This window comes from Eumetopias jubatus, unplaced genomic scaffold (genome assembly GCF_037043125.1).
Source record: "Eumetopias jubatus isolate StellerSeaLion01/CBP00866 unplaced genomic scaffold, mEumJub1_p1.0 scaffold_13, whole genome shotgun sequence".
Lineage (NCBI taxonomy): Eukaryota > Metazoa > Chordata > Mammalia > Carnivora > Otariidae > Eumetopias > Eumetopias jubatus.
The window spans coordinates 102343505-102415593 of NW_028274819.1; the positions used below are offsets into that span (position 1 = coordinate 102343505).

The 72089-nt window shown below is 38.1% G+C and overlaps 1 protein-coding gene across 1 annotated transcript; it reads right to left on the reverse strand.

Annotated features, from left to right (window-relative positions):
• Positions 1–716: 716 nt before the first annotated feature.
• LOC114211250 (NXPE family member 2) lies at positions 717–42363 on the reverse strand. The gene is given in 11 exon segments (XM_088017519.1): positions 717–901; positions 8133–8185; positions 8187–8285; positions 8287–8378; positions 8381–8451; positions 27815–27978; positions 33303–33571; positions 33574–33611; positions 33614–33815; positions 33817–33939; positions 42325–42363. Coding segments are annotated over 11 exon segments (1335 nt in total).
• Between the last annotated feature and the right edge of the window lie 29726 nt (positions 42364–72089).

Here is a 72089-nt window from a genome sequence, read left to right on the forward strand (position 1 = left end):
CAGTGGGAAGCCTGCTTTTCCCTCTCCCACTCCCCCTGCTTGTGTTCCCTCTCTCGCTGTGTCTCTGTCAAATAAATAAAATATTTTTTAACAAATTATTTAGACTATTCATGTCTGGGCCAGGCATTTCTTTCAGTTAAATTATGAATGATGATCTGCTATTCTGTCACCACACTCAGCACTGGAGACATCCCTTTAAGTTTGGGTTCCTCTTCATTGCATCATTATTCACAATTACCAAAAAGTAGAAATATCCATCAACAGATGATATCCATCAAAAGATGACGGATAAACAATGGTTTGTACATAGAATGAAATGATACTCAGTCTTTAAAAAAAAAAAATCTGACACATGCCACAACATGGATAAACCTTGAGGACATTATATTGAATGAGATAAGTGGATACAAAAGAAAAATACTGTATAACTCCACTTATATGAGCTACTTAGGATAGTCTAATTCATAGAGACAGTAGAATGGTGGTTGCCAGGTGCTCGGGGTAAGGGATAATGAGGAGTTAGTTTATGGATACAGAGTTTGTTTGGGATGATGAAAGACTGCGGGGAAAATGATGGTTGCACAATATTGTGAATATATCTGAATTGCACAACCACTGAATTGTACACTTAAAAATGGTTTAAATGGTAACTTATGTATATTTTACTATATTTTTAAAATTTCATTTCTTCATACTTAGATTGCATTTAACTGTCCTTATAATGTAAGGTCATTATAGAGAATGGCTAGTACTGGTTTTTCTGTATTTTTTCCTCTAGCAATATAGTTTAAGAACGTGGTAATCCAATTTCCAAACACATAATCAGGTGGATGGGCATTATTAGTGCCATATGCAATAATCATGTCCCAGGCATCAATAATACCCACTTTGAGATCAGGGACGGAGCAAGATGGCGGAGGAGTAGGAGACCTGGATTTCGTCTGGTCTCAGGAATTCAGCTGGATAGGGATCAAACCATTCTGAACACCTACGAACTCAACAGGAGATCGAAGAGGAGAGTAGCAACAACTCTCTGAACAGAAAAGCGACCACTTGCTAGAAGGTAGGACGTGGGGAGAAGTGAATCTGAGGCGATATTGGGGAGGATAGATGGCGGGGAGGGGCCTCCGTCCGCCGCTTCTGGCAAGTGCTAGAGCCGCGGAGCACAAAATCGGACCTTTTAGAAGTCGGCTCCGCTGAGGGACGTCGCCCCAGTGGCTAAGCGGGGGGTGGAACCCTCGCGGGACAGTGTGGTCTCAGGACCCTCGGGGTCACAGAAAGACCCGGGGTGCCTGAGTGCGGCAGAGCTCCCAGGGATCGGAGCGGGGAAGCCGGCTGCAGAGACGGAGCCGAGGCGCGGACTCTCAGCTCGGGGTTGCCATAAACTGTGATCCATGGCCCAGTTGGGCCACTGCTCCTCCAGCAGGGACCCAACAAGCGGCAGATCCGGGGGGACTCCCCTCCCTCCCCCGGGAGGAGCGGCGCGGGAATGCACCGCAGGGATCTGCTGGGTTTGGAGACTCCGCACGGGGTCGGGTGCCAGAGATACAAACGCTCGGTCACAGGCCGGGTGAGCACGGAGTGCGGCCGGAGACCGGGGACACGGGAGTGATTGACTTCTTTTCTCTGGGGGCGCACTGAGGAGCGGGGCCCTGAGTTCTCAGCTCCTCTGGGCGGAGATTGGGAGGCCACCATTTTCACCCTGGTCCTCCAAGGCTGTACCGAGAGCTTGCAGGGAACAAAAGTTCCTGAGAGCAAACCCGAGCAGCTTGCTTAGCCTCGACTCACAAGGGCAGGGCAATTCTGCCTCCAGCAAAGACATTTGGGAACCACGGCAACGGGCGCCTCCCCCAGAATATCAGCAGGAACAGCCAGCAAGCCAAGACCAAGTTTACCGATCAAGGAGAACAGGAGAACTCCAGCGCTAGGGGAATACCGCACATAGAATTCATGGCTTTTTTACCATGATTCATTAGTTTTCCAAAGTTAATTTTTTTAACTGTTTTTTGTGTTTTATTGAATTTTTCGTTTTCCCTTTTTCAACCAACATCTTATCAATCCCTTTTTTAAAAAAACATTTATTTTTCATTTTTAGTCATATTTTATCCCTTCATAGTAGTTACCCTTATTTTTGGCATATATATGTAAGTTCATCTCTCTTTAAAATTTTTATATACAGTTTCTTCTAACAGATCAAAATATACCCTAAATCACTAGTGTATGGCTTTGTTCTAGTCTCCTGCCTGATCACAGTCTTTCCCATTTTTTTTCTTTTTTTTTTTAAATCATCTTCCTTCTTTCAAACAACTTCTTATCAATTCCGTTTATAAAACCTTTTATAAGTTTCATCTTTACAGTCATCTTCCAACCCTTCATTGTTATCAACCCTTATTTGTACATATATAAGTCTTTCTTCCTTTAAAATTTTAGGAGGCACTTTCTTCTAACAGGCCAAAATACACCCAAAATCTAGTGTGTGACACTGATCTATGCACTAGCCTGATCATATTTGATCATATTGGGTTTTTTTGTTCTGTTTTTGTTTTTATCTTTTTTTTTCTCTCTCTTTTCTTTCTTTCCCTTTCTTTTCCCCTGGTTTCAGGTCTTTTCTGATTTGTATAGAGTATATTTGCTGGGGACGTTGTTACCCTGTTAGCATTTTGTTCTCTCATTTATCTGTTCTCCTCTGGACAAAATGACAAGATGAAAAAAATCACCTCAGCAAAAAGAACAAGAGGTAGTACCGTCTGCCAGGGACCTACTCAATACTGACATTAGTACGATATCGGACCTAGAGTTCAGAATCATGACTTTAAAGATATTAGCTGGGCTTGAAAAAAGCATGGAAGTTATTAGAGAAACCCTTTCTGGAGAAATAAAAGAACTAAAATCTAACCAAGTCGAAATCAAAAAGACTATTAATGAGGTGCAATAAAAAATGGGGGCACTGACTGCTAGGATAAATGAGGCAGAAGAGAGAATCAGCGATATAGAAGACCAAATGATGGAAAATAAAGAGGCCGAGAAAAAGAGAAACAACTACAGGATCACGAGGGCAGAATTCGAGAGATAAGCGATACAATAAGACGAAACAACATTAGAATAATTGGGATCCCAAAAGAAGAAAGAGAGGGGCAGAAGGAATATTGGAGCAAATCAAAATCCAGGAGGCACAGAGAACCCCACTCAAAATCAATAAAAATAGGTCAACACCCTGACATCTAATAGTAAAACTAACGAGGCTCAGAGACACAGAGAAAATCCTAAAAGCAGCTCGGGAGAAGAGAGAGGTAACCTACAATGGTAGAAACATCAGATTGGCAACAGACCTATCCACAGAGACCTGGCAGGCCAGAAAGGACTGGCATGATATCTTTAGAGCACTAAATGAGAAAAATATGCAGCCAAGAATACTTTATCCAGCTAGGCTGTCATTGAAAATAGAAGGAGAGGTAAAAAGCTTCCAGGACAAACAAAAACTAAAGGAATTTGCAAACACAAAACCAGCCCCAAAAGAAATATTGAAAGGGGTCCTCTAAGCAAAGAGAGAGCCTAAAAGCAGCATAGATCAGAAAGGAACACAGACAATATACAGTCACAGTCACCTTACAGGCAATACAATGGCACTAAATTCATATCTTTCACTAGTTACCCTGAATGTAAATGGGCTAAATGCCCCAATCAAAAGACATAGGCTATCAGATTGGATTCAAAAACAAGACCCATCAATATGCTGTCTGCAAGAGACTCATTTTAGACCTAAAGACACCCCCACATTGAAAGTGAGGGGGTGGAAAACCATTTACCATGCTAATGGACACCAAAAGAAAGCTGGGGTGGCAATTCTTATATCAGACAAATTAGATTTTAAAACAAAGACTGTAATAAGAGATGAAGGACACTATATCTTACTTAAAGGGCCTATCCACCAAGAAGATCTAACAATTGTAAATATCTATGCCCCTAACAGGGGAGCAGCCAATTATATAAGGCAATTAATAACAAAAGCAAAGAAACACATTGACAACAATACAATAAGAGTGGGGGAATTTAACACCTCCCTAAAAGAAATGGACAGATCATCTAAGCAAAAGATCAACAAGGAAATAAAGACTTTAAATGACACACTGGACCAAATGGACTTTACAGACATATTCAGAACATTCCATCCCAAAGCAATGGAATACACATTCTTCTCTAGTGCCCATGGAACATTCTCCAGAATAGATCATGTCCTAGGTCACAAATCAGGTCTCAACCGGTACCAAAAGACTTGGATAATTCCCTGCATATTTTCAGACCCCAATGCTTTGAAACTAGAACTCAATCACAAGAGGAAAGTCGGAAAGAACTCAAATACATGGAGGCTAAAGAGCACCCTACTGAAGAATGAACGGGTCAACCAGGAAATTAAAGAAGAATTTAAAAAATTCATGGAAACCAATGCAAATGAGAACACAACTGTTCAAAATCTCTGGGATACAGCAAAGGCAGTCCTGAGAGGAAAGTATATAGCAATACAAGCCTTTCTCAAGAAACAAGAAAGGTCTCAAATACACAACCGAACCCTACACCTAAAGGAGCTGGAGAAAGAACAGCAAATAAAACCTAAACCCAGCAGGAGAAGAGAAACAATAAAGATCAGAGCAGAAATCAATGAACTAGAAACCAAAAGAACAGTAGAACAGATCAACAAAACTAGTAGCTGGTTCTTTGAAAGAATTAACAAGATTGATAAACCCCTGGCCAGACTTATCAAAAAGAAAAGAGAAATGACCCAAATCAACAAAATCATGAATGAAAGAGGAGAGATCACAACCAACACCAAAGAAATACAAACAAGTATAAGAACATATTATGAGCAACTCTATGCCAGCAAATTAGATAACCTGGAAGAAATGGGTGCATTCCTAGAGATGTATCAACTACCAAAATTGAACCAGGAAGAAATAGAAAACCTGAACAGACCTATAACCACTAAGGAAATTGAAGCAGTCATCAACTCTGAAAAACAAACTGAGGGTTCTAGAGGGGAGGGGGGTAGGGGAATGGGTTAGCCTGGTGATGGGTATTGAGGAGGGCACGTTCTGCATGGAGCACTGGGTGTTATGAACAAACAATGAATCATGGAACACTGCACCAAAAACTAATGATGTAATATATGGTGATTAACATAACAATAAAAAAATTAAAAATAAAATAAAATATTTGACATACATTCACTAAAAAAAAAAAACTCCCAACAAACAAAAGCCCAGGGCCAGATGGCTTCCCATCTATCAGATGGGAATTCTATCAGATATTTAAAGAAGAATTAATACTTATTCTCCTGAAACTGTTCCAAAAAATAGAAATGGAAGGAAAACTTCCAAACTCATTTTATGAGGCCACCATTACCTTGATCCCAAAACCAGACAAAGACCCCATCAAAAAGGAGAATTACAGACCAATATCCTTGATGAACATGGATGCAAAAATTCTCACCAAAATACTAGCCAATAGGATCCAACAGTACATTAAAAGGATTATTCACCATGATCAAGTGGTATTTATCCCTGGGCTGCAAGGTTGGTTCAATATCCGCAAATCAACCAACGTGATACAATACATTAACAAAAGAAAGAACATCATATGATCCTCTCACTAGATGCAGAAAAAGCATTTGACAAAGTACAGCATCCTTTCTTGATCAAAACTCTTCAGAGTATAGGGATAGAGGGTACATACCTCAATATCATAAAAGCCATCTATGAAAAACCTACAGCGAATATCATTCTCAATGGGGAAAAGCTGAGAGCTTTTCCCCTAAGGTCAGGAATGCGGCAGGGATGTCCACTATCACCACTGCTATTCAACATAGTATTAGAAGTCCTAGCCACGGCAATCAGATAACAAAAATAAATGAAAGGCATCCAAATCGGCAAAGAAGAAGTCAAACTCTCACTCTTTACAGATGATATGATACTGTATGTGGAAAACCCAAAAGACTCCACCCCAAAACTGCTAGAACTCATACAGGAATTCAGTAAAGTAGCAGGAGATAGAATCAATGCACAGAAATCAGTGGCGTTCCTATACACCAACACCAAGACAGAAGAGAGACGAATCAAGGAGTCGATCCCATTTACAATTGCACCCAAAACCATAAGATACCTAGGAATAAATTTAACCAAAGAGGCAAAGGATCTGTACTCAGAAAACTATAAAATACTCATGAAAGAAATTGAGGAAGACACAAAGAAATGGAAAAACATTCCATGCTCATGGATTGGAAGAACAAACTGTGAAGATGTCAATGCTACCTAGAGCAATCTACACATTCAATGCAATCCCCATCAAAATACCATCCACTTTTTTCAAAGAAATGGAACAAATCATCCTCAAATTTGTATGGAAGCAGAAGAGACCCCGAATAGCCAGAGGAATGTTGAAAAAGAAAAGCAAAGCTGGCGGCATCACAATTCCGGACTTCCAGCTCTATTACAAAGCTGTCATCATCAAGACAGTATGGTACTGGCACGAAAACAGACACGTAGATCAATGGAACAGAATCGAGAGCCCAGAAATGGACCCTCAACTCTATGGTCAACTCATCTTTGACAAAGCAGGAAAGAATGTCCAATGGAAGAAAGACAGTCTCTTCAACAAATGGGGTTGGGAAAATTGGACAGCCACATGCAGAAGAATGAAACTGGACCATTTCTTTACACCACACACAAAAATAGACTCCAAATGGTTGAAAGACCTAAACGTGAGACAGGAGTCCATCAAAATCCTAAAGGGGAACACAGGTAGCAACCTCTTCGACCTCAGCTGCAGCAACTTCTTCCTAGAAACATCGCCAAAGGCAAGGGAAGCAAAGGCAAAAATGAACTATTGGGATTTCATCAAGATAAAAAGCTTTTGCACAGCAAAAGAAACAGTCCACAAAACCAAAAGACAACCGAGAGAATTGGAGAAAATATTTGCAAATGACATATCAGATAAAGGGCTAGTATCCAAAATCTGTAAAGAACTTATCCAACTCAACACCCAAAGAACAAATAATCCAATCAAGAAATGGGCAGAAGACACGAACAGACATTTTTTCAAAGAAGACATCCAAATGGCCAACAGACACATGAAAAAGTGCTCAACATCGCTCGGCATCAGGGAAATCCAAATCAAAACCTCGTTGAGATACCACCTCACACCAGTCAGAATGGCTAGAATTAACAAGTCAGGAAACGACAGATGTTGGTGGGGATGCGGAGAAAGGGGAACCCTCCTACACTGTTGGTGGGAATGCAAGCTGGTGCAACCCCTCTGGAAAACAGTATGGAGGTTCCTCAAACTGTTGAAAATAGAGCTACCATACGATCCAGCAATTGCACTACTGGATATTTACCCCAAAGATACAAATGTAGGGATTCCAAGGGGTACATGCACCCCGATGTTTATAGCAGCAATGTCCACAATATCCAAACCGTGGAAAGAGACAAGATGTCCATCAACAGATGAACGGATAAAGAAGATGTGGTATCTATACACAATGGAATATTATGCAGCCATCCAAAGGAATGAGATCTTGCCATTTGCAATGACGTGGATGGAACTGGAGGGTGTTATGCTGAGTGAAATAAGTCAATCAGAGAAAGACATGTATCATATGACCTCACTGATATGAGGAATTCTTAATCTCAGGAAACACACTGAGGGTTGCTGGAGTGGTGGGGGGTAGGAGGGATGGGGTGGCTGGGTTACAGACATTGGGGCGGGTATGTGCTATGGTGAGCGCTGTGAATTGTGCAAGACTGTTGAATCACAGATCAGTACTTCTGAAACAAATAATGCAATATATGTTAAGAAAAAAGAAAGCAGAAGATGGCAGGAGGGGAAGAATGAAGGGGAGTAAGTCGGAGGGGGAGACGAACCATGAGAGACGATGGACTCTGAAAAACAAACTGAGGGTTCTAGAGGGGATGGGGTTGGGGGGATGGGTTAGCCTGGTGATGGGTATTAAAGAGGGCACGTTCTGTGTGGAGCACTGGGTGTTATGCACAATGAATCATGGAACAGTACATTAAAAACTAATGATGTATGGTGATTAACATAACAATAAAAATTTTAAAAAAATACATTGAGACCCACAGAAATATCCCTCATAAGATTTTGAATATAGACATGGAAATCACTAAACATCTCTGTTCAGATATATCTCCCTGGTATTTTCAGTTTTAGGGGTCACCTTGGTCTCTGTGCTTTTCAAGAGTAGATAGTCAACACCTTTTGAACATTGATGGCCCTATGAAGAAAATCGTGACAGAAAAGGATCTAAAGTGCTGGCCAAGGGTAATGACAATGGCTGTGTCACCCTCTCTGGCCACCAGATCAATTTCCCTTGGGATATATAGTTTTCATCTGTCACTGAAAACAGATTTTTGGTAATAAATGGATGATCATGTCTTTCCACTGAATCAAAATACATCTTTCAGCATCACGAAACATGTTTTTCCCCCCTCATGGTTAGTTTTGTTTCTTCCACAATATTCAGATGTGCAAGAAATTTCACAAGAGAACAAGTCAGCAACCTCATAAGAGGCAGCAAATTCTTTACAAGTCAACAGGCTCTTAAACCCACAAAAAGACAAGAAGCCAATAGGATCATAAAATGTTAAAGATGAAATTCCACCACAATGTCCTTTTTTCAGCTCTACTGCAAATTTAACATAAATATCGGTGTTAATTATACTTTGTCATATGATTTGAGATTGCTTTAACCTCATACACTGAATAGAAGGCTCATTTCATACCCAAAAGCTGTTACATGTCTGGCTTACTTAAAACCACAGGTGAACATTTCCAGTGCCAAAAAGAATTTAGCAAAGCTAAACTACAGGAAAACGCAAGTTAGTAAGTTTTCCTTGGCGCTTCTGAGTAACAATGTAAAGTCATCAAACTGATACTTAGAAATGGTAAAGACATTATCTTGATAATTTCATTTTAGTTTCAAAACCAAACATTGTAGAAAGCATTCATGTTTCTGTTACCATTTTCTAATTTAATCATGATGATCAATATTTAAGGTCAAAAGGTAAGTGCCCCAATTATTTTTCTTTTCTCAAGATTGATTTATTTGAGCGTGAGCATGCTCACCTGAGAGCACAAGAGGGGGAGAGGCAGAGGGAGGGACAATCCTCAAGCGGACTCCATGCTGAGTGTCACAGGGCTCCATCTCAAGACCCTCCAAGATCATGATCTGAGCCAAAACCAAGAGTCAGACGCTTAACTAACTGAGCCACCTGGGTGCCCCAAAGTGCCCCAATTCTATTTCAAGGTTTGCCATGTGTCTTCCATTAGTGTGACCATATTTATGCCATTTACCTTCTCTTCAATAAGGTTGTTGCTGAGGGTGCTTCTGCTAGTTTTCGATGCCTGCAGTTTTGAATACTTACCATACGTTGAAGACCCCAGCTCTATGATGATCAAAATATTTTAAAGCTGATGGAAAACAAACCAATAAATCTTTTTAACAAAAGGAAAATAATCATTTTAAAATGCACACATTTTTAAAATTCTAACCAAGAGAATTTCTAACTATAATAGCATTACTGCCTTTGGGACAAAAACTATATCAGATACATTAAAATCTTAACACAATTTTGGGGGGCAGCTGGGTGACTCAGTTAAGCGTGTGCCTTCAGCTCAGGTCATGATCTCCGGGTCCTGGGATTGAGCCCCATGTTGGGCTCTCTGCTCAGTGGGGAATCTGCTTCTCCCTCTCCCTCTGCCTCCTCCCCCCTGCTCATGCTCTGTTTCTTTCTCTCTCTCTCAAATAATCTTAAAAAAAAAAATTAAAATATTAACACAGCTTTTAAACTTTTTATTAGGATATAGGAAGAGGAAAAACGTTAATATTTGTAAGTGAAAAAAATAAAATTGAACTTTATTAAAAGCCCAAATCCAAATGTTTGACAAATTTTTAAAAAAGTAAAACCAGCATCCGGAAAGAAGTATAATTATTATAAAAACAACCTTAGAAGCCAACTGTAATTTCAAAATAAAAATACATACTTTTCACCACTTTTTGTAACTAATAAATTCACTGTTACAGTGTTGAATCTCCCATGAGGTAGAGAAGTTTTCTCTTCAAGCAGTCATTTATATTTTGCATTTAATTTAATCTAGTTACAAAATGCTATAATCCACCTTCTTTTCACAATATAAACACTGGGGAAAGGAGTCTTCATTCCAATCTGACCTTTCTTTTCTATGTTCTCACTCTCTGGTAAAAAAAAAAAAACACCCACAGTAAATCATTATTACCACAAATTATTTCTGAAACAAATTCTTCATTTATTCCCTTTTCCTCCTTTCCCTCCATCCTTCTCGATTTATACTCTCCCATAAATATTTATTTAACAAGATCATGTTAAAGGGAGGACTTAAAAACTCTCACTGTTGAATAGTCTCACTAATGAATAGTTTATCCTAGAGTGGGGATAATTTTTCTTGTGCATTTGCAATATCTCCCTCAGTCTTTACCTTGTCCCCAAAGCTACTCAACAGCTAGCCAAATCAGGAGGAAATGTATGGGCATGAAATAGCAGGATTCAGTAGCCCAGCTAAATATTGTACCAATAACATGACCTTGTTAAATTGTAGATCTTCTCAAACTCTACTTATCCATGAAGAAATCTTGAACATGTTTCTGAAATGATGTCCCACATTGCTTGAGTGTACCAGAATCAGGTTCTCAGGTTAAACATTTCATTGTGCCCAGGCTGAATATAATATTATCGGTGTGGTCTGATTAGTGCTGAAAAAGGGAAGACCTCTCTATTCTTAATACTCTACTATGAAATTAGCCTAAGCTTATTCACTGATTCATATCAAGCTTTCACCCACCTAAGACTCAGGTCATTTAAAAAAAATTATTATTGAAGTATAGTTGATATAAAATTATATTAGTTTCATGTGTACAACATAGTGATTCCACAGTTCTATGCATTACTTAGTGTTCACTGCAATAACTATAGTCACCATCTGTCACCATACATACAGTATTATTGACTGCATTCCCTATGATGTACTCTTCATCTCCATGACTTATTTATTTTATAACTGCAAGTTTGTACATCTTAATCCCCTTTACCTATTTCATCCATCTTCCTAGCCCTATACCCTTCTGGCAACCAACACTTTTTTCTCTCTACTTATGAGTCTGTTTCTGGCTTTCTGTTTTTGTTTTGCTTTGTTTAGATTCCACACAAAAGAGAAATCATATGGTATTTGTCTTTCTCTGTCTGACTTCTCTCACTTAACATAATACCCTCCAGGCCTATCCATATTGTTGCAAATGGTAAGATCTAATTCTTTTTATGGCTGAGTAATATTCCATTGTATTTATATATATCACATCTTTTTTTTTCCCCATTCATCTACGGATGGACATTTAGGTTGCTTCCATATCTTGGCTATTGTAAATAAGGCTGCAATAAACATAGGGGTGTATATATCTTTTTGAATTAGTGTTTTCATTTTCTCTGCATAAATACCCAGTAGTGAAATTATTGAATTACATGGTATTTCTGTTTAAGTTTTTGTTTAAACTTGAATTAGTGTGTAGTATAATATTGAGTTTAGGAGTAGATTTAGTGATTCATCACTTACATAGAACACCCAGTGCTCATCACAGCAATTTTTGTGGAACCTCCATACTTTTTCCACCAGTGAATGCACCAATTTACATTCCCACAAACAATGCACGAGTGTTCTCTTTCATCCACATCCTCACCAACACTTGTCATTTCTTGTCTTTTTGATTCTAGTCATTCTGACAGGTGTAAGGTGACCTCACTGTGGTTTTGATAGGCATTTCCCTGATTAGTGATATTTAGCATCTTTTCATGTGTCTGATGGCCATCTGTATGTCTTCTTTGGAAAAAATGTCTATTCAGGTCTTCTGATTTTTTAATGGAATTGTTTGTTATTTTGGTGTTGAATTATAAATGTTATTTCTATATTTTAGATATTAGCCCCTTAAAAAATCTATCATTTGCAAATATTTTTCTCACATTCAGTAGGTTGCCTTTTAATCTCGTTGATAGTTTCTTTCAGTTTGCAAAAGCTTTTTACTTTGGTGTAGTCCCAATACTTTATTTTTGCTTTTGCTTTTGTTCCCCTTGCCTAACATCTAAAAAAATGTTAAGGCTCACTTCAAGAGATGACTGCCTGTTTTCTTCTAGGAGTTTTATGGTTTCATAAAGGTCTCTAATCCAATTTGAGCTTAATTTTGTGGATGAAGTGAGAAAATGGTCCAATTTCATTCTTTTTTTTTTTAATTTTTTTTATTGTTATATTAATCACCATATATTACATCATTAGTTTTTGATGCAGTGTTCCATGATTCATTGTTTGTTCATAACACCCAGTGCTCCATGCAGAACGTGCCCTCCTCAATACCCATCACCAGGCTAACACATCCCCCTACCCCCTCCCCTCTAGAACCCTCAGTTTGTTTTTCAGAGTCCATCTCTCATGGTTCGTCTCCCCCTCTGACATACTCCCCTTTTCTTCCTCTCCTGTTATCTTCTTCTTTTTCTTTTTTCTTAAAATATGTTGCATTATTTGTTTCAGAAGTACAGATCTGTGATTCAACAGTCTTGCACAATTCACAGCACTCACCGTAGCACATACCCTCCCCAATGTCTATCACCCAGCCACCCCATCCCTCCCACCCCCAACCACTCCAGTAACACTCAGTTTGTTTCCTGAGATTAAGAATTCCTCATATCAGTGAGGTCATGTGATACATGTCTTTCTCTGATTGACATATTTCACTCAGCATAACACCCTCCAGTTCCATCCATGTCGTTGCAAATGGCAAGATCTCATTCCTTTTGATGGCTGCATAATATTCCATTGTGTATATATACAACATCTTCTTTATCCATTCATCTGTCGATGGGCATCTTGGCTCTTTCCACAGTTTGGCTACTGTGGACATTGCTGCTATAAACATTGGGGTACACGTACCCCTTCGGGTCCCTGCATTTGTATCTTTGTGGTAAATACCCAGTAGTGCAATTGCTGGATCGAACGGTAGCTCTAATTTCAACTGTTTGAGGAACCTCCATACTGTTTTCCAGAGGGGTTGCACCAGCTTGCATTCCCACCAACAGTGTAGGAGGGTTCCCCTTTCTCCACATCCCCACCAACATCTGTCGTTCCCTGACTTGTTAATTTTAGCCATTCTGACAGGTGTGAGGTGGTATCTCATTGAGGTTTTGATTTGGATTTCCCTGATGCCGAGCGATGTTGAGCACTTTTTCATGTGCCTGTTGGCCATTTGGATGTCTTCTTTGGAGAAATGTCTGTTCATGTCTTCTGCCCATTTCTTGATTGGATTATTTGTTCTTTGGGTGTTGAGTTGGATAAGTTCTTTATAGATTTTGGATACTAGCCCTTTATCTGATATGTCATTTGCAAATATTTTCTCCCATTCTCTTGGTTGTCTTTTGGTTTTGTGGACTGTTTCTTTTGCTGTGCAAAAGCTTTTTATCTTGATGAAATCCCAATAGTTCATTTTTGCCCTGGCTTCCCGTGCCTTTGGCGATGTTTCTAGGAAGAAGTTGCTGCGGCTAAGGTCGAAAAGGTTGCTACCTGTGTTCTCCTTTAGGATTTGGATGGACTCCTGTCTCACGTTTAGGTCTTTCAACCATTTGGAGTCTATTTTTGTGTGTGGTATAAGGAAATGGTCCAGTTTCATTCTTCTGCATGTGGCTGTCCAATTTTCCCAACCCCATTTGTTGAAGAGACTGTCTTTTTGCCATTGGACATTCTTTCCTGCTTTGTCAAAAATAAGTTGACCATAGAGTTGAGGGTCCATTTCTGGGCTCTCGATTCTGTTCCATTGATCTATGGGTCTGTTTTTGTGCCAGTACCATACTGTCTTGATGATGACAGCTTTGTAATAGAGCTGGAAGTCCGGAATTGTGATGCCGCCAGCTTTGCTTTTCTTTTTCAGTATTCCTCTGGCTATTCTGGGTCTCTTCTGGTTCCATACAAATTTTAGGATTATTTGTTCCATTTCTTTGAAAAAAGTGGATGGTATTTTGATGGGGATTGCATTGAATGTGTAGATTGCTCTAGGTAGCATTGACATCTTCACAATGTTGATTCTACCAATCCATGAGCATGGAACGTTTTTCCATTTCTTTGTGTCTTCTTCAATTTCTTTCATGAGTATTTTATAGTTTTCTGAGTACAGATGCTTTGCCTCTTTGGTTAGATTTATTCCTAGGTATCTAATGGTTTTGGGTGCAATTGTAAATGGGATCGACTCCTTGATTTGTCTCTCTTCTGTCTTGGTGGTGGTGTATAGGAATGCCACTGATTTCTGTGCATTGATTTTATATCCTGCTACTTTACTGAATTCCTGTATGAGTTCTAGCAGTTTTGGGGTGGAGTCTTTTGGGTTTTCCACATACAGTATCATATCATCTGCAAAGAGTGAGAGTTTGACTTCCTCTTTGCCGATTTGGATGCCTTGGATTTCTTTTTGTTGTCTGATTGCTGTGGCTAGGACTTCTAATACTATGTTGAATAGCAGTGGTGAGAGTGGACATCCCTGCCGCGTTCCTGACCTTAGGGGAAAAGCTCTCAGCCTTTCCCCATTGAGAATGATATTCGCTGTAGGTTTTTCATAGATGGCTTTTATGATATTGAGGTATGTACCCTCTATCCCTATACTTTGAAGAGTTTTGATCAAGAAAGGATGTTGTACTTTGTCAAATGCTTTTTCTGCATCTATTGAGAGGATCATATGATTCTTGTTCTTTCTTTTGTTAATGTATTGTATCATGTTGATTGATTTGCGGATGTTGAACCAGCCTTGCAGCCCAGGAATAAATCCCACTTGGTCGTGGTGAATAATCCTTTTAATGTACTGTTGGATCCTATTGGCTAGTATTTTGGTGAGAATTTTTGCATCCATGTTCATCAAGGATATTGGTCTGTAATTCTCTTTTTTGATGGGGTCTTTGTCTGGTTTTGGGATCAAGGTAATGCTGGCCTCATGAAATGAGTTTGGAAGTTTCCCTTCCATTTCTATTTTTTGGAACAGTTTCAGGAGAATAGGTATTAATTCTTCTTGAAATGTCTGATAGAATTCCCCTGGGAAGCCATCTGGCCCTGGGCTTTTGTTTCTTGGGAGATTTTTGATGACTGTTTCAATTTCCTTAGTGGTTATAGGTCTGTTCAGGTTTTCTATTTCTTCCTGGTTCAATTTTGGTAGTTGATACATCTCTAGGAATGCACCCATTTCTTCCAGGTTATCTAATTTGCTGGCATAGAGTTGCTCATAATATGTTCTTATAATTGTTTGTATTTCTTTGGTGTTGGTTGTGATCTCTCCTCTTTCATTCATGATTTTGTTGATTTGGGTCATTTCTCTTTTCTTTTTGATAAGTCTGGCCAGGGGTTCATCAATCTTGTTAATTCTTTCAAAGAACCAACTCCTAGTTTCGTTGATCTGTTCTACTGTTCTTTTGGTTTCTAGTTCATTGATTTCTGTTCTGATCTTAATGATTTCTCTTCTCCTGCTAGGTTTAGGCTTTATTTGCTGTTCTTTCTCCAGCTCCTTTAGGTGTAGGGTTAGGTTGTGTATTTGAGACCTTTCTTGTTTCTTGAGAAAGGCTTGTATTGCTATATACTTTCCTCTCAGGACTGCCTTTGCTGTATCCCAAAGATTTTGAACAGTTGTGTTTTCATTTTCATTGGTTTCCATGAATTTTTTTAATTCTTCTTTAATTTCTTGTTTGACCCATTCATTCTTTAGTAGGATACTCTTTAGCCTCCATGTATTTGCATTCTTTCCGACTTTCCTCTTGTGGTTGAGTTCTAGTTTCAAAGCATTGGGGTCTGAAAATATGCAGGGAATGATCCCAATCTTTTGGTACCGATTGAGACCTGATTTGTGACCTAGGATGTGATCAATTCTGGAGAATGTTCCATGGGCACTAAAGAATGTGTATTCCGTTGCTTTGGGATGGAATGTTCTGAATATGTCCGTGAAGTCCATTTGGTCCAGTGTGTCATTTAAAGTCTTTATTTCCTTGTTGATCTTTTGCTTAGATGATCTGTCCATTTCAGTCAGGGGGGTGTTAAAGTCCCCCACTATTATTGTATTGTTGTCAATGTGTTTCTTTGCTTTTGTTATTAATCGCCTTATATAATTGGCTGCTCCCATGTTCGGGGCATAGATATTTACAATTGTTAGATCTTCTTGGTGGATAGACCCTTTAAGTAGGATATAGTGTCCTTCCTCATCTCTTATTACAGTCTTTGTTTTAAAATCTAGTTTGTCTGATATAAGGATTGCCACCCCAGCTTTCTTTTGGTGTCCATTAGCATGGTAAATGGTTTTCCACCCCCTCACTTTCAATCTGGGGGTGTCTTTGGGTCTGAAATGAGTCTCTTGCAGACAGCATATTGATGGGTTTTGTTTCTTAATCCAATCTGATAGCCTGTGTCTTTTGATTGGGGCATTTAGCCCATTTACATTCAGGGTAACTATTGAAAGGTATGAATTTAGTGCCATTGTATTGCCTGTAAGGTGACTGTTAACTGTCTGTTGTCTGTGTTCGTTTCTGCTCTTTGCTGCTTTTAGGTTCTCTCTTTGCTTAGAGGACCCCTCTCAATATTTCTTGGAGGGCTGGTTTCGTGTTTGCAAATTCCTTTAGTTTTTGTTTGTTCTGGAAGCTTTTTATCTCTCCTTCTATTTTCAATGATAGCCTAGCTGGATATAGTATTCTTGGCTGCATATTTTTCTCGTTTAGTGCTCTGAAGATATCTTGCCAGTCCTTTCTGGCCTGCCAGGTCTCTGTGGATAGGTCTGTTGCCAATCTAATGTTTCTACCATTGTAGGTTACGGATGTCTTCTCCCGAGCTGCTTTCAGGATTTTCTCTTTGTCTCTGAGACTCGTAAGTTTTACTATTAGATGTTGGGGTGTTGACCTATTATTGATTTTGAGAGGGGTTCTCTGTGCCTCCTGGATTTTAATGCCTGTTTCCTTCCTCACATTAGGGAAGTTCTCTGCTATAATTTGCTCCAATATACCTTCTGCCCCTCTCTCTCTCTCTTCTTCTTCTGGGATCCCAATTATTCTAATGTTGTTTCATCTTATCGTATCACTTATCTCTCGAATTCTGCCCTCGTGATCCTGTAGTTGTTTCTCTCTCTTTTTCTCAGCCTCTTTATTTTCCATCATTTGGTCTTCTATATCGCTGATTCTCTCTTCTGCCTCATTTATCCTAGCATTTAGTGCCCCCATTTTTTATTGCACCTCATCAATAGCCTTTTTGATTTCGATTTGGTTAGATTTTAGTTCTTTTATTTCTCCAGAAAGGGTTTCTCTAATAACTTCCACGCTTTTTTCAAGCCCAGCTAGTATCTTTAAAGTCATGATTCTGAACTCTAGGTCTGACATCGTACTAATGTCCGTATTGAGTAGGTCCCTGGCTGACGGTACTACCTCTTGTTCTTTTTGCTGAGGTGATTTCTTTCGTCTTGTCATTTTGTCCAGAGGAGAATAGATGAATGAGAGAACAAAATGCTAACAGGTTTACAACGTCCCCAGGAAATATACTGTATACAAATCAGAAAAGACCTGAAACCAGGGGAAAAGAAAGGGAAAGAAAGAAAAAAGAAAGAGAAAAAAAAAAAAGATAAAAACAAAACAATACAAAAACAGAATATGATCAAATATGATCAGGCTAGTGCATAGATCAGTGCCACACACTAGATTTTGGGCGTATTTTGGTCTGTTAGAAAAAAGTGCCTCCTAAAATTTTAAAGGAAGAAAGACATATATGTACAAAATAAGGGTTGATACAATGAAGGGATGGAAGATGACTGTAAAGATGAAAATTATAAAAGATCTTATAAAAGGACTTGGTAAGATAAGTTGTTTGAAAAAGGAAAGAAGATTTAAGAAAAAAAAAAAAGAAAAAGGGAGAGAATGTGATCAGGCAGGAGACTAGAACAAAGCCATACACTAGTGATTTAGGGTATATTTTGATCTGTTAGAAGAAACTGTACCTCAAAATTTTAAAGAGAGAACAACTTATATATATATGCCAAAAATAAGGGTAACTACTATGAAGGGATAAAATATGACTCTAAAAATGAAAAATAAAAAATGTTTTTTTTTTAAAGGGGATTGATAAGATGGTTGAAAAAGGGAAAAAGAAAAATAAAAAAAATAGTCAACAAAAATTAACTTTGATGAAATAATGAATCATGGTAAAAAAAAAAAAAAACCATGAATCTATGTGCAGTATTCCCCTAGCGCTGGAGTTCTCCCATTCTCCTTGATCGATCAACTTGGTCTTAGCTTGCTGGCTGTTTGTGCTGATCTTCTGGGGGAGGGGCCTGTTGCTGTGGTTTCCAAATGTCTTTGCCGGAGGCAGAATTGCCCCGCCCTTGTCGGTCTGGGCTAAGGAAGCTGCTCCGGTTTGCTCTCAGGAGCTTTTGTTCCCTGCAAGCTCTTGGTACAGCTTTGGAGGACCAGGGCAGAAATGGTGGCCTCCCAATCTCCACCCGGAGGAGCTGAGAACTCGGGGCCCCGCTCCTCAGTGTGCCCCCAGAGAAAAGCAGTCACTTCCGTGTCCCCGGTCTCCAGCCGCACTCCGTGCTCACCCGGCCTGTGATCGAGCGTTGCTATCTCCGGCACCCGACCCTGCGCAGAGTCTCCAAACCCAGCAGATCCCTGCAGTGCGTTCCCGCACCGCTCCTCCCCGGGAAGGAAGGGGAGTCTCCCCAGATCTGCTGCTTGTGGGGTCCCTGCTGGAGGAGCCGTGCCCTGACTGGGCCGCAGAGCACAGTTTATGGCCACCCCGAGCTGAGAGCCCGCGACTCGGCTCCGTCTCTGCAGCCGGCTTCCCCGCTCTGATACCTGGGAGCTCTGCCGCACTCAGGCACCCCCGGTCTCTCTGTGACCCCAAGGGTCCTGAGACCACACTGTCCCGCGAGGGTTCCACCCCCCGCTTAGCCACTGCAGCGACGTCCCTCAGCGGAGCCGACTTCTAAAAGGTCCGATTTTGTGCTCCGCGGCTCTAGCACTTGCCAGAAGCGGCCGACGGAGGCCCCTCCCCCGCCGTCTATCCTCCCGAATATCGCCTCGGATTCACTTCTCCGCACGTCCTACCTTCCAGTAAGTGGTCGCTTCTCTGTTCAGAGAGTTGTTGCTACTCTGCTCTTCGATCATCTGTTGAGTTCGTAGGTGTTCAGAATGGTTTTGATCCCTATTCAGCTGAATTCCTGAGACCAGACGAAATCTAGGTCTCCTACTCCTCCGCCATCTTGCTCCGCCCTCTCTCCAATTTCATTCTTTTTCATGTAGCCCTTCAGTTTTCCCAGTATCGGTTACTGAAGACACTATTCCCCATTATATATTTTTATCTCCTTTGTCATAGATTAATTATATAAGTGTGGATTTATTTCTGGGCTCTCTATCCTGTTCCTGCCAATAGCAGACTGTTTTGATTTCCATAGCTTTGGAGTATACCTTAAAATCTAGGATTCTGATACCTGCAGCTTTGGTCTTATTTCTCAAGATTGCTTTGACTATTCAGGGTCTTTTGTGTTGCATACAAAATTTAGGATTATTCTAGTTCTGTAATTTTGTAAAAAAAATAGTTCTGTAATTACAGAACTATTCTAGTTCTGTAATAGATTGTTTGGGGTGATATGGACATCTTAACCATATTCTTCCAATCCATGAGCATGGACTATCTGTTCATTTGTTTGTGAAATCTTCAGTTTCTTTTATTAATGTCCTACAGTACTTTTCAGAGTATACCTCTTTCATTTCCTTGGTTAAGTTTATCCCTAGGTATTTTATTCTTTTTGGTAAAATTGTCAATGGATTTTTAATTTCTCTTTCTGATGCTTCATTATTAGTGTATAGAAATGCATCCAATTTCTGTAAATTTTATATCCTGAGACTTTACTAAATTCATTTATTTCTAATAGTTTTTTGGTGAAGTCTTTAGGGTTTTCTATATGCAGTATCATGTCATCTGCAAATAGTGATAGTTTTACTTCTTTATCAGTTTGGATGCCTTTTATTTCTTCTTCTTGTCTGATGACTGTGGCTAGGACTTGTAGTACTATGTTAAATAAAGGTGGTGAGAGTGGACATCTTTGTCTTTTTCCTGATCTTAGAGGAAAAGCTCAGCTTTTCACCATTGAGTATGATGTGAACTGTGGGTTTGTCCTATATGACCATTTTATGTTGAGGTAGGTACCCTCGAAACCTACCTTGAGGGTTTTTATCATGAATATATGTCGAATTTTGTCAAGTGCTTTTTCTGCATCTATTAAGATAATCATATGGTTGACCTCACTGATATGAGGAATTCTTAATCTCAGGAAACACACTGAGGGTTGCTGGAGTGGTGGGGGGTGGGATGGATTGGGTGGCTGGGTGATAGACACTGGGGAGGGTATGTGCTATGGTGAGCACTGTGAATTGTACAAGACTGATCAATCACGGATCTGTACTTCTGAAACAAATAATGCAATATATGTTAAGAAAAAAAAAAGAAGAAGATAGCAGGAGGGGAAGAATGAAGGGGAGTAAGTCGGAGGGGGAGACGAACCATTAGAGATGATGGACCCTGAAAAACAAACTGAGGGTTCTAGAGGGGAGGGGGGTGGGATGATGGGTTAGCCTGGTGATGGGTATTAAAGAGGGCACATTCTGCGTGGAGCACTGGGTTTTATGCACAAACAATGAATCATGGAACACTGCATCAAAAACTAATGATGTATGGTGATTAACATAACAATAAAAATTATTAAAACAAACAAACAAAAGATAATCATATGGTTTTTATCCTTCCTCATCTTAATGTGATACATAATATTGATTTGCAAATATTGAGCAATTCCTGCATCCCCAGAATAAATCCCACTTGATCATAGCAAAAAATCATTTTATTGTTTTGTTACATAAGTACAGTTGACATGTTACATTAGTTTCACATGCATAACATAGTGATTGGACAACTATATGTTCATCTGTGCTCACCACAAGTATAGCCACCATCTGTCACCATGCAGCATTACTAAAATACCATTGACTCTATTCCCTGTGCTGTACCTTTCAAGCTAATGGTTTGTTTATTCCTTAACTGGAAGCCTGTACCTCCCACACCCCTCACACTTTTTGACCATGGCCTTACCTTCTTCCCTCCAGCAACCATCAGTTCGTTTTCTGTACTTATGGGTGTGTTTCTGTTTTTGTTAGTTTCCTTGTTCATTTGTTTTGTTTCTTGGGTTACACATATAAGAGAGATCATATGATATTTGTCTTTCTCGGACTTACTTCACTTGGGGTAATGCTCTAGGTCCATCCATGTTGTTGCAAATAGCAAGATCTCATTCTTTTTTTTTTTTTTTTATGCCTGGGTAATATCCCATTGTATTTATATACCACATCATCTTTATCCATTCATCTGTCAATGGACACTTGAGTTGCCTCTATAATTTGGCTAAGATAAATAATGCTGCAATAAACATAGGGGTACATATATCTTTTCAAATTAGTGTTCTTATTTTGGGGGGGTAAATACCCAGTAGTGGAATTACTGGATCATATGGTAATTTTTCAAGGAACATCCATACTGTTTTCCACAGTGGATGCCCCAGTTTCCCACCAACAGTGCACAAGTGCTTCTTTTTTTCTACATCCTCACCAACACTTGTTATTTCTTGTCTTTTTGATTAAAGCCATCCTGACAGGTGTAAGGTGATAGCGCATTGTGGTGGTGATTTTCATTTGCCTGATAATCAGTGGTGTTGGGCATCTTTTCATGTGTCTGCTGGCCCTCTGTATGTCTTTTTTTGGAAAAATGTCTATTCAGGTCCTCTGCCCATTTTTTAATCAGATTGGTTTTTTTTTTTTTTTTTTTTTTTTTTTGGTGTTGAGTTGTAGGAGTTCCTTATATATTCTTGATATTAACCCCTTAGGAGATATATCATTTGCAAATATCTTCTCCCATTAAGTAGGTTACCTGTTCATTTTGTTGGTTTTTCTTTCCTGAAGTTTTTATTTTAGTGTACTCTCACTAGTTTATTTTTTCTTTTGTTTTCCTTGTCTGAAGAGACCTATCTAGAAAAATGATGCGAAGGCTAATGTCAAAGAGACTACTGCCTGTTTTCTTCCAGGAGTTTTACGGCTTCAGGGCTCACATTTAGGTTTGTAATCCATTTTTAGTTTATTTTTGTGTATGGTATAAGAAAATGGTCCAATTTCATAATGAAGTAGCTGAAAGAGAAATTAAGAAAACCATCCCATTTAAAATTGTACCAAAAAAAAAAAAAAACCTGGAAATAAACTTAACCAAGGAGGTGAGAGGTCTGTACTCTGAAACCTGTAAAACATTGACTAAAGAATTGAAGATGACACCAACAAGTGGAAAAGTATTCCATGCACGTGATTAGAATAAAAGGTCCATATTACCCACAAACAATTTACAGATTTAATGCAATCCCTATCAGACTTCCAGTAGCATTTTTCACAGAACTAGAACAAATAATCCTAAAATTTGTATGGAGCACCAAAGACCCTGAATAGCCAAAGCTGTCTGGAGAAAGAAGACCAAAACTGCAGGTATCACAATCCCAGATTTCAAGACATACTAGATAGCTATAGTAATCAAAGCAGTATGCTACTGCCACAAAAACAGATAGGTAGATCAGTACAACAGGCTAGAGACACAGAAATAAACCCACACCTGTATGGTCAATTAATCTATGACAGAGGAGGCAAGAATATACAATGGGGAAAAGACAGTCTCTTCAATAAATGGTATTGGGAAAACTGGACAGCTACACACAAAAGAGAAGCTTTTTAAATGTATTGTTGAATTTGGTTTGCTAATATTGAGAATTTTTGCATCTATATTCATCATGGATATTAGCCTATGGTTTTCTTTTTTCATAGTGTCTTTATCTGGTTTTGGTATCATGGTAATGCCAGACATGTAGAAGGAATTTGGAAGTTTTCTTTCCTCTTCTGTTTTTTGGAATAGTTTGAGAAGAGTAGGTATTAGCTCTTCTTTAAGTGTTTGGTAGAATTCACCTGTGAAACCATTTGGTCCTGGACTTTTGTTGATTGAGAGTTTTTTGATTACCAATTCAATTTTGTTACTAGTAGTCTATTTGAGTTCTCTATTTCTCTCTAATTCAGTTTTGAAATATTACGTTTCCAGGAATTTATCCATTATTTCTAGGTTGTCCAATTTGTTCACATACAATTTTTAATAGTATTCTCATAATCCTTTTTGTATCTATGGTATTGGTTGTTATTTCTCCCTTTCATTTTTTATTTTGAGTCCTCTCTTGTTCCTGATGAATCTGGCTAAAAGTTTATCGATTTTGTTTATCTTCTCAAAGAATCTGCTCTAATTACATTGATCTCATCTATTTTTAAATCTCTATTTAACTTATACTGTGATCTTTATCATTTCCTTTACTGATTTTGGGCTTTGCGCCCCCCCCCTTTTTTAGTTCCTTTAGGTGTAAGGTTAGATTGTTTTAGATTTTTATTTTATGAGCTAGGCCTGTATTGCTATAAACTTTCCTCATAGAACTGCTTTTGTTGTGTCTCAAAGATTTGCAACCGCTGTTTCCATTTTCATTTTTCTGCAGGTATTTTATTTCTTTGATTTCTTCATTAGCACATTGGTTATTTAGCAGCACATTGTTTAGCCTCTACGTGTTTGCATTTTTGTATTTTCTTCTTGTAACTGATTGCTCATTTCATAACTTTCTACAGATCACATGTTAGGCCATAAAACAAGTTTCAGTAAATTTCAGATTGAAATCATATCGAGCATTTTTTCTGATGAATGTTCCATGCACATTTGAAAGAAATACACATTCTGCTGTTTATGGATAAAATGTCCTGTATATATCTGTTAAGTCTGTCTGGTCTAATGTATCATTCAAAGCCCCTGTTTCTTTATTGAATTTTCTGTCTGAATTCTATATCCACTGATGTAAGTGGGGGGGCCTCAAAGTCCCCATCTAGTATTGTTATGGTCAATTTCTCCATCTGTTAATTTTCGTTTTATGGATTTAGGTGATCCTATATTAGGTGCATAGATATTTATTACATCCTTTTGTTAGAGTAATCTTTTTATCACCATGTAATACCCTTCTTTATCTCTGGCTACAGTTTTCAAGTCTATTTTGTCTGATATAGGTAGTGCTGCCACAGCTTTTTCTTTTTTTATCTTTTTGCTTCCATTTGCATGGAATATCTTTTTCCAGCCCTTACAGCTTCAGTCTGTATATGTCTTTAGGTCTGAAGGGAGTCTCATGTAGGCAGCATATAGATGGATCTTGTTTTTTTGTTGTTGTTCTTGTTTTAATGACTGTCATACTATATCTTTTAATTGGGGCATTCAGACAATTTACGCTTAGAGTGACTATTGATGGGGGGTGTGTGTGTGTGCGTATACATACATTTTAGTGGGTATTTTTTTGTTTTTGTAGTTCTGTTGCTTTCTTGTCCTCATGTTTTGATAGCTTTCTTTAGTGTTACGCTTGGATTACTTTCTCATTTTTTGTGTATCAATAAGTTTTTGATTTATGATTACCACAGGGTTCATATATAATATCCTATGTGTGTAGCAATCTATATTAAGTTTATGGTTACTAAAAAAAAAAAGTTGATGGTTACTTAAATTTAAGCACATTCTAAAAGCACTACATTTTTACTGTTCCCTCCACGTTTTATGTATATGATGTCATTTTACATCTTTTTTACTTTTTGTATCCCTTGATTAGCTTTTGTAGATATAATTGATTTTACTACTTTTATGTTTTAATCTCCATACTAGCTTTATAAATAATTATTCTGCACTTACTGTTTGCTTTTACCAGTGAATTTTTTCCTTTCATAATTTTCTTCTAGTTATGGCCTTTTCTTTCCATTTAAAAAATTCCCCTCAACATTTCTTGAAAGGCCAGTTTAGTGATGATGAACTCCTTAAGCTATTTTTTTGTCTGGAAAACTCTTTATCTCTCCTTTTAATCCTGAATCTTGAAGGGCAGAGTATTGTTTGTTGTACATTTCTTCCTTTCAGCACTTTGAATATGTCATGCCATTCTCTTCTGGTCTGCAAAGTTTCTGTTGAAAAATCAGCTCATAGCCTTATGGGATTTCTCTCGTACATCACCGGCTTCTTTTCTCTTGCTGCTTTTAAGATTCTGTCTTTATCTTTGATTTTTGCTTTTTAAATTGTTATGTGTCTTGGTGTGGACCTCCTTGGGTTCATCTTGTTTGGAGCTCATCTGTTTTGAATCCGGATGTCTGTTACCTTCCCTCAGATTAGGGAAGTTTTAAGTTATTATTTAAGTTTTCTGCCCCCTTTCTCTCTCTCTCTTTCTCTCTGCATCCTCTAACTTGCTGTTGAATCCCTCTGCTGTATATTTTATTTCACTTATGTATTCTTTAGCTTCTGACTGGTTACTTATATTTTCTACCTCTTTGTTGAAGTTCTTACTGAGTTTATCAAATCTTCTTTCAAGTCCAGTGAGTATTTTTATGACCGTTACTTTGAACTCTTTATCAGGCATATTGCTTAACTTTGTTTCATTTCTCTTTATGTGATTTTTTTTTTCTAATTCTTCATTTGGAACATTTTCCTCTATTTCTTCATTTTGTTTATCTTTCTGTGTGGCTTTTTTTTTCCCCCCTGTGTATCAGGTAGGTCAGCTATGTCTCCTGGTCTTAGAAGTAGTGGCTTTATATAGAAGAATTTCTGTGGTGTGCTGTAGCATAATCTCCTTTGGTCACCATCTCCAGGCCCCCCATGGGTTTCCCCTGTGTAAGCTACATGTACCATCCTATTATGGCTGAGCCATAATTGCTATAGGCATGCTGGTGAGTTAAGCTGGCCCTCAGCCCAAACTGCTGTAATGACCCACTTTGTTTATTGTGGGAGCACTGGTGGGCCCAGGTGTGCTCCTTATGCTGCTAGAAGACTCAGCTACAGACCCACTGGAGGGTGGGACCAGCCCTCAGCCCACCTGTCTGCTTTTAGCCACTGTGACAGCTGTGGGAGCATCAAAGAGCAGGGCTCATTCTCTACACAGGCAACTGAGAGGCCCAGCTGTAGGAACTGTGGGATGCTAGTGTGTGGGCTTAGTTTCCACCCTCTTCAGTGCGTGAGGGGCTGCCCACTGAGTGTAACAAGGTGCTTTGGAGGGATGCCTCCTGGGGCAAGTGGATTGGGTGATACAGATCTGCAGGGGAATGCTGGCTCCAGTGAGCATTTGGCTATGTAGGCTGGGGAGGGTAAGAAAAATGGCACCTACCAGCACTTTCATTCCTATAGAAAGCTCCTGCCCCACCCCAGCACACATCCTGAAATTAATAATAGATCTCCTTCACATATACCCCAGACACTTCTCAAACTGCTGCTCTTGTACTATGTCTCAGGCTGAGTTATCTAGTGGCTAGCTCTTTAAGGGATGGGATTCCATTTCCTATTGCCCTCTGGCTCTCCTGGAGTTAAATCCTGCTGATTTTCAAAGCCCGATGCTACAGGGACCGGTCTTCCCAGTGCAGGTCTCCAAGACCAGGGATGCCCAGTATGGAGTCTGATTCTTTTGTTCCTCTGTGCTTGTGATGTCCTTCCCATTTGTGGTCAGTTATGCCAGGGGTTTGGTTTCCAACTGCATCTGCACCCCTCCTACCCTTTCTGATGTGACTTTCTCTCTACAACTAGCTGTGGAAGATCTCTTCTGCCAGTCTTCAGATGGTTTTTGGAGTCAGTTGTTATACATATAGTTGTTGCCTCATTGTGTCCGTGGGACGAGATGAGCTCAGGATCCTCCTAATTTACTATTGTTCCTCTCTCAAGAATCAGGTCATTTATATATTTTTCCACTTAAGTGACTATATCTTTTTTGTCATCTACCTGCATTGTTGGGACTTGTGATATAAGTTTAGGAACTTAAATTAATGCATATTGTTATATCACGTTTATAAATGGCTCAAAAAATAATAATCTGGCATTATCTTCTAGAAATTATGGTCCAGGTAATAGGGAAACCATAGAAGTGTTAAGAGGACTCAAGTTGTCTTGAGTCTAAGAACTTTCTTCAGTGTAAAAGTTGGGCATGGATGATGGCTGCCATGGCAGAGAGAAGGGCTCTGTCTTTTCCATAGACTGTGAGCTTTCAGTGGGTTCATTATTTATTTGTATGTTCTCCACAGGGTTTTGCAAAGTTCCTTGCATAGAGTAGGTCCTTAGTAAACGTTTGCTGAACACATGAGAAAGGGGCAATAGGTAAATGGATACACCATTGATTGTTATAACGAAAGTCATTTGATTTTTCTGAAATTCACTTTAATTCCAGTATAGCAGAAACATCGCTTTTATGAGTGACATGGCTTTGTGTTGACCACTGAATTTCCTGTGATAAAGTTGAAAACATCCACAGAAATTGCTAGTTTGTAGAACTTTAATCAAGATGGTTTGGCTGAAACAGACCTGAGAAACCACCAAAGAAACTTTCTAACTCAGTAGCTTATCTGAGACATTTTCACATTACCCAATTATTGGATTTTCAGGCATAAAATTTAAGTTTAAATAAAAACCTGTACATTTTGAGAGTAGGCAGCTGAAATTAAGAGTTGCTTAGACTTTTAGATCTGACTCAAGGTGAAAATTGGTTAAAATTGATATGAAAATAATTTCTAAGAACAAAATCCTTCCTGTAAAACCCAAGATGATTGGTACTCTTTGCTCCAATAAAGATGAAAGTGGTTAACGTCAATTTTCTCAAAGTAAGAATGTCTTTTAGATGGATAAATTGTGAACACAGCAAGCAGCAGCACAATAGACTTACTGTTACATGGTAAAATCTCAATGGAGGTAAAGTTCTTCATCATTTCTACACCCATGTTTGACCTTCAGAAAATGGGAAAATAAATTAACATGGTATCTGCCCAGATAGTAAAGTAAAAATCACTAGCAGGGGGATGTGGGGTGGGGCACGAGGTGCTACCAAGGGATGGAGGGAGAGATTAAGCCACTCTTAACTCTCTGCAAATGTTTGTTTTTTTCTTTACCTTGATATATTTAAGATATTCTGAGAAAGTAAATGGGTCAGGATTCTGGAAAACTGTTCTCCTAGTAATAGCAGGGATCCAAAGATCCAGAAAGAGACATGTGCAACTAATCCAACATGTCTTTGGTTTTTATCTCCTAAAAGATTTTCTACTGCAAGCCAGCCTTTCTGTCTTTACCACCTGTGGTAATTCAGGCCTTCATCAACATTCTCCTAGGCCAGTACTTCTCAAACTTGAGAGTACATCAGAATTATCTGGAGAGCTTATTACAACTGAGATTGCTGAACTTCCTCCCCAGAGTTTCTGATTCAATAGTTCTGGGGCACTTGAAGAGCTATCTCTACCCCCATATTCAAAGCATCATTAATTCACAATAGCCATGTTATGGAAACAATCTAAGTGTCCATTGATGAATGAATGAATAAAGAAAATATGGTTTATATATACAATGAAATATTCAGCCTTAAAAAAAAGAAAAAGAAATCCTGTCATTTGCAATAACATGGATGAGCCTGGAGGACATTATGCTGAGTGAAAACAAGCCAGATACAGATTTAGATAAGCTAGATACAGAAAGACAAATATGCATGATTTCACTTATATGTGAAATCTAAGCAAGTCAAACTCATGGAAACAGAATGGTGGGGACACCTGAGTGGCACAGTCGGTCAAGTGTTGGCTCAGGTGGTGATCTCAGGGTCATGAGATCAAACACCACCTGGGGTTCTGCACTCATAGAATGGTCGTTGTCAGGGGTTTAGGGGAGGGGAAAATGGGGAGATGTTTGTTAAGGGGTATAAACTTACAGTTATAAGATGACTAAGCTCTGGGATCTAATGTACAGCCTGGTAACTATAGCTAATGTATTGTAGGCTTGAAATTGGCTGAGAAAGCAGATCTTAAGTGTTCTTACAACACCCAGGGGCACCTGGCTGGCTCAGTTGGTAGAGCATGCAACTGTTGATCTCAGGATTGTAAATTTGAGCCCCATGTTAGGTGTAGAGATTACTTAAAAATAAAAATTAAAAATTAAAAAACACAAAAATGCTGATTATGTGAGGTGATGGATATATTATTCAGCTTGATTATGGTACCCATTTTACAATGTATATATCAAAATATACTGTATACCTTATTGTGTATAATTTTATTGGTCCATCACACGTCAAAAAAGCTGGGAAAAAATAGTTCTGGGCTGAGGTCCAGGAATTTGGATTTCTAACAAACTTTCAAGTGAAGCTGAGGCTGCTGATCCAAGGATATTACTTTGAGACCCTTGCCCTAAATGACTATATTCCTGCTCCTTTAGTTTATCCCACCTAAAAATATGCTCTGTGCTGCCCATTTTATTCCCCTAGACAAAATACTTCCGTGACGTTCCATTATCAACCTACAGTATTAGGACCAAGCTCCCTTGCTGGCTTACAGCCTCCTATGAGCGTTCACTTCTCCAGCCTCCTCTTCATGAACTCTACCTTCACAAGACCCCCAGAGGCTATTTTCTGTACTTTATCATCTCCTTGTGTGTAGGACTTAGGTCATTTATTCATTATAATGTTTTAATTGCCTAGCGCTGTGAGCTTCACCTCAAGATATGGGTCCTACCAATTAAGATGGTGACTATATCTGGTCAACTGAATTCATTCCATCAACATAAGATCCATCTAGGGAAAGGAAGGGCTTCCAGAGCCAGAGAAAGGATTGATTTTTTTTTTTTTCCTCAAGTGAGAATAATACTCCCCTCGTCGAGGGCACCAGAGGACTGCCAAAGTGAGGGACCAGTGTGTCCGGACAGTGACAGGTGAAGTGGTGGAGTCATGGGGACGGGGCTATAGCCCCTTTACTTGAGAATAAAGTAGATTGGGATTCCGGGTCCAACTCTGCCACTTGCTTGGTGTAACTTACTTTGGCCAAGCTATTTAGTATGTCTGTGTTTAAATTTCCACATATGTGAAATGAGCATAATAGTCATTCCAGAGTGGTTTTTATTGAGGATCTTATCAGACCTCTCTCTGGCACAAGGTTAAAATTTGTCTCAGTGGGGAACTTGAACTTCTGAAATTTGAAACATTCTCCTGTATCTATCCCAGGTAAGGTTGAAATTGACAAAAGAGACCAATACCTGGCTACCTTGTAAATTTCAATATCAAAGCCAAACTTTGGGACATTAAAAATAAGGTTAAAAATAGGTACTCATGGTATAGAAAGGCATTCATTTCAATGTGTCTTGTCTTAGTATTAACCATGCATGTGTGTACATATATATATACATATTACATTTCAGAAGGGGATCTGTAATAGACCATGATGGAAACTGAAAGATGTATCAACTGTGTTTCCTGTATGAAGTCTTCCTGTATGGCAACCCCTGGTTTATTTTCCCACCATGATTATCAATAAAACCCTTAAAATTAAAAAAAAATTTTTTTTTTAACCTTGAGGAAGTGAGTATTTGAGGAGGTAGCTTCTAATTGAGGAGGTAGCCAGGCTTGAGAGAGGGAATACTAGTGAGAAAATGTATTTACTATGTTAACAAATGAAAGAGAAACAAGCTTAGTCCTGGGACTTGTCGGAAGGAATGAAGTCATAGAACCTAACTTGGGCCTAAGAATGGGGCTTAGAATCTAATGATAGAATGATCTGCAAGAGTTCTTGGATATGGAATTAACCATGAAGCCAACCATTCCTTGTGTATGCACTAAATCACCTGTGAGGAAACTTACATCTCTACTTATATGCAGTGGGAGAAAAAACTGGACAGTTTGAATAAAGCAGGGAATCCAGAAGTAAATGTGTCTATTAGAAAGTAAACAGGGTCAGGCATATTATTGTCATAAATATAGCCCACTTTAGAAGCATAATTGGACCCAACATACATGCAGTGTGCCAGTCCAGGAATTTAGGATTTTCTATGAACAGGCAGGAAAGTGTGTAAGGAGAATTCCCCAAATCCAGGCTGCAATGATCATCTCAAGAGGGAGCCATATGTGGCCAACAGGGAAAAAAATGAATCAGCCTGGGTAGACTCTTCCCGTAGATTTAAGACATGGCCTTCAAAATGGAAAGGCCTCTATGTCTCCATGATTAGGTCTCCTTTAGTTATTAGTAAAATATATATTTTTTTAAAGTCCGGCCTCTTCTGTCTGAGCCATAGGATAAAGAGATTATTCCATACCTTGATCAGGAAAACAAGTGAAGGTGACATAGGGGTGAAAGGGAAATCTTACAGAGATGTAGGGTCAGTTTTGCCCTGTGCCCTGCCCTTGTATCATCATAATGTTTAAAATGGATTTGAATTTGAATTTCCAGGATACTATGTTATCCTACTTGCTTTTCTAAACCCACATCACAAAAACAAGGCCTCTCTATAGCAGCAATTACCAAACTATGGAACCAAAATCTCTTAAAATGATCCATTAAATAACTGTTCCACGGTCAAACAATTGTGAAGTTCTGCATTCTAGCCCCACTTGAAGGCATAGATACTACAGTTAATGAAAAGGCACTGTAAATAAACCTATTTAATTATTTTCCCAGATTGTATTTCACTTATTTTTCCATTCAACAGTTGAGAATCTTCCAGGTGGCAGATACCACACTAGGCTAGGAGACAAAATGGTGGCCCTCAACGGCTTCCTATTATATATAGATGGCCTCTAAACAATGCCTATTCCTCTGACCCTCTCTCTCCCTCATTCATTGCATGTCAGCCTCAGTGATTCCCTTCACAGTTCCTGGAACATTCCAGCATGCTCTTGTTTCAGTTCATATACCCTCTCTTAAGACTGGTATTTCCCCCCAAAATTCCCCTGGCTCACTTCCTCACTTCATAGAAGGTGCTATTCAAATGTCCCATTCTCAGGTTAGTATTCAAGGCAGGCCTTACCTGGCCTCTTTTAAAACCGCATTCATTAGGGGTGCCTGGGTGGCTCAGTCAGTTAAGTGTCTCTCGATTTCAGATCAGGTCATGATCTCAGGGTGGTGAGGTCGAGCCCCGTGTCAGGCTCCATGCTGAGTGTGGAGTCGGCTTAAGATTCTCTTTCTCCCTCCCTTGGGCCCTCCCTCCCACCCCTACATGCACATGCTCTCTTCCTCCCTCTCTCTAAAAAAAAAAAAAAGAAAGAAAGAAAGAAAAAAAAATAGCATTTACCATTACTTTGAAATTCTTTATTCTGGAACTTTGTTACAAACCTGTTTGTTGTCTTTTTGTCCCTCTAGAATGTTGAATTCCAAACAGCTAGAACTATGCCTGGAATGTAGAAAGTCCTATTGATAAGTTGAATAAATAAATGTTGAAAATAGTTATGGTTTTTGCCTCACAGAGCTCAGAAGATTAAAAAATGTTTGAAATTTAGTAGTATAATGAGTGTTATCACTGGGGGGAAGAAACAGAATGTAATGAGAGAATATGGGACTAGCACTTTACCCTAACATGGAAGAAACGACAATTAAGCCAAGGCTTGCAAAGTGCCAGAGTTGAGAGACAGCATGGTCTGTTTGTGAAATAAAAGTTGAGTTTGCCTGACAGAGCAAGGCAGCATAAGGGTGAGACAACAGGCTTCTGAGCTGGGCAAGTCCTTGTAAACATTAAAGAGTCTGGATTTCATCCTTAGAACAATGAGATCATATAAAGGGTTTTAAGCAAGGAAAAGTAAAAGTCATCTAGATTTTGGAAACTTTAGTCTGGGTGCAGTGTGGAGAGTAGATTGAAAGCTATATGAGAGGTACAATTCATAGGGTTTGGTGATTTATTTAATGTACAGGGTCAAGTAACTAAAGAATGATAGCATTCACCCCCTCCTTTTTTTTTTTTTTTTTTTTTTTTACATAGCATCTATTAATATCCTGTAAGATTGGTGTTCCATGGAATATGTCATAGAAAATACCGGTCTCTAAATAGTTACCAACTCTAGAAATACTACAAAAGATGGAGAACTTAGTATATGTAAAATGCATCATTGGTTATACTCCTTAAAACCACAGTGTAGAGGTGACCTGCGTGGGGCCCTAGCTGCTGACCTGACCCTGAGCAATGGATGAATTTATAACCCAGTCACATTCATTGACCTAAGGGACTTGATTAGGAAAAGTTTCTAGGCAGAATTGGGTTTGAACCTAAGCCTCCCTCTTTATATCAATTACTGTATATGAAGGCCTGTTTGCCTGTGGAAAAGGCTTCGTTCTTCTTTTCTAAGATAGGAAATGTTTCCATTGCTGGTGGTCCTGTGGGTCAGGGCCTCACGGGGAACATATGGAGGCCTCATGCAGTAGAAGCCTTCTTGGTCTCAATAGTCCAGGTATTTGCAAAGTTCGGCACTTGAGTTTAGGGTCAGACCATACTCAGAGAGGACCCAGGAGGTATTATTGTCAGACTGGCCTGTGAATATCACTCTGTCATAGTCTTGGTTCCTTGCCCTCCAGAGAGCTCTTATATTCCTTCACTGGGGTGGATGAGCAGGAGAGACAGACCCAGCCTTCCCAGAACAAAGTGCTGCTGACAAGGTAGCTGCCATTGTTGAAGTCTGTCACCTTTCCTGAAGCACCTGCCTTCAGGGCTGGGGAGGACATCCTGACCCTCAGGAGATCCCCGCCATATTCCTTCCTGCTTCCCAAGTGGTCCCTCCCCTGCAGCAGGATGTCTAGCTGAACCTCCTGCAGTAGGCGTCTGGTGGGGGAGTGGGGGGGTGGGGAGGAGGGTGGCTGTGCTGTGTGCAGCCCTGGTGATGGGGTTCACGTTGGTGAAAGGTCTGGGTGGGATCAGCTGGTCTAGTTTCTCCATGATTCCTTTTATTCTCAGTCTCTGTTAGTGAAACTGCAGGATCCAGTGGTACTTCAAGGTGTAAGGACTTTCTGAAGATGTTCTATTGCTTCAGGGGAGTAGGGCTTCTCAAACTGAACAAGAACAGAACTATTGAGGGGCAAGGGATAGATTATCAACAAATAATATGGCTTGTTTTCAGTATAAATTATTATGGTCTAGCTTATACACATTTCAGTAGATATAATTACATATCAAAAATGGATTCTAACAGTTTTCAGTTTTGGAATCATAAGAATCAATTTCCATGAAATGTGACTCCCACTGCTGCCAACAGATGATTTTTGGGGGGAAGTCATTGGCTTAAAATTAATTATATAAATAAATATGATTTTTGTGATGTTTATTGAAACTAAACTGCCCCTTTAATCAAAAGGACCCTGTGAGGGGCGCCTGGGTGGCTCAGTCGGTAAGCGTCTGCCTTCGGCTCAGGTCACGATCCCAGGGTTCTGGGATCGAGCCCCACGTTGGGCTCCCTGCTCCACGGGAAGCCTGCTTCTCCCTCTCCTGCTCCCCCTGTTTGTGTTCCCTCTCTCGCTGTGTCTCTCTCTGTCAAATAAATAAAACCTTAAAAAAAAAAAAAAAGACCCTGTGGGTCTCACTTCCCTGAAGTGGGAGTTTGGGTGCTGAGGGAACAACCCGCTGACCCCGCGCGTGTGGACTTGTGCCCCTCGTTCATCAGGTCATGGTCTACATATTCTTAGTTCAAGACACCACTCCAGCTTCTCAACACACAAAGAATAAGAGTTACATATAGCGCTCTTAATAATACAGACACAAATATTTAATCAAATGAAATAGGTTTAGCTGACAATGTCATTGGATTCACCTGGACAACAAGGTAACTGGCGAGAATGTCATCACCAATTTAAAATCTGCTCAGGAGTCTCCCAAGCCCCATAGAGGTCCGTTTAGCCATCGCCTAAAATGACATGGGTGAAGCCAGACTTGGAAACCCACCCCTGCTTGTTAATTGGCTTGGGTTTTTTTGTTTGTTTGTTTTCTTTTACTTTTTAAGTTGACTGCTTTTTTTTTTTTAAACTGAAAATGCCTTTATCATTTTTATTGAAATGTCACCTACAGTGTTATATGTTAGTTTCAGGTGTACAATATAATGATTCAATAATTCTATACGTTTCTCTGTGCTCATCAAAATAAGTGTGCTCTTCATTCTGCATGGAGCACTGGGTGTTATGCACAAACAATGAATCATGGAACACTGCATCACAAACTAATGATGTAATGTATGGTGATTAACATAACAATAAAAAATTAAAAAATAATAAACTTTAAAAAAATAAAAAATTAAAAAAAAATAAGTGTGCTCTTAATCCCTGTTATCTTTCCTACCTCTATCTTCCTCCCTACTCCCCTCCTGGAAGCCACCAGTTTGTTTTCTCTATTTAAGCGTAATGTTTTTTGTTTTTGCTTTTGTCTCTTTTTTTCATTGTCTTTGTTTCTTGAATTCCACATAACCCCTTACGCCTGTCAGAATGGCTAAAATGAAAATCACAGATAATAAGTGTTGATGAGGATGCATCATGCACTGTTGGTGGGGATGCAAATGGGTACAGCGCTGTGGAAAACAATATGGACTCTTGCCATGATTTGGCTGTGGTTGATAATGCTGCCTTAAACATCAGGTGCATGTATCCCTCTGACTCAGTATTTTTTGGGTAAATGCCTAGTAGTGCAATTGCTGGGTCATAGGGTAGTTCTATTTTTAACTTTTTGAGGAACCTCCATACTGTTTTCCACACTGGCTACACCAATTTGCATTCTTCAAGTTTCCTCAAAAAATTAAAAATAGAACTACCCTATGGTCCAGTATTTCCACTATTGGGTTTTAACGAAAGAAAACGAAAACAATAATTCAAAAAGATATATGCACCCCTATATTTGTTGCAGCATTTTTTACAATAGCCAAGATATGGAAGTAACTCAAGTATCCATCCATAGATGAGTGGATAAAGAAGATGTGGTATGTATATAATATATCTATATATAACCTTTATCCATTCATCTATGGATATGTGTGTGTGTGTGTGTGTGTGTTTGTACACATATATATAATGGGATATTACTTAACCATGAAAAAGAGATCTTGCCATTTACAACAACATAGATGATCCTAGAGGGTATAATGCTAAGCGAAAGAAGTCAGAGAAGGACAAACACCATGATTTCACTCATGTAGAATTTAAAAAATAAATGAAATTGATTGCTGTTTAATATTCACACGTAAAGTCTTGAAGTCCAGGTATACTACTTCCTCTCATAATTGTTATCAAAGACTTTTCTGGAACAAGATATTTAGTTATGCCAAAAATATCCTGTAACACCTCCTATATGATATGCTATTAATTAGTTGCCTGAAAGAAAGATTCACACAAAATCCATCTTCTGGTTGATGAATGAATAATTGCATGCTCACCGAGATTGTACTTGGATGTCTGTCATCAATTTAAATATTTTTGGTTAAATTATAAAATGTTATTAAAAATGTTTGCAAATTTGACAGATGAAAATGGAGACTTACACTGGTACTAAAATAAAAGTAATTTAAAATAGTATTTCAACCGCATTTCCCCTCATACTTTTTTTACTGATATATTTCTTCTGAATGGTCTATTTCCTTTGTCCGGTTTTTAATTTCGATGTCAATGTTTGATGTCAATTTCTGAGTTGACAGTTCTTTATATAACAAACATCTTAACATTCAGTCTCTCAATTTTGCAGATAATATTTGATTAATTGCTTGACATTTTAGAAGTATTTAATATTTGCAGTTAAAGCACTGAAGAATTCCTCTGTGACATATTTCTATTACCTCTAATCTTAGACTCTTCTCTACACTTTGATTTCTAAATATTTAATTTTATTTTAATATTTCTATGATTGGACTTTCTATTCTTTTGTATACCTAGATTCAGCCAAGTGGATAGAAAGGTCTACTCTACTGGTTATTATGATAAAGATACTCTCTGCCCTCTTATTGATCTTAATAATTTAATTTAATTATTATTAATTTAATTATTATTAATTATGAAAGGAAGACACACAATTATCATTTGCAGCTGATATGATTATATCCCCAGGAAAGCCAATCTAGGGAAAGGAGCAAACAAGTAAACTTGCTACAAAAAGTAAATAACTTGAAAGATACATAAGCAAAATTTCATGGGTACCTAAAATACTGTAGCAAATTTGGCCTGGGACAGTTAAGAATGGCTTCATGGGGGTGGGGATGGAATAGAAGTTATAGTTCAATATATATGAATGATATATGCTGAATATATCTGTATATATGAATATGTATGAATATATATGTATAGGGTGTTTCCATGTGGAGTGATGAAAAAGGTCTGGAAAAAGAGTGGTGATCGTTGCATAATACTATAAACATAATTAATGCCATTGCTTTGTACATTTCAGTGGTTAAAATAGAAAAGCTTTATGTTATCTATACCCACAATGTTTATAATTAATAATATACCAGAGACCATTGAATTATAGACTTTAAATGGGTGAATTATGTGGTAGGTAAATTATATATCAATAAAACTTTTTTTTTCTTTAAAGAATGGCTATACAGGGCTGATGACATTTGATTCTCAAAAGACTGGAAGGAGACTACCAGATAGGAGAAAAAATATTTTTTTAGATAAGAAAAGCTATCTTTGGCATGGGGATTTTTCTTTTCAGAAAAAGTGTTATTTTCACTCTATTTCTGTAAACCATGTTCGTAAGTCCAGAACCACTGACCTTTCTTTAAGAATAATTTTTTGAGTAAAGAAAGTGACTAGAGTCCAAAAAAGATTCTAACCTAAATATTTTAAGATTTGAAGGTCTTGGAGAAGCTCTGAGGAGCAAACTTAATAAAGACAGTCATCCATCTTAGTTTCCTTGTGTCTGACATAGGCGGTCACTGATTATAACTAAGCAGTGCTGCTCCCTGATCTTTTTGTAATAAGAAATATCCTAAAGTTCTTACATGAGAAAGATCCAGGTAATAACAAATTAAAAAAGTCTAGGCTAGGGGCGCCTCAGTGGCTCAGCTGGTGAAAGGACTGCCTTCAGGCTCAAGTCATGATCCCAGGGTCCTGGGATTAAGCCCTGCATGGGGCTTCCTGCTCAGTGGGAAGCCTGCTTCTCTCTCTCTCTCTCTCTCTCTGCCCTTCTCCCCTGCTCATGCGTGCTCTCTCTTTCAAATAAATAAATAAAATCTTAAAAAAAAAAAAAGTCTGAGGGCACCTGGGTGGCTCAGTCAGTTAAGTGTCTACCTTCAGCTCAGGTCATGATCTCAGGGCCCTGGGATCAAGCCCCGCACTGGGCTCCTTGCTCAGTGGGGAGCCTGCTTCTCCCTCTCCCTCTGCCTGCTTGTGTTCCCTCTCTCTCTCTCTCTCTCTCTCTCTATGTGTCAAACAAATAAATAAATCTTTAAAGTCTAGACTAATAGGTGATGAAGACATTCTGGATGATTTTGAAGATCATAACTTATTTTTTTAATTGAACTATAATTAACATACAGTGTTATATTAGTTTCAAGTGTGCAACATAATTAACATTTCTGTACATTACTCAGTGCTCATCACCATAAGTTTACTCTTAATCTTTTTTTTATTCCACTCATCCCCTCACCCATCTCCCCTCTGGCAACCACAAGTTTATTCTCCATATTGAAAAGTCCATATTTTTTGTCTCTTATCTGCGTTTGTTTTGTTTCTTAAATTCCACATATGAATGAAACCATATGGTATGTGTCTTTGATTTATTTCATTTAGCATTATCCCTTCTAGGCTCATCCAAGCCATTGCAAATGGCATTATGGAGTAATATTCCATTATATAATATACACACACCATTGCTTATGGCGCATGTATACATACACAGACGCACACACACCCACACTTCACATCTTCTTTATCCATCTATTGATGGACAGTTGGGTTGCCTCCATATCGTGGCTATTGTAAATAACATTACAATAAACATAGGGGTGCATATATATTTTTGCTAGTGTTTTCAAAGAATGGTAACTTTTAAAAAAAATTTTTGTTATGTTAATCACCATACATTACATCATTAGTTTTTAATGTAGTGTTCCATGATTCATTGTTTGTGCATAATACCCAGTGCTCCATGCAGAACGTGCCCTCCTTAATACCCATCACAAGGCTAACCCAACCCCCCACCCCCCCCCAGAACCCTCAGTTTGTTTTTCAGAGTCCATCATCTCTCATGGTTCATCTCCCCCTCCGATTTACCCCCCTTCATTCTTCCCCTCCTGCTATCTTCTTTTTTTTTTCCTTAATATATACTGTATTATTTGTTTCAGAGGTACAGATCTGTGATTCAACAGTCTTGCACAATTCACAGCGCTCAAGGAATGGTAACTTATTTTTAACATGGAACTTCCAGAGCAGAGTGTTCATCTGATTACTCAGGGCTAACATGTTTGTCCTTGAGTCTGTTAAAATTCTTGCCTTTAGGACTCATTTCCTAACACTGGGTCCTAAATGACTGAGGGGAAAAACTCTGAAGATGAAGAGTTGGAATCTCCTCCACTAGCCAATGGTCATCCCTGAAATCCAGCTTAGTATTACCAGTAAGTGAGATTGCCAAGGATTCAGAATAGGCCACTTAAGACATCAGATATTCCAAGAAAATAAGGACTTTTCCTTCAACATGATCACAATAATGATTACATGCTCCAGTAAAAACACTTAGTCTTGATTCTCGCTATCACCATTTACTACCTGTGTAATAATACATTAGACAAAGCTCCATTTCCTCATCGTTAAAGCAGGGTTCTTTACACATGAGATGTTCGTGTTGAAACAAAATAATAGAATACATCTATTTAATGCCAGATACGTCTATAAATAACAAATCACCAGATCATCTTTAAAAATGTTTTTCCTTTGGCCCATTTTTTTGTGTTAAAATATACATGACATAAAATTTACCATTACAACTATTGTAAGTGTACAGTTTAGTGCCATTAAGTGCATTAAGCAATATATTGTCATTCTTAAGATATTTTCACTTTTTATTACAGATATTAAAAGCATACAGAAGCAGAGAGAAGTGTAAACACCACTTAGTTCTGCAATGTTTGCATCACTCAGCTTCAGAAACCTCTTTCAGCGTGCCCAGAATCAATTCCACTTGATCACCATGAATGATCTTTTTAGTGTATTGTTGAATGCAGTTTGTTGATATTTTGAGAATTTTTGCATCTTGTTCGTGTAGGTTTTTTTTTTTTTTTTTTTTTTTTTTTGTGGTGTGTTTGCCTGGTTTGGGTATCAGGGAAATGATAGTCTTGTAGAATGTATTTAGAAGCTTTCCTTTCTCTTCTGTTTTTTTTTTTGGGATAGTTTGAGAAGAATAGGTATTAACTCTTTAAGTGTTTGGTAGAATTTATCTGTGAACTCATCTGGTCTTGGAATCAATGTGAGTTTTTAATTATTGATTCCATTTCATAAGTAATTGATTTTAGATTTTTGTATTTCTTTCTGACTCAGGTTTGGAGGATTGTATGTTTTGAGGAATTTAGCAATTTCTTCTACTTTGTCCATTTTGTTGGCATATGATGACCAATCCTATTTCATCTATATTGCTATCCACTTCCTGCCAATACACCTCTTACTGGATTATTTCAAAGAAAATCATATTTTTAATCTACAAATATTTCAGAATGAGTTAGATGCTCAATTTTTTTATAAAAAAACATAAACACAAACTGTCATTTTATCCAAATACATAATAATTTCTTAAGGTTAGTGTACAAATATCCCTTAGTATTTCATAAGTGATTTTTTCTTTTTATTAAAGTATAGTTGAACAATATTATATTTCAGGTGTACAACATAGTGATTCAATAATTCTATACATTACAAAATACTCAACATGGTAAGTATGGTTACCATATGACACCATATTTTATTAAAATATTAATAACTGTACTCCCCATGCTGTACTTTTCATTCTCAGGACTTACTTTATAACTGGAAGTTTGTATGTCTTACTCTCCTTCAACCATTTTGTTCATCCCTCACACTCCTCCCTCTGGAAACCACCAGTTTTCTGTATTTTGTGTCTCTTTCTGGGGTATTTTTATTTTGTTTGTTCACTTGTTTTTTTATATTTTATATATAAGTAAAATCATATGGTATTTGTCCAGCTTATTTTACTAAGCATAACATCTTCTAGGTCCTTCCATGTTTTAATGACTGGCAAGACTTCATTCAAAATGTCTGAGTGATAGTCCACTGTGTGTATACACACACACACACACACACACACACACACACACACACACACACATGTTGATGGACACTTAAGTTGCTTCCATATCTTGGTTATTGTAAAGAATACACTAAGCATTGGGGTGCATATATATTTTTGAATAAATGTTTTGGGTAATAACTGGGTATTTGGGTGTAACTGGGTTTTCTTTGGGTAATAACCCAGTAGTGGAATTGCTAAATCATATACTATTTCAATTTTTTTAAAGATTTTATTTATTTATTCATGACAGAGAGAGAGAGAGAGAGAGGCAGAGGGAGAAGCAGGCTCCCAAGGAGCAGGGAGCCCGATGCAGGACTCGATCCCAGGACTCTGGGATCATGACCTGAGCCGAAGGCAGACGCTTAACCATCTGAGCCACCCAGGGGCCCTACTATTTCTATTTTTAGTTTTTTGAGGAACCTCCATACTGTTTTCCATAGTGGCTGCACCAATTTACCTTTCCACCAAGAGTGCACAAGAGTTCTCTCTTCTCCACATCCCCACCAACACATTGTCTTTTTGATACTAGCCATTTTGACAAGTGCAAGGTGATATTTCATTGTGGTTTTGATTTGCATTTGCCTGATGATGAGTGATGTTGAGTATCTTTTCATGTGTCTCCTGGCCATCTGTATGTCTTCTTTGGAAAAATGTCTATTCAGATTGCCCATTTTTTATTTGGATTAGTTCAGGGCGGGTTGTTGTATGATTTTACATATATTGGATGTTAACTCCTTATTGCATGTATCATTTACAAATATCCTCTCCCATTCAGTAGCTTGCCTTTTCATTTTGTTGGTTTCCTTTGCTGTGCAAAAGCTTTATATGTTGTTCTGGTCCCAATAGTTTATTTTTGCTTTTCTTGCCCTTGCCTGTGGAGACATAGCCAGAAAGATGTTGCTAAAGCTGCTGTCAGAGATTACTGCCTATGATTTCTTCTAGGAGTTTTATGCTTTTAGGTTTCACATTTAGGTCCTTAATCCATTTTGAGTTTATTTCTGTGTATGGTGTAAGAAAGTGGTCCAGTTTCGCTTCTCTAATATGTAGCTGCCCAGGTTCCCCTGCACCACTTACTGGAGATTGTTGTCTCCTTGTGTATATCCTTGCCTCCATTTTTGTAGATTAATTGACCATAGAAGTGTAGGTTTATTTCTGTCTCCTTATTCTGTTCTGTTGATCTATGGGTCTATTTTTCTTTCAGTACTATAGTGTTTTGATTATTATAGCTATGTAGTATATCTTGAAATCTGGGATTGTGATACCTCTGGCTTCATTCTTCTTGCTCAAGATTGCTTTGGCTACTCAGGGCTTTTGTGGATCCATACAAATTTAATATCATTTCTTCTAGTCCTGTGAAAAAAATGCTATTCATATTTTGATAGGGATTCCGTTGAAAGTGTAGATTGCTTTGGGTGGTATAGATATTTTAACAATATTTTTCCAATTGCTTAGCATGGAGTATCTTTTCATTAGTGTCCTCTTTAATTTCTCCCATCAATGTTTTATAGCTTTCAGAGTGCAGGTCCTTCATCTCCTTGGTTAAGTTTATATCTATAATTTTATTCTTTTTCATGCACTTATAAATGGGATTCATAATTTGTTTCTGGTACTTTTGTTAGTAGTATATAGAAATGCAACATATTTCTGTATATCAATTTTGTATCCCACAACTTCACTAAATTCATTTATCACTTCCAATAGTTTATTTGACCGAGTCTTTAGGGTTTTGTATGTACAGTATCATGTCATCTGGAGATAATGAGTTTACTTCTGCTATTCCAATTTGGATGCCTGCTACTTTTCCCTGTCTGATTGCTGTGGCTAGGACTTCTATTACAGTGTTGAGTAAAAGTGGCAGAAGTTGACATCCTTGTTCTCTTCCTCATCTGTTTTTCACCATTAAGTATGATGTTAGCTGGGGGTTTGTCATATATGGCCATTATTATGTTGAGGTATATTCTCTCTAAACCCATTTTGTTGTTGAGAATTTTTATCATGAATGGATATTGAATTTTATCAAATGCTTTTACTGAATCTATTGAGATCATCATAAGATTTTTATCCTTCATTTTGTTAATGTGGTGTGTCATGTTGATTGATCTGGGGATGTTGAACCACACTTGCATCCCCAGAATGAATCCCACTTGACAGCTGTGAATGATCCTTATAGTGATTGTTGAATGCAGTTTGCTAATATTTTGTTGAGAATTTTTTGCAGCTTGTTCATCAGAGATACTGGCCTGTAGTTTTCTTTTTTTATATTGTGTTTGGTGTGAGTATCAGGGAAATGCTGGTCTTGTAGAATGTATTTGGAAGATTTCCTTTTTCTATTTTTTTGGAATAGTTTGAGAAAAATAGGTATTAACTCTTTTTTAAATGTTTGGTAGAATTTATCTGTGAACTCATCTGGTCCTGGAATCAATACAAGTTTTTAATTATTGGTACCATTTCATTACTAATAATTGATTTTAGGTTTTTGTATTTCTTTCTGACTCAGGTTTAGAGGATTGCATGTTTTGAGGAATTTAGCCATTTCTTCTACCTTGTCTACTTTGTTGGCATATGATTTCTCAAGTAGTCTCTTCTAATCCTTTGCATGTCTGTGGTGTTGTTACTTCTCTTTCATTTCTGATTTTATTTGGGTCCTGTCTTTTTTTTTTTCCTTAATGACTCTGGCTAAAATTTTATCAATCTTGTTTCTCTTTTCAACAATCCATCTCTTGGTTTCATTGACCTTTTCTACTGATTTTTTAGACTCTATTTTATTCCCACTCTGATCTTTTATTTCCTTCCTTTTACTAACTTTGGGCTTTGTTCTTCTTTTTCTAGTACCTTTAGATGTAAGGTTAGATTGTTTATTTGAATTTTTTTATTCCTTGAGGTAGGTCTGTATTGCTGTAAGTGTCCTTGTCCGAACTGCTTTTGCTTTGTACCAAAGATTTTGAAGCACTGTGTTTTCATTTTCATATGTCTTCACGTATTTTATATCCTCTTGGATTTCATTGACCCAATGGTTGTTTAGCAGCATGTTGTTCAGCCTCCATCTGTTTGTTTGCCAGTTTTTTTTTTTCTTGTGATTGGTTTCTAGTTTCATACCATGGTGGTTGGAAAAAATGCTAGTTATCATTTCAACCTTCTTACATATATTGAGACTTGTTTTGTGGCCTAACATCTATCCTGGAGAACGTTGCATGTGCACTTCAAAGGGAGGTGTATTTTGCCATTTGGGGATGGAATGTTCTGTATATGTCTGTTAAATCCCCCTGGTCTAATCTGTCATTCAAAGACACAGTTTCTTCATTAATTTTTCTGTATGGATGATCTATCCATTGATATCTGTGTAAAGTCCCCTACTATCATTGTATTACTGTCCATTTCTTCCTTTATGTCTTAGTATTTGCTTTATGTATTTACATGCTCCAGTGTTGGGTGCATAGATACTTAGAATTGTTTTATCGCTTGTTGATTGATCCTTTTGCCATTATATAATGCCCCCTTTTGTGTCTTGTTACTGTTAAAATCTGTTCCCTTAGTATTGCTACTCCATGTTGTTGTTGTTTTTGTTGTTGTTGTTAGAAGAACTCAGCAAAACAAATTCCGGTTTACTGTGAGATAACATTGTTTCACACATACATCAAACAGGCCAAAAATAAATAAGTTAATTATTAATAGTAACTTCATAGACAAAAAAGAAAAAAAAGAAACTTTACCTTTGGCCTTTTTTACCATCTCATACAAACTGACTACTTAGAGTAGAGCTAAGTACAAACACAAAAAAATTTCCTAGAATGCTCAGAATAAAACTTTTGTTGCTCTTTTTGCCTATTTTTACAAGGTTTTTTTTTTTTCCCCCTCTCCTTTGAGATTATAACGAACATGGTCACACCACAAGTAGAACAGAGGACTGTCTGATGGCTGGTTTGGTTATCCAAGATCATTAAAAATGGCTGACCCCTAGCAATATGTACAAAAATATAAAATGTAAACAAAAATACACATTTTCCTTTTTAAAGTACTTTGAAGAAAGAAAGAGGAGGGCCTTAGAAGTTTGGGTTCTTTTTTCCACCCCTGTTGCAAATTGTGGCTTTGGTTGGGTGGTGGAGAGCCTGTGTCATCTGTGGTTGGCCCTGCCCGCGTGGGGCGGCAGGACAAGACCCTACCGGAAGGTGACCACGTTTAGATTCTGAGACAGGAAGTGGAGGGTGAACAGGTCATGGTGGCCTTTTGTTGTTAAGTTGTTGTTAAGTTTAACTTTTTCTTTTTTGCCGTCTAGTTCTCCTCCTCGATCTTCTGCTTCTTGGTGTCAGCATCATCATCCTCATCATCTTCAGCTGCCTTTTGCGCCAGCTGCCCCAGCCTCCCCATCTTCATCTCCATTCTCTTCCTCACCCCCTTCTTTCTCTTCTTCATTTATCTCATTGTTGCCCTCCTGTTCCCCATTTTCCTCATTAGTGTTCCCTTTAGCAGGTGCATCTCTTCCATTCTCTGCCTCCTCCATAACTTCCTTTCTCTCCTGTAAGTCCTTGGTGATGATCTCAGAGCTGGTGTCTGAAGTAAGTCTCTTGTAGGCTGCATATAGTTGGGTCTGATATTTTTCTATCCATTCCATTACCCTATGTCTTTTGACTAAAGCATTTAGTCTATTTACATTTAAAGTAATTTTTGATAGGTATGTACTTATTGCCATGCTGTTCATTGTTTTCCATTTGTTCTTATAATTCTTCTTTTTTCCTTTCTTCTCTCACTCCCTTCCCTAGTGATTGATGACTTTTTATAGTATCATGCTTGGCTTCTTTCTCTTTATTTTTTGCACGTCCTAGGTTTTGGTTTGTAGTTACCATGAAGTTCGTTTATAACATCCAAAGTATATAACAGTTTATACTAAGTGAATGGTCACTTAAATTTGAACACATTCTAAAAAATCTTTAGTTTTACTCCTTCCTCCATGTTTTATGCATATGCTGGCATATTTTACATCTTTTTATTTTGAGTCTCTTTATGTAATTTCTTAGATCTAATTGATTTTACTATCTTTGTCTTTTAATCTTTATACTAGCTTTATAAGTGATTAATCTTCTACCTTAATGTTTGTTTCTACCAGTGAATTGCTTTCCTTTTATAATTTCTTTCTTCTACTAATGGCCTCTTCTTTTCCATTTAAAAAATTCCCTTTAATATTTCTTTTAAGGCTGGTTTCCTAGTGATAAACTATTTTAACTTTTTTTCTTCAAATTTTTATTTAAATTCCAGTTAGTTAACATGCAGTGTAACATTGGATTCTTGTGTAGAATTTAGTGAATCATCACTTATATACAACACCCAGTGTTCATCACAAGTGTCCTCCTTAATACCCATCTCCCCTTTGGAAATAGTTCGTTAGCTGTAGTTGAGTCTGTTTTTTGGTTTGCCTCTCTTCCCCCACCCCATGTTCATTATTCTGTTTCTTAAATTCCATATATGAGTGAAGTCCTATGGTATTTGTCTTTCTGACTTATTTTGTTTAGCGTAATATGCTCTAGCTCCATCCTCATCGTTGCAAATGGAAAGATTTCATTCTTTTTGATGCCTGAGTAATATTCCAGTGTGTGTGTGTGTGAGTGTGTGTGTGTGTGTGTGTGTGTGTGTGTGTGTGTGTAATCCTTTGTCAAGGATTAGTTGACCATATAGTTGTGGGGGGTTCATTTCTGAGTTTTCTATTCTGTTGCATTGATCTATTTTTGTGCCAGTATCATACTGTAAACCCTAGCCAGCCTTATCAAAAAAGAAAGAGAAATGACCCAAATAAATAAATTCACAAATGAGAGAGGAGAAATAACGACCAACACCAAAGAAATTCAAACAACTATAAGAATATTATGAAAAACTATATGCCAACAAGTTGGATAAGTTGGAAGAAATGGATAAATTCCTAGAAACATATAAACTAGCAAAACCAAACAGGAAGAAATAGAAAATTTGCGCGGACCAATAACCAGCAAAGAAATTGAATCAGTAGTCAAAAGTCTCCCAAGAAACAGAAGTGCAGGATCAGATGGCTTCACATATGAATTCTACCAAACATTTAAAGAAAATTTAGTATCTATTCTTCTCAAACTATTCCCAAAGATAAAAATGAAGGAAAACTTCCACATTCATTCTAAGGCCTGTATTACCCTGATATCTTTATCTTTAATCTTGACATTTCAATTATTATGTGTCTTGATGTGGACTTCCTTAGGTTCATCTTGTTTGGGATTCTCTGTGCCTCCTGAACATGAATGTCTGTTTCCTACCCCAGATTAGGAAAATTTTCACCTATTATTTCTTCAGATAAGTTTTCTGCCCCTTTCTCTCCTTTCTCCTTCTTGAACCCCTATTATGTAAACATTTGTTCACATGATCTTATCCAAGAGATCCTGTAACTTATCCTCATTTTTTAAATTCTTTTTTCTTTTGCTGTTCAGCTTGAGTGCTGCTTTTCATTACCCTGTCTTCCAGGTCACTGAGCCAAGGTACACCTGGTGTTGATTCCCTCAGTGTGTTTTTCACTTCAGTTATTGTATTCTTCGGCCTGATTGGTTCTTTTCTATGTTTTTTCTTTGTTGAAGTACTCACTGAGTTCATCCACTCTTATCTCCAGTCCACCTATCATCTTTATGACCATTACTTTGAACTCTTTATCTGATAGATTACTTATCTCCATTTCATTTAGTTCTTTTTATTCTGAGGTTTTGGTAGCCATCAGAGGCGGAGGTTCCCTTTGTTACTGTGTCTCTGTCTCTCTTGCCATTTTCTGTGTGGTCTCTTTATCTTTTGCTGTGCATAAGCTGTCCGTCAGCCCTCCGTTCTTCTTCAGCAGGACTTGCTCTGTATATAGGTGTAGATTTGGTTTGTCCATGGAGGAGGTAAGTTCCTCATCACCATCTTAGACTGGAACTCTATATGTTTTGAATAGTAACCCGCTATTTCATATATCATTTGCAAATATATTTTCCCATTCAGTAGGCTGTCTTTTCATTTGCTGATGACTTCCTTTCCTGTGCAAAAGATGGCCTTTTGTGGTTCTGTATAAATTTTAGGATTATTTGTTCTAATTTTGTGAAAAATACTATTGGTATTTTTTATAGGGATTGCATTGAATTTATACATTGCTTTTGGTAATATGGACAATTAAATAATCATTCTTCCAGTTTATGAGCATGGTATATCTTTCCATTTCCTCATGGTGTATTTAATTTCATTCATCAATGTCTTACAGTGTTCAATGTACAGATTTTTTTCTTATCTCCCTGGATAAATTTCTTTTTAGATATTCTTTATGCAATTGTAAATGGAATCGTTTTCTGAATTTCCCTAGCATTTAATAGTTAGTGTAGAGAAAACACTTCCTGTATATTGATTTTGTATCCTGCGACTTTATTGAACTTGTTTATTAGTTATAATAAATTTTGTGAGTCTTTAGGGTTTTCTATATATAATATGTCCTCTGCAAATGGTGATGGTTCTACATCTTTGTTACAAATTTTGATGCCTTTTATTTTTTGTCTGTTTGCTGTGGCTAGATCTTCCAGTACTGTGTTGAGTAAAAGTCATGAGAGTGGACATCCTTGTCTTGTTCCTGGTCTTACAGGAAAATCTTCAGCTTTTCATAATTGTGAGTTAGCTGTGCATTTTTTTAATATATGGCCTTTATTATGTTGAGGTATATCTCTTCTAAATCCACTTTGTTGAGAATTTTTATCATGAACAGATGTTGAATTTTGTCAAATGCTTTTTCTGTATCAATTGAGATCATTTTTATCCTTCATTTTGTTACTGTGGCATATCATACCACGTATTGGTATGTTGACTGATTTGGGAATATTAAACTATCCTTGCATCTCTCACTTGATTGTGGTGAATAATCCTTTCAATGTATTGTTGAATTCATTTTGCTAATATTTTATTGTAGGTTTTTGCATCTATATTCATCAGAGATATTGGCCTGTAATTTCCCTTTTCATAGGGCCTTTGTCAGATTTTGGTATTAGGGTAATGTTAGCCTTGTAGAATGAATTTGAAAGCTTCCTTCCTCTTCTATTTTTGAAATAATTTGAGAAGAATAGATGTTAACTCTTAAATGTTTGAAACAATTCACCTGTGAAGCCATCTGGTCCTAGACTTAACGTTTGTTGGGAGTTTTTAATCACCAATTTAATTTCATTACTAGTATCAGTCTGTTCAGATTTTCTGTTTCTTCCTACTTCAGTTGTGGAAGATTGTATATTTCTAGATTTTTATCTAGTTCTAGTTTATCCAATTTGTTGGTGTACATTTTTTTTGTAGTTGTCTCATAATCATTTGTATTTCTGTGATGTCAGTGGTAGCATCTCCAGTCTTATTTTTTATTTCTACTCCTCTTTTCTTTCCTTCATGATTCTGCCTAGAGGTTTATCAATTTTATCTTTGAAGAGCCAACTCTTTGTTTTATATATCTTTTCTGGTTTTTTTTTTTTTTTTTTACTCTATTTCCACCCTGATCTTTGTTACTTCTTTCCTTGTACTACCTTGGGGCTTTGCTTATTCTTTTTCTAGTTCCTTTAAATATAAAGTTAGATGGTTTGAGGTCTTTCTTGTTTCTCAAGATAGGCAGGTATTGCTTTAAACGAACTACTTTTGCTTTGTATCAAATACTTTGAACCAATGTGTTGTTATTTTGTCTGAAAGTTTTTAATTTCTTCTTTGACTTCTTTGACCATCGGTTATTGAGTAGCATGTTTTCTAGCCTCCATTTCTAGTTCTCCAAGTAAGAATAAGTCTTATTTGTTCTTGTAATTTTTAATTTCATACTGTTGTGGTCAGGAAATATGCTTGATATAGTTTCATTCTTCTTAAATGTATTGAGACTTTTTTTGCAGCCTAACTTGTGATCTATCTTGAAGAATGTTCTATGTACATTAGAAAAGAAAGTGTACTTTACTGTGTGGTGATGGTATGTTCTGATATATCTGTTAAGTTCATCTAGTCTAATGTGTTCAACTCTATTTCCTTATTGATTTTTTTCTGGATAATTTATCCACTGATGTAAGTAGGGTGTTAAAGTCCCCTTCTTCATTGTATTACTGTCAATTTCTCTCTTCATTAATTTTTTTTAAGATTTTATTTGTTTGTCAGAGAGAGAGAGTGAATGAGCACAAACAGAGGGAGCAGCAGGCAGAGGGAGAAGCGGGCTCCCCACTGAGCAGGGAGCCTGATGTGGGGCTCGATCCCAGGACCCTGAGATCATGACCTGAGCCAAAGGCAGATGCTTAACTGACTGAGCCACCCAGGCATCCCCCTCCCTTCATTATTATCTACTTTATGTATTTAGGTGCTCTAAAACTGGGTGCATGCACATTTATAAATGGTTTTATTCTCTTGTGGGATTGTTTCCTTTATCATTATGTAATACCCTTTTTGTCTCTTGTTATAGTCTTTTTTTCCCCATGTTCCAAGTTTTTATTTAAATTTTAGTTAACATATAGTGTAATACTGGTTTCAGGAGTAGAATTTAACGATTCATCACTTAGTCTTTTTTTTAAATCTATTATTTTCTTTTTAAGATTTTATTTTTTAATTTTTTTATTGTTATGTTAATCACCATACATTACGTCATTAATTCTTGATGTAGTGTTCCATGATTCATTGTTTGTGCATAACACCCAGTGCTCCACGCAGAATGTGCCCTCTTTAATACCCATCACCAGACTAACCCATCCCCCCCACCCTCCTCCCCTCTAAAACCCTCAGTTTGTTTTTCAGAGTCCATCATCTCTCATGGTTCGTCTCCCCCTCCAACTTACTCTCCTTCATTCTTCCCCTCCTGCTGTCTTCTTCTTTTTCTTTTATTTTCTGATGGAAGTATTGCTCCCTCAGGGTTTTTTTGTTTTTTGGGTTTTTTTTTTTTTTTTGCTTTAATTTGCATGGAATGTCTTTTTCCAACCCTTCACTTTTAGTCTGTATGTGTCTTTAGGTCTGAAGTGAGTCTCTTGTAGGCAGCATATAGATGGGACTTGTTTTTATCCATTTAGTCACGCTGTGTCTTTTGATGAGAGAATTTAATCCATTTACACTTAAAATAATTACTCTTAGGTATGTATTATTGCCATTTTATTGTTTTCTTGGCTTTTTAAATTCTGGGTTTTTTTTACTGAAGTATAATTAAAATACAGTGTTATATTTCAGATGTATAATATGATTCAACAATACTGTACATTTCTCAGTGCTCATCAAGATAAGTGTACTCTCAATCCCCTTTATTTCACTCATCCTGCCACCCACCTTTCTTCTGACAACCACCAGTTTATTCTCTGTATTTTTTTCTTTTTTTCCTTAAACTGTACATATGAGTGAAATCATATTTGTCTTTCTGTCTTATGCCACTTAGCATTATAACACTCTAGATCCATCCATCTTGTTGCAAATGGCAATATCTCATTCTTTTTATGGCTGAGTAGAGTGTGTGTGTGTGTGTGTGTGTGTGTGTGTGTGTGTGTGTGTGTATCACATCTTAATTCACCTATCTATGGACACTTGTGTTGCTTCCTTATCTTGGCTATTATAAATGATAGGGGTACAATAAATATAAGGTTGAATATATCTTTTTGAATCAGTGTTTTCATTTTCATTGAGTAAATACCCAGGAGTAAAATTACTGAGTTATACGGTATTTCTATTTTTAATTTTTGAGGAAACTCCATGCTATCTCCCATACTCCCAGTGGCAGTTGCATAGTGGCAGTTGCATCCCACCCCCCGCAACAGCACATAAGTGTTCTTTATTTTCCACATCCTCACCAACACTTATTTCTTGTGATTTTTTTTATTCCAGACATTCTGACAGGCATGAGGCGATATCTCGTGGTTTTGATTTGCATTTGCCTGATGATGAGTGATTTTTGAGCATCTTTTCATGTGTCTGTTGATCATGTGGATGTCTTCTTTGGAAAAACGTCTCTTCAGGTCTTCTGCCCATTTTTAAACTAGGTTACTTGGGGGGTTTTTTGGTGTTGAGTTGGTTGTATAAGTTCTTTACATATTTAAGATATTAACCCCTTATTAAATATATCATTTGGAAATATTTTCTGCCTTCCAGTAGATCGCCTTGTCCTTTTGTTGATGGTTTCCTTCACTGTGCAAAACATTTTTATTCTTGTGTAGTCCCAATAGTTTAATTTTGCTTTTGTTTCCCTTGTCTGAGGAAGCATATCTAGAAAATTTTTTTTGGCTGGTGTCAGAGAAATTATTGTGTATGCTTTCTTCTAGGGTTTTATGGCTTTAGGTTTCACATTTAGGTCTTTAATGCATTTTCAGTTTATTTTTGTATAGTGTAAGAGTAGTCTGTTTTCATTCATTCACATACAGCTGTCCAGTTTTCCCACCACCATTTGTTGAAAAGACTGTCTTTCCCTGATTGAATATTCTTGCCTTCTTTGTTTTAGATTAATTGACCATATAAATGTGGGTTTATTTCTGGACTCTTCATTCTTTTTCATTAATCTGTGTTTATTTTGTACCAGTACCATAACATTTTTGATTACTATAAATTTGTAGTTTATCTTGAAATCTGGGATTCTGATACCTCTAGCTTAGTTCTTCTTTCTCAAGATTGCTTTTGAGGTTTCATACAAATTTATAGCTGGCAGCACAGAGAGAGTGCTCAAGATTTGAGGTCTTTTGTGGTTTCATACAAATTTTAGGATTATTTTAGTTCTGTGATAGATGTTGTTGGAATTTAATAGGGATTGCATTAAATCTGTAGATTGCTTTGGGTAGCAGGGACATTCTGACAATATTAGTTCTTCCAATCCATGTGTATGGAATATCTTTCCATTTGTTTGTCATCTTTAATTTCTTTCATCCATATTTTATAATTTTGAGTAAAGGTCTTTTCACCTCTTTGGCTAAGTTTATTCCTAGTTATTAAATTATTTTTAATGCTATTATTTTTTTTGTTCTTTTTGGTGTTTGGCTTGGTTGTTTTACATTACCCTGTCGTTCAGATCACAGATGTGTTCTTCTGCCTCCTCTAATCTGCTACTGATTCCCTCTAGTATGTTTTTGCAGTTATTGAGTTCTTCATCTCTGACTGGTTCTTTATATATTTTCTATCTCTTTGTTGATGGTCTCACCGAGATCCTCCACTCTCTTCTCACACCCAGTATCTTTATAACCATTACTTCAAATTCTTTATCAGGCATATTGCTTATCTTTGTTTCTTTTCCTCTTTCTTTCTTTCTTTTCTTTTCTTTTCTTTCTTTCTTTCTTTCTTTCTTTTTTTTTTTTTTTTTTTTTTTGCTTATCTCTGTTTCATATAGCTCATTTAGGTCTTTTGTTGTGGTTTTGTCCTCTTTTCATTTGGAACATAGTCCTTTGTCTCCTCATCTTCTGTCTCCCTCTCTCTCTGTTTGTTTCTAGGTATTAGGAAAATCAGCCATATCTCTTGATCTTGAGAGTAGTGACTTTATGAAGAAGAGGTCATTTGGTATCCTGTAGTACAATGCCCCCTGTTCACCAGAGCCAGGCACTTGAGTGGTGTCTCCTATGGGGGTTGTGTTCTTCCTACTATTGTAGCTCATCCATGTTTGCCTTCAGATCAGTTGACTGCAATGGCCCACTTTGCCTTTTGTGGGTATGCCAGGAAGGGTTTGGTCTCTGTGCTGTTTAGAGGCCAGTCTGGGGCTGCTTTGGGGCTGCTGATATCAGCAGTCAGACAAGATGCCTGTCCTCAGCTCATCTGCCAGTGCTGCAGTTGCATTGAAGTGCAAAGCATCCTCCCTGCCTTGTCCCCTGTGAGTCTTTCACTGGTAGGCAGGACCACCAATCAGACCCGGTGCCTGTCCCCAATCCCTCTGGCATGGTTGCAGTTGCACTGATTGGAAGGGCACTCTCTCTGTGCTGCCAGCTATAAAGTTTGGCTGCTGGGACTGAGGGCACTTTGGTGTATGTGGTTATCTTCCCCTCTCCTCAGGGCAGGAGTTACTTTAGAGTGGTGCTGGTCTACCAAGACTTCTTACAGGGTATGTAGGGGCAGGAAGATTTAGAGGAATGCCTGCAGAGTGGGGCAGGTTTGACAGGTACAGATTCCTAGGAGAATATGAAGGTGATGGGGTGTGCAGTGTTAGTAAGATAGGTAGAGAGTGTTTGCTCTGGTTCCTGCAAGGGCTTGGCTATCTAGGCTGAGGGGTGGATAAATGGCACCCACCAGCCTTTTTTTTTTTTTTTTTTTTTTTTTTTTTAGAGAGAGAGAAAGGGAGGGAGGGATGGAGGGAGGGAGGGAAGGGAGGAAGGGAAAGAGACAAGTCCTGAGATGAGTAAATCTCCTTCTTGTACACCCCAGGTGCTTTGCAAACTGCTGCTTTTATGCTGTATCTCAGTGAGGGTGTTTGTTCCACTGGCTCTTTAAGGGCAGGGAATCAGTTCCCTATTCCCCTCCAGCTCTCCCAGAGCTAAGCCTGTTGATTCTTAAAGTACCCAGAGTTAAGCCCTGCTGATTGTAAAAATGCACAAAATTAGGCACCACTGGTTTTCAGAACCAAATGTTACGGGAATTTGTCTTCCCAGTGTGGGGCCCTGTGCCTGGGTGCCTAGTGCGGGGTCTTATTCTCTCATTTCTCCATGCTTGTGGTGTCCCTGCCATTTATGATAAATCACACAGATCACAGATATCTCCACCCCTTCTACCCTTTTTGATGTGGCCGCCTCTCTACAATTAACTGTGGGATGTCTGTTCTGCTAGTCTTCTGGGCGGGTTTCGTAGTCAGTTGCCCTGATATGGCCATGATGGCAGTGTATCTGTGTGATGAGGCGAACTCAGCATCCTACCACTCCACCATCCTGCCAAGGCTATTCTTTCTTCTCTTGCTCTCTTCCTTTGTAATTGATGATTTTTGTTATTATTGTGCTTTGATCACTTTTTAATTTTAAGTTTTTGGTGTATCATAGGTTTTTGGCTTATGGTTACCACGAGGTTCATACATAACATTCTAACTACATAGCAGTCTATATTAAGTTGATGGTTGCTTAAGTTTAAACATTCCAAAAGCACTAAATTTTGCTCCCACCCACCGTGTTTTGTGTATACGATATCATATTTTACATCTTTTTCATTTTGTGAATCCCTTCATTTTTTAGATATAACTGAATTACCATTTTTGTCTTTTAACCTTCATTCAAATTTTATAAGTGATCAGCCTACTACCTTTCTGGTATGTTACCATTTATCAGTGACAATTTTTCCTTTTATAATTTCTTCTAAATATGGCCTTTTATTTTCTGCATAAATAAATTCCTTTAAAATTTCTTATGAGGCCAGTTTAGTGGTGATGAAATCCTTTTTTGATTGAGAAACTTTCTCTTCAGTTCTGAATTACAACCTTACTGGGTACAGTGTTCTTGGTTAATGGCTTTTTTGTCCTTTTGGCATGTTCAATATATCATGCAGTATTTCTCCTGAAAAATCATCTGATACCCTTATGAGGGTTTTCCTTGGTTTTCTCTTACTGCTTTTAAAATTCTCTTTCTCAGGGTGCTTGATGGCTCCCTTGGTTAAGCATCTACCTTCGGCTCAGGTCATGATCTCAGCGTCCTAGGATGGAGCCCTGCACTGGTCTCCATGCTCAGCAGGGAGCCTGCTTCTCCCTCTCCCTCTGCTGCTCCCCCTACCTGCACTCTCTCTCTCTCTCTGTCAAATAAATAAATGAAATCTTTAAGAAAAAAAAAGGTTCTCTTTCTCATGAATTGTTGACATTTTAATTATTATGTGTCTCTGTGTGGACTTCCTTGGGTTCATCTTATTTGGGGCTTTCTGTGATTCCTAAATATGAATGTCTCCTTCCCCAGGTTAGGGCACTTTTCAGCTATTATTTCTTCAAAAAATTTTTTTCACATAATTTTCTGCCCCATTTCTCTTTTCTCCTTGTGGAATCTGAACGATGCCTATGTTAGTATGCTTGATGTTGCCCCAGAGGTCTTTTAACCTATCTCCATTTTTAAAAATTATTTTTTCTTTGGGGCACTTGGCTGGCTTAGTTGTTAAGCATCTGCCTTCGGCTCAGGTCATGGTCCCAGGGTCCTGGGATCGAGCCCCACATCGGGCTCCCCGCTCCGCGGGAAGCTTGCTTCTCCCTCTCCCACTCCCCCTGCTTGTGTTCCCTCTCTCACTGAGTCCCTGTCAAATAAATAAAATCTTAAAAAAAATTTTTTTTTCTTTTTGCTGTTCAGCATATGTGCTTTCTACTACCCTGTCTTCCAAATTGGTGATTGCTGCATCCTCGAATGGGTTTGTTGATTCTCTCTAGTGTAATTTTCATTTCAGTTATTGTATTCTTATTTTTTAAAAAAATATTCTCTTTTGAAGTTCTCAGTAGTTCACTCTTTGCTCAGGTCTGGTGAACATATTTATAATTATAACCGCATTTATTTTTTTAATAAAGATTTTTATTTGAGAGAGAGAGAGAGCATGAGAGGGGGGAGGATCAGAAGATGAAGCAGATTCCCTGCCGAGCAAGGAGTCTGATGCCGGACTCGATCCCAGCACTCCAGGATCATGACCTGAACCAAAGGCAGTTGCTTAACCAGCTGAGCCACCCAGGCACCCCTATAACCGAATTCTTTATCAGGTAGATTACTTATATTCATTTTGTTAAGTTCTTTTTCTGAAGTTTTTGTCTTGCTCTTTCATTTGGAGTGTCTTCCTGTTTCTCCTCATTTTGATTTTATATGCTTTTTTCCTTTTAGGAATTATGTGAAATAGCTACCTGTTGCAGTCTTGAAAAATTGTGCTTTTGTGTGGTAGTCTCCCTTGTAGACTGTGCGTGGTGGCTTTGGCTGGAACTGTAGCAGGCATGAGCTGTGGATCTCAGGGCACTCCATGCCAGGGCTGCCTTGGTGGAACAGCTGGAGGTGAAGCAGGCACAAGCAGGGGGTCCTGGGGCACTGTGCCCAGGTGCCACCATAGTGGGATGGCTGGAGCTAAAATAGGCACAGCCTGGGGGGGTCCCAAGGTGTTCTGCACAGGAGGTTCCTTGGCAGGATGGCCATAGGTGAAGCAAGCATGGCCCAGTGTTGGCTAGGGCACTCCACCTGGGATCCCTGCTGGGGTGGCTGGAGCTGAAGCTGGCATGGGCCGGGTGTGTACTGGAGTACCTTGTGCCCAGGCCACATTGGCAATATGATTGGAGCTGTGGGCACAGGCTGAGGGTTTCTCAGTGTGTCCTGCACCAGTGTATGCTTGCTGGGACAGCTATCACTGTGACAAGTGCAGGGGGGGACCCTGCCTTGAGGGAGTAACCTGGAGCTGGTGCAGGCTAGAATCCTGGGGGTCTGCGGTGGCAGGCTTACTAGCACACCCGGACTCTGCTTCTGCCGGTGCCATTGCGGTGGAAAGGAAATGTAAACAATGGAGCTTGTCATTACCACCAACCCCAGAGAGTTCCAGCAATATTTGGTGGGCACGGTAGGGACACTGTAGGGTTTTCTTCATTTATACTCTACTTTGCCCTTTAAACCACAAGGATTTTTTTTTTTTCTTTTCCGCGCTCCAAGACAGGTGAATCTGTGCAGGGGCTCCCCAGTGATATCCCTCCCAACTGCAGTTTTCGGTGTCGGTAGAGAGGTGACCAACATAACCGTCCCCACCGCTCCTGCTCTTCTCCACCTGGCCTCTCTATCCTTTGTTGTGCAAAAGCCCTTTGATACAGTCCCTCAGGAGGAATGGCTCTAAATGTAGGTATAAATTTAGTGTGTCTGTGGGAGGGTCTTCCTATGCTGCCATAGGACCCTCTCCCCCCTTTTAACCTTTAATCCAATATGAAAACCTAATTCCCCCCAACTATTATCTCTTTGGAAATGGGGCTAAAATTTCTTTTTGTATTTCAAGCATACCTTAGTATTTTGTATAAGACATTGGAATGATAAAGGAAGCATAAGAGGCAAGAATCATTGAAATACATGATACTGAGTGACCAAGTACAGACTCTATGCCTTTATCATGTTTCCAATATTCTCATTTTCATTTCTATCCTGACCCTAGCTTGATTTAACAAATTTACACAAGGCAGGAGCTGGTGTGGACAGACCCGGGATATATATGCTGTATTTTGTTTCAACTACAAATACAATAAAACTAACTACTTAGTGTACAGTTCTATGAGGCTTTGTTTTTTTTTTTTTTTTTTAAGATTTTATTTATTCATTTGACAGAGAGCACAGCAGGGGAAGGGGCAGAGAGAGAGGGAGAAGCAGGCTCCCTGCCAAGCAGGGAGCCCAATGCGGGGCCCCATCCCAGGACCCTGGGATCATGACCTGAGCCGAAGGCAGACGCCCAACCGACTGAATCACCCAGGTGCATCTGTACAGTTCTATGAGTTTTAACATGGGGTCTAGGTTTGTGTAAGCACAGTCACAATTCAGACCAGTTCCATCATCCTGATAAACTGGCTCTTCGTATTTACACTGTCCCTCCTCCTCTGACCTTTGGCAACCACTGATCTATTCTCTATAGTTATAGTTTAAATGGACTCATACAGTACGTAATCTTTTGAGACTGGCATCTTTCCATCAGCATAATGTACATGAGATTTGTCGGTATTGTTGTATGTCTCAATATTTGTTTATTTTTATTGCTGGACAGTACTCCATTGTATGAATGTACCAGTTTTTTTGCTTTGTTTTAACCCATTCACTCATTGAAGAACATTTGCTTGTATCCAGCTTGGGGTAATTATGAATACAGCTACTATAAACATTCATGTACAGGTTTTGTGTGAATGTAAGTCCTCATTGCTCTATGGCAGTGATTCACAGTCAGGGCTAATTTTGTTCTTCAGGGAAATTTTGGCAATGCCTGGAGAACATTTTTGATTACCACGACTAAAGCAAGATCGGTGTTGTGGAGGGAAGAATTGCTAGGCATTTAACGGATAGGAGTCAAAGTACATTATCTTACAATGGACAGGATAGCGCCCCCCACCACCAAAGCAAAGATTTATTGGCCTAAAACATCAATAATTCCACAGTGAGAGACTCTACTCTACAATTCATATATAAGAATGAGATTTACTATGTACCATTTACTAGAGTATATGGTACATAAGTGTATATTTAACTGTATAAGGAACTGCCAAACTTTGCAGACAGGGTATAATTTTTGGCATTCTCACATTCCACATTCTTACAAGAAGTTGATATTGCAGGATTTTCTTTAGTTTTTTGGGGGTTTTTTGGGGGGGGAGTTTGGCGGGTTTTTTGTTTTGTTTTTTTGGCCATTCTGATAGGGATAGCTCATCAGGGTTTTATTTGGTGTTTCCTTAATAGTAAATAATATTGATTATCTTTTTTATTCCTTTATTTTCCATCCATATATCCTCTTTGGCAAAGGATGTATTCAAATTTTTTGCCCAATTTTTTATTGTTTGCATTCTTACTGTTGAATTTTGAGAGTTCCTTATATATTAGTTACAAGTGATTGGTTAAATGTGTGATTGGCAAATATTTTCTCCTGCTCTGTCGTTTGTCTTTTCATTTTCTCAACACTCGTTCACAAAGGAAAATGTGTTAACCTTCATGAAGTTCAAGTTAATATTTTTTTTAATTTATGGATTATGCGTTCAGTATCCTATCTAGGAACTCTAAGCACAGGTCATTAAGATATTCTGTTTTTTTATTTTTAAAGAAAATTCTGTGGTTTTAAATTTTACATGTAGCTCTATGATCCATTTAAGTTAATTTTTATCTAAGGTATAAGGCTTAGATTGATATTCATTTTCTTATTGTATGGATGGCAGATTGTTCCAACCGTTTCTTGTAAAACTATCATTTCTCCATTGAATCTCCTTTCTGCATTTGCAAAAATATCAATTAGCCATATTTATATGGTTACATTTCTGAACTTTCTATTCTCTTCTTCTCATACTTGTTTATCCTTTCATTAATTCTACACTGCACTATTGTAGTAAGCCTTGAAATTTTGTATGACCTCCAATTTTCTTCTTTTTAAAAGTTATTTTATGTATTATAGTTCCTTTACTTTTCTATGTAAATTTTGGAATCAGTTTATCTAGATCAGCAAAGCTTCCCGTGGGGATTTTGTTCCAAATTGTTTTAAGTCTATAGTTAGGTGACAATTAAAATATTAACTATATGGAAGTCTTCCAATCCATAAATATGATTTGTCGCTTCATTTATATAAATCTATAATTTTTATCAGCATTTTATAGTTTTCAGACTATATTTTATCTAGTTTTTTAGAATTTTATCTCAGGATTTCATTTTTTAACCTCTTGTAGGTGGTATTATTTATTTTACTTTCATTTCTAAATTTTCTTTAATAAAAATACTATATATGGAAATGCAACTGAATTTTGTGTGTTGACCTTCTATATACTATAATCGATAAACTTTCGTATTAGTTCTCAGAGTATTTTGTAGGTTCCTTTGGATTCTCTACATAGATAATCCTGTCCTCTGCAAATAGGATGGGTTTTATCTCATGTCTGGCCTACATGTGCTTGACTTCTTTTTCTTTCTCCATGCAATGGCTAGCCCTTCTGGTATGATGTTGAATAGGAGTGGTAAAAGTAGACATCTTTGCCTTATTATGAAAAAGCACTCAATTTTTAACCACTGACTGTGATGTTTGCTGTATATTTGCTGTGCGTGTTGTTTAATGGATTAAGAAAGTTCTGGGTTTTGGGGTCCCTATGTGGCTCAGTCAGTTAAGTATCTGCCTTCAGCTCAGGTCATGATCCTGGGGTCCTGAGATTGAACCCCGTGCTGGGCTCCCTGCTCAGTGGGGACCCTGCTTCTCCCTCTCCCTCTCCCTCTGCCTCTGCTCATTCTCTCTCTCTCAAATAAATAAAATATTTAAAAAAAAAAGTTCTGGGTTTTTAAAAATTGAGGTATAGTTGACATACAATATTATACTAATTGCTGGTATACAACGTAGTGATTCAACAAATACATACATTTCAAAATGCTTCCCGTGATAAGTATAGTTACCATCTGTAACAATACAAAGTTATTAAAATATAATTGAGGATATTCCCTCTGCTGTACTTTTCATCCTCGTGACTTACTTTATAACTGGGGGTTTGTGCCTCTTAATCTCCTTCTCCTATTTAGCCTGTTTCCTCACCACCACACCTCACAGGCAACCATCACTTTGTTTATGAGTCTGTTTGGTTTTTGTTTGTTCCTTTGTTGTGTTTTTTAGATTGCAAATATAAGTGAAATCATATGGTATTTGTCTTTTTCTGACTTATTTTACATGGCATAATATCTCTAGGTCCATCCATGTTGTTGCAAATGACAAGATTTCATTCCTTTGATGCATGAGTAATATTCCATCCTAAATATATATACCATCTCTTCTTTATCCATCAGCAAAAAAATACTTGGGCTGCTTCCATATCTTGGCTATTGTAAATAATGTTATCCATTTGGTCACACTATGTCTTTTGATTGGAGCATTTAGGCCATTTATGTTTAAAACGATTGATAGGTATATACGTATTGCCATTTTCTTGTTTTATAACCATTTTTGTAGTTCTTCTCTGTCCTTCTCTTTCCCTGTTGCCCTGTGGTCTGATAGCGTTCTTTAGTGTTATGCTTGGATTCCTTTTTCTTTATTTTTTGGGGTGTCTATTATAGGATTTTGATTTATGGTTACCTTTAGGTTCATATATAAAACATCTTATGCATCTATCAGTCTATATTAAATAGATGGTCTCATAAGTTTGAACTCATTCTAAAAGCACTAAACTTTTCTCCCTGCCTCCATGTTTTATGTATATGATGTCATAATTTATATTCTCTTATGAATCTCTTGACTGATGTTTGTAAATATAATTGTTTTTACTGCTTTGTGCTTTTATTTCCATACTGGTTTTACAAGTGATTAATCTACTACTTTTATTGTATGTTTGCATTTACCTGTGAGTTTTTTTCATAATTTTCTTAGTCCTGATTATGGTCTTTTCTTTCCACTCAAAGAATTCCCTTTAACATTTCTTGTAAGATTGGTTTAGTGATGAATCCTTTAACTTTGTCTGGAAATTCTTTATCTCTCCTATTCTGAATGATGATCTTTCTGGGTAGAGTATTCTTGGTTGCAGATTTTTTTTCCTTTCAGTACTTTAAATATACTGTGTCACTTTCTTCTGGCCTGTAAAGTTTCTGTTGAAAACTCAGCTAATAGCCTTATGGGATTTCCCTTATATGTAACTGTTATACCTTGTTGCTTTTAAAATTCTCTCTTTATTACTACTTTTTGCCATTTCAATTTTTTTTTTTTTTTATTTTGGTGTGGGCCTCCTTGGGTTTTGTTTGGGGCTTCTGTGCTTCTGGATCTAGATGTCTGTTTCCTTCCCCAGATTAGGGAAGTTTTCAGCTATTTCCTTAAATACATTTTCTGCCCTCTTCTCTCTTTTCCTTCTGAGATTCCTATAGTGAGGATGTTATGATGCTTATGTTCTGTGTTCCCTTAACCTATTCTCATTTTTTATTCATTTTTCTTTTTGCTGTTCAGATCGGTTGCTTTCTATTACTGTCTTCCAGATTGCTGATCCATTCTTATGCCCGCTGAGGTCCTGCTGATGCTTGTTTGCCATGTTGAGAACAGTGTCATTTCAATGACTAAAAATGACTATTCTGCAGTGCATGTAGATATGTTTAAGAACACTTATAATAAAGGTGATACTTCCATCTTCCATGCTATGTTGAGAACAATATTACCATCATTTAATGGAAGTTTTGCAAAATCTGCAATGCATGTGAAAAAGTGTTTAAGAATGCCTGCAATAGAGAAGCATAGGTAGAGATGTGTTTAAGTATACATGTAGTAAAAATGATTCTAAGAACGCTACTTGCTTACTATGTTGAGAACAGTATTATTTCAGTAAATGGATGTATCAACCAGACTATATTGCATGAAGAGAGTTAATAAAATATACTTGTACGTATAAAAAAAAAAAAAAGAGGTCCTGTGGTGCCCCATAACACAAAGCCCCCTATTCACCAGAACCAGGCACTTGAAGAGCATCTCCTATGTGGGTAGGATGCACACTACCGTTATAGCTGAGCTGGTTTGCCTTCAGTCCAGTTAGCACTGATGGCCCATTTGCCCTTTGTGGATGCACTGGGCAGTGTTTGAGCCCTGTGCTATTAAGAGTCCTGTCTGGGGCTTCCATGGACTTACAGTTGGGTGGTGTCAGCAGTCAGACAAGGTCCTGCTCTCAGCCTGTCTTCCAAGGCAGCAGTCACACTGAATTGCAGGGTACTTTTCCTATTCTGCCCCCTGAGAAGCTTTCTTTGGTGGGCAGGGGCGGCAGTCAAACTGATGCCTACTCTAAGTCCATCTGCTGGGGCTGCAGTCACCCTGCAGGGTGTTCTTCCTATATTGTCCCCAGTGAGGCTTTTATCAGTGGGCAGGGCCAGCGGTCAGACTAGATGCCTGCTCCTAGTCCCTCTGGCATGGCTGCAATTGCACTGATTGGCAGAGCACTCTGTCTGTGCTGCCAGGTATAAGATTCAGCTGCTGGGTCTATGGGCACATTAATGTGTGTGGTTATCTTCCCCTCTCCCCAGGTCAGGAGTCACTTTAGAGTGCTGCTGGTCCCTGCTGGAACTGTTTGCAAGGTGTGTAGGAGAAGGAACTGCTTTGTAGGGGATGCCTTGGAGTGGATCTGCAAGAGAACATGAAAGTGGGGCCCGCAGTGCTAGTAAAATAAGTGGAAAATATTTGCTCTGATTCTTGCTACGTCAGCTTGGGGGGTGGGGGAGGAAAGAAATAGCACCCACCAGCACTTTTGTTCTTGAAGAAGTCTCCTAAGGGTCTCTGCCACCCCCACCCCAGAACCTGTTCTGATATTAGTAAATAAATCTTATATGCTCTGGGTGATTTTCAAACTGCTGCTTCTATGCTATATCTCAGCCAGGTTATTTATTATCCTGGCTCTTTAAGGGTGGGACCCCATTTCCTATCACCCTCTCCCAGAGTTAAGCCTGCTGAGTTTTAAAGTATGCAGGGGGCGCCTAAGTGGCTCAGTTGTTAAGCATCTGCCTTTGGCTCAGATCATGATCCCAGGGTTCTGGGATTGAGCCCTATATTGGGCTTCCTGCTCAGCAGGGAGTCTGCTTCTCTCTCTCCCACTCCCCCTGCTTGTGTTCCCTCTTTCGCTGGGTCTCTCTGTCAAATAAATAAAATCTTCAAAAAAAAAAAAAAAAGTATGCAGAGTTAAGCCCTACTGATGGTAAAAATTCCCAAAGCTAAGCCCCACTGGTTTTCAAAGTGAAAATGTTATGGGGACTCATCTTCCCAGTGTAGGTATCCCATGTCTGGAGTACCTGTTGTGGGGTCTGATCCTCTCCTCCACACTTGTGGAGGAGACTAACCCATTTGTGGTTAGTCCAGCAGGGGGTTTGGTTTCCAACCGGGGTTTGGTTTCCAACCAGGGTTTGGTCTCCACCCCTCCTACCTTTTTGGATATGGCCTCCTCTCTACAATTAACTGCGAGAAGTTTGTTCTGCTGGTCTTTTGGTTTTTTTTCAGCGTTCGTTGCACTAATGTGGCTGTTATCTTGGTGCGTCCATGTGATGAAGTGAGCTCCGGATCCTCCTATTCTGCCATCTTCCCAAACTTCTTCCCTTATATTTAGAGTCCATGATTTCTTCAGTAATATCCCTTCTTTCATTCCTGATATTGGTTATTTATGTCTTTTATTTCCTTTTAAGTTGGAAATTGATAAAGGTTGCAGATGTAATTAAGTTAAGGATCTCAAGAGGAGATCATCCTGGATTAGGGTGGGCCCTAAATTTTTTGTTATGTTTTATTTTTTAAAGATTTATTTATTTTATCAATTTCATTGATCTAGTATTAGTTCTATTGATTTTTCTCTACTGTGTTTCTCTTCCCTATTTTGATAATTTCTACTGTACTATTTATTTCCTTCTTGCTTTCTCTAGAGTTTTAAGATGGGATATTAGGTTTTGAACTGATACCTTTTTTCTTTTCTAGACTAACCACTTAATGTTATAAATTTTACTCTAAGCACTGCTTTACCTCTGTAAATTAAGTTATATTGCCATTTTTGTTCAGTTCAAAGTGTTTTCTAATATCCCTTGAGACTATTGCTTTGATCCATAGAAGTATGATATTTAATTTCCAAATGCTTGGAGATTTACCAGTTATTCTGTTATGTATTTCCAGATTAATTTCATTATGGTCAAAGAGCTTACTTTGTATGATTTCAATTATTTTAAAATTTCAGGTTTGTCTTATGACTCAAAAGATGTTTTATCTTGGCGAATGTTTGATGTGCATTGAAAAGAAATGTATATTCTGCTGTTGTTGAGTGAACTATTTTTAAATGTCAATCAGGTCAAGTTAATTGATTATATTCTTTAGTTCTTTTATATTTTTGCTTACTATTAGTTTCCTTGGGCTGCCATAACAAATTACCACAAATTTGGTGGCTTAAAACAACATTATTCTCTCACAGTTATGGAGGCCAACAGTCTCAAATCAAGGAGTCAACAGTTGATTCCTCTGGAGGTTCTGAGGGAGAATCTATTCAATGCTTCTCTAACTTCTAGTAGCTGCTAGAAATCCTTGGTATTCTTGTATAGATGTATCATTTTAATCTTTGCCATTATCTTCACATCATCATCCCCTCTGTATGTTGTCTCCCATTCTCTTAAAAGGGCACTTGTCATTAATTTAGTGTCCACTCTAGGGGTGCCTGGGTGGCTCAGTTGGTTAAGCATCTGCCTTTGGCTCAGGTCATGATCTCAGTGTCCTGGGATTGAGCCCTGTATTGGGCTCCCTGTTCAGTGGGGAGTCTGCTTCTCCCTCTCCCTCTGCCCCTCCCCACTACTCATGCTCTCTCTCACATGCGTTTCCTCTCTCTCAAATAAATAAATCTTAATAAAACATAAAAAATTTAGGGCCCACCCTAATCCAGGATGATCTCCTCTTGAGATCCTTAACTTAATTACATCTGCAAAGAGTATTTTACTAACTAGCAGGTGCCTGGGTGGCTCAGTTGGTTAAGCGACTCAGGTCGTGATCCTGGAGTCCCGGGATCGAGTCCTGCATCGGGCTCCCTGTTGAGCAGGGAGTCTGCTTCTCCCTCTGACCCTCCCCCCTCTCATGCTTTATCTCATTCTCTCTCTCAAATAAATAAAAAAATATTTTTAAAAAGAGTATTTTACTAACTAGCTTACATTCAGTGGTTTTAGGTAGACCTATATTTTTTGGAGGATACCAGTCAACCTACTACATTACTAAGAGCATTGTAGAAGTCACTGGCTATTACCAGTTTTGGATTTGTCCTTTCATTTTTCATTCATATGTGCTTTTGATATATTTTGAAGCTCTCATGTCAGCTGTACACAAATTTATAGTTAAGAATTTAGGGTGAATTGACCCTTCTATCATTGTATAATGATCCTATTCACTTCTGGTGACTTTTCTTTTTCTAAAATCTACATCTGATATTTATAAATCAATACTAGCATTATTTTGGTTAATACTTGAATGGCATATCTGCACACCATCTTCCGCTCACAACCAGCATGCTGACATTGATATATAGAGTCAAGACACAGAACATTTCCACCACCACGAATCTCCTTCACATTCCCTTTCTTAACACTCTTACTTTCCTCCCACCCCCACGCCTTCTTAGCCCCTTTAGCCCCTGCCAACCATTTACTTGTTCTCCATTCCTATGATTTTGTCATTTCAAAAATATTATGTAATGGAACCACACAACATATGAGTCATAAAGATGAACAAAAACAAAGAATTTTTGTGCCAAACCTTAAAGTTAGACATATAAAGAGGAAAATCTCTTTAAAATAATAGTAGCAGGGCTAGAGTCAGCAGTCAATGCTCAATTTCACTCTTAGTTCATTGCCTCAATCTTTTAATAACACTTTTCAAATAAATGTTAGAGCTGAATATATATGTAATGAATAATGGACATATATAATGGATATATAAACATATTTATATATATAAATATATATAATGAATATATAAGCATATATATGTGTGTGTGTGTATATACATATATATATATATATACACTTCAAATACATGTTTTGTATTATTGACTCTAATATGTAGGGTCTTTCTCCGAAGACTCAAAGCTTTTTTGTTCACCATGATCCATCTGACCAAATGTCACCTATTACTACATAATTCTCCTTTTCTCTGACTTTCTAACCCATTCTAACCCTTCTACTCATTGACTGAAGATTTTGAAGAATCTAGCTTATAGTCTTTTTCATTATTAAAATCTCTGACATCCTCCAGGTAGACCTCAATGTCCATGGAGACAACTCCTTTGATAGCTAGATCTCTTTGCTCCTTAACCTTCTCGAGTTTAGAGACCCATAAGAGTAGTCAAATGTCAATCCAACTTCCTGTTACCCTGCCCAGCTTAAATGTAGCCACACCTTTTCTTTCCTACCGCCTAGATGTTTCTGTTAGTTTCTTTCCATAAGAATTTAACTATAGTCAAGTATCTCCCCTTATGGGGGAAAAAATATCTTTGAGCCTCCTATTTCCTTTAACTGCTACCCTAACTTCTACTTATTCCCCAACCCCACCCAATTAAGCTTCTCACGAGTTCTCTTCAATCCATGTGCTCACTCTCTCCTACCACTCCTTTAAAACAGTGCTTTTTTGGTCCCTTCAGGCAACATCATTAGCAACTTTTTCTTCTCACTCTATAGCTCACCCAAGGAACTGTCACAGACTCCAGTGACTTGAACTGCCATTTATATTCTGATACTTCCTAAATCAGTTTTTTAAAACCAGGTCTTTCTTGGCTTCAACAGTCTATTGAAGCAACATCTCCATTTGGATAACCTAAAAACACCTCAAACGTGGACTGTTCATATCTAAATTTATCTTTTTCTTCCAAAACCATTTATCCTGCTGTTCTATACTTCAATGAATGGCATGCATCAGCTATGCATCTGTACATCCCTGAAATAATTCCTGCTTATAACTCCACCTCTTTATCACCACAGTTAATCACTATTTCTATCAATTCTAGCTCAAACTGACTTTTCTCCATCCTCATTGTTAGTACCTTATTTTAAATCACCATTACTTCCTACCTAGATCACTGGGCGGCCTTATGTTATTTGACAGTTATTTATTAAGCACCTACTATGTGCCAGACACTGTTCTAGGCACTTGATATATACCAACAAATAAATACAGATAATAATCCTTACTCTTATGCAGGTCACCTTTTAGTAGGTGAAGATGGATGACAGTCAATGAACATAAATACAGAAATTATGTAATACTTCAGAAAGTGAAAAGTATTATTGCAAAGAAATCAAATGGAGTAAGGGAAATGTTAAGACATGAGAGTGGGGCTGTTTCTAGTGTTAAATAAAGAAGATGACATTTGAACAAAAACTTGAAGGAAGAGAGTTAGCTATGTGAAAACCTGGAGGAAGAGAAGCCAGAGGAAACAGCCATTGTAAGAATGTCTTGGGCCAGCTTAACTGGGTTTCTGATTCCTTTAATTAACTGGACCTGAAACACTGCCAAGGAGTTTGGACCCTACCATGCTACATGAAGAGCCACTGAAGGTGGTTAGGGTAACATATCCAAATTTTCATTTTTAGAAATATCATCTCAGATTCTTGAACACAAAGATGGCATCCTATATTTCTGTGTCCTTTATACCTAGTCCAGCGCCAGACACACAATTTATATTCAACAAATGTTTTTGAATGAATGATGAGAGCAGGCTTAGACTGGAGGCAGGGAAATTAATTAGAAGACTATTTCAACACCAGGGATGAGAAATGACAAAGGACTGAACTAAATCAAGACAATAGAGATGGAGAAAAAAAGGATCGATTTGAGAAATATTTAGGAGGTAGAATTTATGAGGCTTAGTGGCAGATTGTTTGTGGAAAGAGTTTTGGTTGTGTTGACTAATGAGCTGTGGCAACATGGGAGAAATGGGAGAAAGAGCAGGGAATTTGTTTTCATTTGATTTTGTTTGTGCCAAGAAGGGTGGTAAGAGAGAGATGATAAATTCAGTGTGCATTTCTTTGGTTACAACTCTAGTGGAAGACTGAAGTGAAGATAACTGATGAGCGGCACATACTCAAAGTGGGGCACAGAAGAGTTTTCAGCTCTTCGGCTACATCAGAGATTCTCAAACTTTAGCAGGCATAATAGCAGGGGAGCTTGTTAATACTTTGTAATCTTAAACTCAAGCCCAGAGATTACTTTTCAGTAGTTCAGGAGCAGGACCCAGGAAACTGCATTTTGCACAATGCACAGATATAGGTATTGTTCTGGTGCATAGAATGTCCAGACCTCACTTTAAGAAACACTAATACTAGTAGTGGATGATGGGACCTGAGCATGTGAATTAAAAAGTGTGTGAAAGAGAAGAGGATTGGTGGGAAAAATCTAGAGAGCACAGTTATTTATTATAGAGAGAACTCACTCTGGTCTGAGAGCTCTATTATTAACCTGTTCACATCTTTGTCTCAATGTCCTAGACTTATGGTGCTTTTTCTTTTCTTTTCTTTTTTAAAGTAATCTCTATACCCAACGTGGGACTTGAGTTTACAACCCTAAGATCAAGAATTGCATGCTCTACCAACTGAGCCAACCAGACACCCTTTTTATAGTCCTTTTTGATTAGACCTGGAAGTTTGTATCAGAAAAGGTCAGAGATACCCCTTTAAAAGAAGTTGTGTTCAAATTTAGAAGTGTCTTGAATGGCTAAACTAAGGAGTTTAATCTCATTGGTTCTGTCATCTCTGAAGGCAACTGGTGAAAGATTTTGGATTGGGACAAGAAGACAATGAAAGCAGAAATTTTGAAAGATCAGTTTTGTACTACACACTTGGGAGAAAAAGTGTAAGCAAGATCTGTTAAGAAAGACTGCAGAAAGGGAAAATTAAAAAAAATCAACTGGCTAAACTATGCAAAACAAATAAGAACCCTATGAAGAAGGTAGAGGGCTGAAACAGATTTCAGTGGATTGGAGTCTCAGAGGCCAATGTCGGAAAGAATTTTTTTTTTAATTTTATTATGTTATGTTAGTCACCATACAATACATCATTAGTTTTTGATGTAGTGATCCACGATCTATGGTTTCCGTATAACACCCAGTGCTCCACACAGTACGTGCCCTCCTTAATACCCATCACCAGGCTAACCCATCCCCCCACCCCACCCCCTCCCCTCTAAAACCCTGTTTGTTTCTCAAAGTCCATAGTCTCCCATGGTTCATCTCTCTCTCCGATTTCCCCCCCTTCTCTTTCCCCTTCCTTCTCCTAATGGCCTCCCTGCTATTCCTTATGTTCCACAAATAAGCGAAACCATATGATAATTGACTTTCTCTGCTTGACTTATTTCACTTAACATAATCTCCTCCAGTCCCATCCACGTTGATGTAAAAGTTGGGTATTCATCCTTTCTGATGGCTGAGCAATATTCCATTGTACATATGGACCACATCTTCTTTATCCATTCATCTGTTGAAGGGCATCTTGGCTCTTTCCACAGTTTGGCTATTGCGGACATTGCTGCTATGAACGTTGGGGTGCATATGGCCCTTCTTTTCACTACATCTGTGTCTTTCGGGTAAATACCCAGGAGAGCAATTGCTGGGTCATAGGGTAGCTCTATTTTTAATTTTTTGAGGGACCTCCACACTGTTTTCCAAAGTGGCTGTACCAACTTGCATTCCCACCAAGAGTGTAAGAGGGTTCCCCTTTCTCCACAACCTCTCCAACATTTGTTTTTTCTTGCCTTGTCCATTTTTGCCATTCTAACTGGTGTACGGTGGTATATCAATGTGGTTTTGATTTGAATTTCCCTGATGGCTAATGATGATGAACATTTTTCATGTGTCTGTTAGCCATTTGTATGTCTTCTACACAGTGTCTTTTCATATCTTCTGCCCATTTTTTGACTTGATTATTTGTTTTTTGGGTGTTGAGTTTGAGAAGTTCTTTATAGATCTTGGATACCAGCCCTTTATCTGTAGTGTCATTTACAAATATCTTCTCCCATTCTGTGGGTTGCTTCTTTTGTTGACTGTTGCCTTTGCTGTGCAGAAGCTTTTTCTCTTGATGAAGTCCCAAAAGTTCATTTTTGCTTTTGTTTCACTAGCTTTTGGAGATGTATCTTTTTTAATTATTATTATTATGTTAGTCACCATACAGTACATCATTAGTTTTCTTTTTATTTTTTATTGTTATGTTAATCACCATTACATTACATCATTAGTTTTTGATGTAGTGTTCCATGATTCATTGTTTGTGCATAACACCCAGTGCTCCACGCAGAATGTGCCCTCTTTAATACCCATCACCAGGCTAACCCATCCCCCCGCCCTCCTCCCCTCTAGAACCTTCAGTTTGTTTTTCAGATTTTCAGAGTCCATCGTCTCTCATGGTTCGTCTCCCCCCTCCGACTGACTCCCCTTCATTCTTCCCCTCCTGCTATCTTCTTCTTTTTCTTTTTTCTTAACATGTTGCATTATTTGTTTCAGAAGTACAGATCAGTGATTCAACAGTCTTGCACAATTCACAGCGCTCACCATAGCACATACTCTACCCAATGTCTATCACCCAGCCACCCCATCCCTCCCACCCCCCACCACTCCAGCAACCCTCAGTTTGTTTCCTGAGATTAAGAATTCCTCATATCAGTGAGGTCATATGATACATGTCTTTCTCTGATTGACTTATTTCACTCAGCATAACACCCTCCGGTTCCATCCACGTCATTGCAAATGGCAAGATCTCATTCCTTTTTACGGCTCCATAATATTCCATTGTGTA